Consider the following 72,089-nt stretch of genomic DNA (forward strand, 5'->3'; position numbering starts at 1 on the left):
CCAGGATCACACCCTGAGCTGAAAGCAGATGCTTAACAGCTGAGCCACCCTGGTGTCCCCCTACTGAGAAGTTTAGTGGGAAGGTAGTTGGCATACTCTTCTAGGTCCGGGAACAGAGAGCATCCTACCTTTTAGAGGTAAACCTTTTGGAAAGTGTAGGGGTGGGATTAAGTTCTTTCCAGAATAGAAAATAATCCTGTTTTCAGGCTGTATCTATTGACTCCACCCCTTCCTCCATCAAAAGCCCAGTATCTTGGTGCTACTGCTAATGCTGGTTTCTTATTGACCTGGTGACAGTAGATAAGGGGTTGCTGTCTCATCAACGGTGTATTTTTTTCTCCAGTATTTAAGGCAAAATCTTAACTCAGCAATGGCACCTTTGTGAAAAAAACCAAAATGTAATAAACTGAGGCCAGCTAGTTCTTGGAGCTGATAAGTCTCCAAAATTAAACTTATAATAAATTAACCAAGTGTCCAGTCATACATTCCACTGTCTCTTTTCTAATAAGTGACACAATTCTGAGGGTGAAACCATGTTGTTTGATTATGTAGTGCATCTTGGGTAATACAAGAAGGGTATCTGGACTAAATATATATATATCCTTTTACATTTCCTAAAGACTTTAATAGGATTCTTTCTACTGTGAAGAAGGCACAGTTCAAAAATAACTCCATTTTAGGGACAAGTCTTGGATTTCCAATCTGTTAAATGATGGCAAACCCCACAGTTACTGTGACTTATTCCAGAAATGTCTTTTAAAGTTTACTTACTAAGTATCAGTGGAAGCACAAGTGGAAAGGTCAACTCCAGTTGATGTAGAACCGTATTTGTTTCTAAAATCTTTCCTTTGAAATGTTTATAGATACATCCTGTTTATTTATTGTAATGGTAATTAATTTCCCTACATTAGTTGCAGCTTGGGCACAGTCATTCATTTATTTAACAAACACGTATTGAGGATCTACTTTATTTCAGATACTGACCTAAAAGCCAAGGAATCAAAGTGAAGTGAGAGATAAGAGCATATCCTTAAGGAGCAGAGTGCCTAATAGGGAAGACATGAGGTAAATAGGGCATTTTGATGCAATGTAGGAAGTCAAAGGATGAAAGCATGCCCAGAGAACATGCAAGCCGTAGCCTAAGCCAGGCTTGTGAGGTGAGCGGAGTCAGGAAAGTGGCCCAGGAGATGGAAACATTTAAGCTACCTCGTGAGTAATATCTATTATTAGAGGTTACTTGTAGATTGCCGGATCCGGTAAAGTTAGATTTTGTCAGTCCCCAAATGTTCCAAATAATAAGTGCCTTCCTTTTGCAAACTCTAAAAAAAAGTATTGTTTTGGTGATGGAGAATTCAGCCATGTGTGACTTCCTGGGACTTCTCTGGCTCAATTAATTAAGACCAGAGATATTAAGAAAAAAATGTGTTCAATCGGAGAAGAACAATCATTATATGGGCTCACTCATACGGCGAATATAAAAAATAGGGAAAGGGATTATAGGGAAAGGAGAAAATGAATGGGAAAAATCAGTGAGGGTTACAGACCATGAGAGACTTCTAACTGGCAAACGAACAAGGGGTAGTGGAAAGGGAGGTGGGAGGGGGTATGGGGTGACTGGGTGACGGGCACTGAGGGGAACACTTGATGGGATGAGCACTGGGTGTTATGCTATATGTTACCAAATCAAACTCCAATAAAAAATACAAAAAAAAAGAAAAAATAAAAAGATGCATGCAAAGGAGAAAATGAACAACTGGGTAGGAACTTAGCTGCTTAGTTAGAGAAAGAAATATCCTATATACAGTCTTAAATAGAAAAAAAGCAGGTATGATTCCTTCCTATCTCAGGAGGGCTTGATGTGAGACAGCTTTCAAGTATACTCCTTAGATACCGAATCTCTGCTTTTTCCATCTTTAAGCCCAATCACTCCAGACTTCAAAGTCAGCCATGTATCTGTTTCTGCCACCACACATAGCTTTGAATGAGCGTGATGATAGCAACAATAATTGTACTGGAGAGTCAGAGCTGAGGGGCCCATTTCCCCTTCCATTTTTAAAAAGGTTTTTATTTATTTTTTCATGAGAGACATAGAGAGAGAGGCAGAGACATAGACAGAGGGAGAAACAGGCTCCATGCAGGGAGCCTGATATGGGACTCGATCCCAGGACCCCAGGATCATGCCCTGAGCCAACCACTGAGCCACCCAGTCTTCCCTGGGTGGGAGGAGCCAACCCTCCCTCTCCATTTGTAATACAGCAGTTACTGAAAAAGTTGTTTAGGAACATTTTACTCAGGTATTATTCATCCTTAAAAAATTATAGTATGATATGTAAATTATATCTTAATAAAGCTGGGGTTTTTTAATGTTTTTTTTTAAATTATTTACTTATTTGAGAGAGAGGGTGAGCAGGGGGAGGGCAGAGGGAGAGAAGCAGACTTCCCCAGTGAGGGCAGAGCCTGTGGGGCTTGATCTCACAACCCTGATCCTGGACTGAGCTGAAATCAAGAGTTCGACGCTTAACTGACTGAGCCAGCCAGGTACCCCAATAAAGCTGCTTTAAAAAGACATTTATAGTGTGCTCCAATCTCATCTCCCACAGCCTCAGTGAGACCAAGATGAGGGGAGAGGATGTCCTCTTTCCAAATGTCTTATTTCTAAAAGGTGAAAAAAAAATCAAAGCATAGTTTGGTAGGGAGCAACGGGGTTGGTATAATTAAATACAATACAGAGGTCTCAATATGGAGCAGATTTTTCTTGGTTAAAGACAAAAAATGAGGTTCCACCTCCATTAATGGTTGAGTAGCTTGTATCAGATCAACCGTTCCATAGGTAACATGTTTAAGCTTTGTGAAAAATGTAACAAAACAACTGCATGAAAGCACTGAAAAGTGGCCAAAGTAGGCAGACAGTAGAGAGAGTTGACACTTGGAAGAAGGAAAGGACATCTGGTGAGTTTTCCATTTTTTGTGACTCTAGCTGAGGGCAGACTCCTGCCAGGACCATGCAGTGTAGCTGAGGCTCAGAAATTGCTGATCTTACAGGTTAAATGTTCAGAATCAGTGCTTGGAGCAAGTGCAGCTGGAACATGAAGGAATAAAATCCAGAAAGAGGAGAGCCATCGAGGGGTCTCCAGTTTATAAATATAAACTGCACGAGCATCTGGTTAACCCCTGCCCCATGTGGGTGCAGGGAAGAACCCAAGCAGCCTCTGTAAGCCTCAAAGAATTGAGCCGAGATTTCAGCGGCCGGGTGACACAGAGGAGTCAGAGTTGAGAGCCCACGTTCCGCCCAGCTGTCTTCTGTAACAAAAATTGATATTCTTGAGAACATAATGGAGTTCAGTCTCTACCGTGTATCATTCCACATGTCCAGCACACCACCCAAAATTACCAAGGAGGAAACCGGAAAGTGTGACCAGTACTCAAAGAAAAAGATAATCAATAGACAGCAACCCTAGGATGTCTCTGATTATAATGAGCAGAGAAGGATTTTAAAGGCAGTTGTTATAACATACTTAAGTATATAAAAGAAAATATAATTGTAAAGAGCAAACATATGGGACATCCCAGCAGAAAAACAGGAATTAAATAGCCAAACAGGGGCACCTGAGTGGTTCGGTTGGTTAAGCACCTCTTTTATTTTTTAAATATTTTATTTATTTATTTGTTTGTTTGTTTATTTATTTGTTTATTTATTTATTTATTTATTTATTTGAGAGAGAGAGCGTGCACATGTGCATGCATGCGCAGTGGGCAGTGGGAGCAGAGGGGGAGGGAGAGGGAGAGAGAAAGAATCTCAAGCAGACTCTGCACTGAGCATGGAGCCAGATATGGGGCTAGATCTCACGATCTTGACATCATGACCTGAGTGGAAATCAGGAGTTGGATGGTCAACCACCCAGGTGCCCCAAGTGTCTGACTCCTGATCTCAGCTCAAGTCTTGATCTCAAGGTAGTGAGTTCAAGCCCACTGGCCATGGAGCATACTTACAAAAAAAAAGAAAGAAAGAAAGAAGAAAGAAAGAAAGAAAGAAAGAAAGAAAGAAAGAAAGAAAGAAAGAAAAGAAAGAAAAGAAAGAAAGAAAGATAGAAGTAGCCAAATGGACATTCTAGAACTAGATATTAAAACACCTAATATAACAAATTCACTGGATAACTTTAATTTCAGATTAGAGATAACAGAGGAAAAGAATTAGTACCCTTAAAGATAGGTCAATGAAGTTCTCCAATCTGAAAAAAACAGAAGCAACCCTGGAGAAAAATGAGCAGAGCCCCAGTGACTTGTTGAACAATATCAAGAAGTCTCACATTGTTTGTAAATGGAGTCCTATAATAATGAGAGAGAGAGAGAGAGAGAGAGAGATGTCTCCAAATTTGGTGAAATATCCAAGATTCTTGGCAAACTCCCAAGCACATAAAGTACAAATAGAACCACACCTAAGCACATCCTCTTCAAAGCACTGAAATCCGCAAAGAGAAAAATCTTTAAAGCAGCCAGAGAAAAACAGCACATTGTAAACAGAATGATACATAATAATAGCTGACTTCTTACCCAAAGCCGGTAGGTAATTAATTGGCATATGTAAAGTGTTGAAAGAAAAAAAAAAAACCTTTGAATTTCATATCTATTTTATATCTAGTAAAAGTATCTACACTTTTACATCTGGCAAAGATACCTTCAAGAATAAAAATGAAATAAAGGCATTTTAATGTAAATGAAAACTAAGAGAGTCCTTTGCCGGTACAGCAGCATTTTACAAAAAACTAAAGAAACATGGAATACTGTGTGCCAAACAGGACCCTTCATGTTTTATGTAGTTGTTTGTGTTCCCGAGAAGCCATGCCTGGAACAAAGTTTCAGTTGGAGTAGTTGATTTTGTAGAGGTTATGGGCTGAATCATATCCTTCCCAAGTTTGGATGTTGAAGTCCTAACCCCGTACCTCAAAATGTGAGGTGCCGTATTTAGAGATATGGTACCTTGAATTTTGAACATTTTTAGAGAAAAATAGGTGATTAAGCTAACTGGTGGACTTCAGGGTGGTTCTTGATCCAATATGACTGATGTTTTTATTTTATTTTATTTTTAAAAAAGATTTTATTTATTTATTTATTTATTTATTTATTTATTTATTTATTTATGTATTTATTTGACAGAGAGAGGAGAGAGAGAGAGAGCGAGCATAAGCAAGAGAAGCAGCAGAGGGAGAGGGAGAAACAGGCTCTCCACTGAGCGGGGAGCCAGAAGTGGGACTTGATCTCAGGACCTCGAGATCATGACCTGAGCCCAAGGCAGATGCTTAACCGACTGAGCCACCCAGACTTGGCACAACTGATGTTTTTATAAGAAGAGGAGATACAGGGCAGCCCGGGTGGCTCAGAGGTTTATCGCCGCCTTCGGCCCAGGGTTTGAACCTGGAGGCCCGGGATCGAGTCCCACGTTGGGCTCCCTGCATGGAGCCTGCTTCTCCCTCTGCCAGTGTCTCTGCCTTTCTCTGTCTCTGTCTTTCTCTCTCTGTCTCTCATAAAAAAATAAATAAAATCTAAAAAAAAAAAAATGAAGAGGAGATACAGACACAGAGAGATACCAGGAATGTGGATACATGAAGAGATGACCCTGTGGAGGACGAAGGGGGGAGGTAGCCATCTGCGAGCCAGGGAGAGAGGCCTCAGAAGGAACCACACCAGCTCACACCTTGATTCCAGATTTCTCGTCTCCAGCACTGTGAGGACCTACATTTCTGCTGCTGTTGTTAGCCACCCGGACTATGGTATTTTATTATGGCAGCCCCAGCAAACTAATGCAGTAGGTGGTCCCAGGAAACACGGCAGAAGAGTGGGGAAGACAGAAGGGCCCCCACGGCAAGGTGTATTATGAAGCTCTGTGGGCGGCCGCCAATGTGGGCACTCCAGTGGACAGGCCTGAGGGGAGTAGCTAAAGATCACAGTATTTAGGGGGACAGGATTTGCTGCCAGGAAGGCAGGGGTTCAATCCTCCTGACTCTTAGTTTATCTGTAAAATGGGGATAACAGCACTTAAATGAGAGTAAAATAACAGTTTCCGTGTAGAGCCCTTAGCTGGTGTTTGACATAATCGAAGTGCTCAATAAGTGTCATGATTTTTATCATTTGACATATAAATAATTAATAATAAATAATCATTTCATGACGATTCTGTGAGATTAGTGTAAGTGATGATAATTATGTCGAAAGTATCTCCACTAATCGAAATAATTAAAATTTAAGTTATGATGGGAATCTTAACTTTATACGTGTTTAGCATATTATCTTAGAAAATAATATACTAAGTACTTAAATACGTAGTGTATGTTCGGTAGTAATCCACTTACATACACATGTGATTTTCATGTTGCTGGGGGCTGTGCTGTACCGAAATTACAATCCCTTGTGTTCTGAATTTCCTGCTTCTACAATCCCAAACTATAAAGTATAACACCTACATATTTTATTCATGACACATGTCAGGTGTTTACTTCCTCTAAGTCCCAAGGTTTGGAAAGGGACTTTTGGTGAGTCATCCTCTCAGTAACTCATGATGTATGACCTTATTGTCTGCCGGCTGCCTCCGATGCATGGCTTCCTGAAATAAGGCTTCATTTCCCTAAATGCTGACTGGTTGCAGCGGCTTTGTCACTGTCTACATGCTGGGGCCAGATTCCTGGAATCGCCCTTGAGGGGCCTCATGGTGCCTCCTGGCAAACGCAAGTGAATTTTGTAACGGAGGTATCAGGTACTGCAGTAAATCACCTTCAGGTATGGAAAACACGAAGACTCATAACAGCTTTAGTGATCAAAACGGATTATCCTTTCACAAGCAGTAGTTAAGAGGAATCAAAATCTATCTAAATACAGAATTTCTATTGTCACATTTTATTCTATTTTTTTTTAAAAGATGTTATTTATTTATTCATGAGAGACACACAGAGAGAGGCAGAGACACAGGCAGAGGGAGAAGCAAGCTCCCTGCAGGACCCCAGGGTCATGCCCTGAGCTGAAGGCAGATGCTCAATCACTGAGCCACCCAGGTGCCTCTATTGTCACATTTTAAAAAACAATTTTCAGATCATACGACTGAAACTGAATGGGACAATTCACCTAAAAAAAAAAAAACTTCATTTAGAGAATGTTGAAAAAACATTTTTGATAATTTTGTTTCTATGAAAATCACAATAAGCATTTTATTGATTTCAATGACAGAAAAAAATCAGTTTGTGTGGGCATTATAACCAATACTAGGACTTGGTGGATTAAAAAAAGGGTTTGACTTAAAGTATTCACTCATCCATTTAAGATCTTTATTAAGCACCACATATTGCCAAGCACTAGTCTAGGTGCCCATAGTCACAACTGTGAATAAGATACAGTTGTTTCTTGAACAACCTAAGTTTGAACCATGTAGGTCCACTTAGGCATTTTTTTTACAGTAAAGTACTGTAAGTATATTTTCCCTTTTCTGATTTTCTTAATAACATTTTCTTTTCTCTAGCTTACTTTATTGTAAGAATACAGTATACAATACCCACAACATATATTATATGTGTTGATTGTGTGTGTAGTCCATAGTCTTCCAGCCAAAAGCAGGCTATTAGTAGTTAACGTGTTTGGGGAGTCAAAGTTATACATTTTGATTTTTGACTGTGCGGGAGGTTGGCATCCCTAATCCCTGCATTGTTCAAAGGTCAACTGTACACTTAAACAAATAACTTTTGGGGTGCCTGGCTAGCTCAGTCCACAGAGCATGTGACTCTTGATCTTGGATCATGAGTTCAAAGCCCCACATTGGGTGTAGAGATAGCTTGAAAATAAAATCTTAAAAAAATACTACTCTCACATTTGAAAGAATTATTTCAATCAACAAAATATCTGGAATAAATTATGAAAGAATAATGAACAAAAACAATTCCTGACATTCAGCAAATGTCAGAGAAATAGCCAAATCCCAGATGATGAATCAGGGATAGGCCAATTACTTCCAATTTGGAAAATGACTAAAAACAAAAGAAAAAACCAAAATAGAAACAATCACACATTACACATAATAAAAAAAAAACTACCATAAAAATGGTTAGGCAATAATTGCACAAAACAGTCTAGGAATGTTCTTGGCCATTTAAAACTTAGGCCCAGGCGCCTGGGTGGCTCAGTTGGTCAAGCATCTGACTTCAGCTCAGGTCGTGATCCCAAGGTCCTGGGAATGAGTTGTGCATGGGGCTCCTGGCTCGGTGGGGAGCCTGCTTCTCCTGCCCCCTCTGCCTACCACTCGCCTACTCATCCTCATTCTCTCTCTCTCCAAAATAAACAAAATCTTTTAAAAAACCACCACAAAGCCATGTACCCATAAGCAATCCCAAATGAATCTATATATAGCCATCAGATCCAATATGATAAAATTCTAGGGATGGAATAAAATAAAAAAGGAAGAGCCAACAGTCATCTGACCATTCCCACAAGGTCCATGTCTTGATGGGTTCCCTTGGATGCATGAATGTGTGTTCAGCACATTCTATTTTCTCTGTTCAGAGCAATCAAGTTCTGTCAAATGGCACCGTACAAACAAAACTCAAGAGACCTAAACAAACCAGACCAGTCATGTCACTTTATTTATTAGTATCTTTCCAGGGGACAAAATCCTCACAGACATTCAAGACACCCTTCCGCAGAAAATAAAGGGACTTGGAATGAATTTAAGGAAGTCTCATCTAGGCTGTGTGAGAGAAAACCATCCCATGGAATGTTATCTGTCCAAAACATACATACTGAGCACTTACTAGATGTCTAGCACTGTACTAAATGCTGAGGATCCAGATTTTAATAAAATCTTTTCAATCCCTGTAAGAGCTCACAGACTAATGGGGCAACCCTGAGGACTAATTATAACACGTGATGTGGCAGTGTAGGAGGTCCTAGGGAGGCCAGGAGGAGAAAGTCATTACTTGGGCCCTCACAGAGTGAGTAATGGCTTCCTAGAGATGGTACTTTAGTTAAGTGTAAAGGAGGAGACAGTGGAAAAAATTTATTCCAGGCACAGCAATAAATGCTCAGAAGAACACGGAGTCCTTAGGGAACAGCATGTGTTACTATCACTGGTGGGTGGGTGAGGCTTTGTCCTACCAACAGGAGATGTCGTTGAAGAGGAGAGCTGGGGGCGGGGTGCCTGGCGGGCTCAGTCAGAGGAGGAGCGTGCGATTTTTGATCTTGGGGTTGGAGTGTGAGTCCTATGTTGGGTGTAGAGATTGCTTAAATAAATAAATAAATAAACTTAAAAAATTTTGATTCTCCTTTTTCTCAAATCCACCAAACAACCAGCAAACAAGTAAATCGGTATGTTTATCTCCTGTTAGGCATTAGCCCTCTATCTCCCCCCTGGACTTTAGGAGATCATCTAGATCACTGACAAGACTTAAGAGAGGATAACTAGTATGTATTGAAGCCTAACAGTTAGGTGCCTTACCAGATAGGTAGGAAACCGGTCTTTTCTTTTACCAGGATTCCTCAGGTGTTTGGGAGTCAAAAGACAATACTGCCTTGGGGGGGGTAGGGGTGGGTCAGATTTAGACTATTTGGGTTAAATACCAGCTTGAAGAAAATCAGGTTTCTTGCACAGCTAAGAACCAAGTTTGAGCTATTTTATACTCTATCCAAAAGAATATGGGGACCTTTTCTAAAACCCAAGAGGATTTGGGATCCCCAGTTACATAAGAAAAGATAATTTATCTATAATTTATCTATCTATATCTAAGAAAAGATATAATCTAAATATGTCTATAAAATGAAATTATATAAGAAAAGATAATTTATCTGTATTTTTATACACATCAATGAGATTGAACACTATTATATTCTAATTATGCAATTCAGATGCTGCAAAATTGACATCCCACCAGGACGCATTTCAGTTTTGGAACAACTGCACTTCTTTATTATGAGTTTAAGGACGTTCAAAAAATAGCTTCAATTTCAGATTTCAGATCCTTAAATACACAGGCTCTTGAGGCCACTGAACTAGCTGTATAGAAAGTTACCTAGTAGGAATTTTTATCTACTGTTACCATTTTTCAAAACTCATCAATTTCCAAGGTAAATTAGTTTCTATTGCTGCTAAAATGACCACAAGTGACTTACTTTATAGCTTTTATATTTTACAATAAAATAAAGCAGAATTTGTAGAGTGTATTAGTTTTTAAAGTAAATCCTAAAAGTAAATCCACTAAAAGTGGAGTGTGATTTCTTTAGAAATCAGAAGCAAGCAAGAAAATAAACAGGAATCTTGGTTGATTAGTAAGAACAAGTAAGTGGAAGTAATCTGTGAACAGCTTCTAACCAAATAGCCACATACTTGGTATGAGTGGGGAAGCCTTCTCCTTCGAGAGGAAACTTATTGCCAGAAAAGAAACGCTGGAAACTCCTGTCCCTGATGGGCAGTATGTGGGGTAGCTGTGATTTTTTTTTTTTCCTTCTTCCAAGCTTTGGCGAGTTTACAAGGTCCCTGCAGGTACAAAGGACTAAGTGTCACTACTTTTCAAAACCAGAAAGTCCACAGAGACATGTTAATTAAATCTAGGCTGGAGCAAAAAAAGACTGGAGAAAATTTAACATCTCCTAGAGACAAATATAGAGTTTCAGAGCTTTTAAAAGCCCTGGGGGAAAAAAAGAGAGAAAAAAGAAAAAAAGCCCTGGAAACCAGTAGAAACTAAGAATAAATTGAAGCCAATTAGCCAAGAAAAGGAAATAAGGAAACTAAACAGAATTAAAAAAAAAATTAAAAGTAGTGAAGAGGAAGATACATACAAAAGTTTTTGTTTTCCATTATTTTATCATAAGTTGCTACCTCTAAAGCAATGGTTTTTAGATGAAACACTTTTCTGTAAGCAATATGTTTTCCATAAGTAGTAATGTATTCTTGACTCCCTCGAAGGGAAATTTATAGTAACTTACCTACAGACATAATTTTAAAATTTGTGATGGGGGCACCCGGGTGGCTCAGTTGGTTGGACCTCTGACTCTTGATTTCCGCTCAGGTCATGGATCGTGGGATGGAGCCCTGGGTTGGGCTCTGAGCTCAGCCCAGAGTCGGCTTGGGATTCTCTCTCTCTCTCCCTTTGCTCCTCGCCCTGCTCACTCTCTCTCTCTCTCTCTCAAATAAATTAAATAAACTCTAGGATTCCTGGGTGGCTCAGCAGTTTAGTGCCTGCCTTCAGACCAGGGCATGATCCTGAAGACCCAGGATTGAGTCCCACATTGGGCTCCCTGCATGGAGCCTGCTTCTCTCTCTGCCTGTATCTCTGCCTCTCTCTTTCTCTCTGTGTCTCTCATGAAAAAAATAAAATCTTAAAAAAAATTAAATAAACTCTTTTTAAAAAGGGCTGTAATTATAATATAAAGGAGAAGTAAAAGGAAAATAATTAAACAAAAGCATCAGTATTTTTTTTAGATTTTATTTATTTATTTATTTATTTGAGAGATAGAGGGTGAGACAGAGAAAACACAGGATAGGGAGAGTCAGAGGGAGAAGCATACTCCCCCCTGAGCAGGAAGCCTGATGTGGGGCTTGATCCCAGGACTCTGGGATCATGACCTGAGCCAAAGGCAGCCGCTTAACCACCTGATCCACCCAAGTGCCCCAAGAAAGGGTATTTTAAGATGTAAATGTGGGGCAAGGCATGGCAGGGTCTGCAGCCCAGAGGGGTGGTGTGACAGATAAGTTAGTAGCATCGATGACTTGATACCAGGAGCAGTTTGTTGTCACTTGGCAAAATTTCAAACACAACCCATCACAACATTCTTTTCAGGTAGTAATTGCATCTTCAGAAAAATTCTCTGTGTACAACCTGTGTACAACAACAAAAAAAAGATACTGTGTTTTTAAAGAAACCATGGCACAAGGATGGCCAAGGAAGCGGTCGTAGAACAAAAGATTGAACAGAAGGTCAGGACACCTGATCCTGAGTCCTGAATGTCCCCCTGGTGGTGGACACCGGCTGTTTTGAGTGCCCGGCACCTGAGTCTCCTTCCTTGATTGGGGGATCCTCCCACCATATGAGGTTCACTGGCAGACGCAGCTCTTCCCCTGCAATGTGAGGCACCGCATATTCCTCTTGCCTGCCCCTGACAGGAACACTCTGGCCTAGAACTTAGAATCTGAAGGGAGTGGAGAACAATCTTGGAGTAGTGATGGATTATTTGTGGGGCCGTCGTGTTGCAGAGTTAAATGGCAGGCGTGAGAGCCCATGTTGCTGGGGGGGCTCGCAATGGCTGGGTGAGCTGTGGAGCACTCCTTTAACTTTCTGGGCTTAGTCCTTGCTTGGTTTCCCAAGATCCTGTAAGAAATAATTTTGGGGGGCTTCTGTTGACCAGCCACAAGCTCTGACAGGTCCCACTTCCCCTTGGTCTCAGTTAGCTCCCGTGTGTGGTGAATAAAAGTTCCTTCCAGACTTGATGGTGTCCAGTCAGTGAATCCATGAAGGCCACCATTGGGGAGACACCCTTTACACGTAGTCTGAGCTTTGGAGTTTCCAAAGGGCTCTCAAGTCTATTATTGCATCTGGCTTCAAGGTACGGGGAGTAAGACACTGTAAGCAAAGTGTCTATTCTGGTGCCTGGAACACATGAAGCCCTCAATAAATGACAGTTACCACTGCAGACATAGGCTGACACCTAGAATAGATTATAAAGTGAATAGATAAAGCTGCTTTTTGTACAGTTGGTATGATTTCATTTTAGTAGGCATCTTGTTTTGCACACCAGAGTACCCTCTCTGAAAATACTGCATATTCGATATGTATCTGTTGGAACAATGAATTTCTGTAAAATAAAATTATGCCATTTGCTAGTATGTACCTGGGAAGATTCTAGAGGAATCTACAAGGGTGGTTTATCAGTTTCTTCAGGATTCCATGACAAAATATCACAGACTGGATGGCTTAAAGAAAAGGAGATTTATTTCCTCATGGTTCTGGATCAAGATGAGGACATCAGCAGGTATGGCTCCTTCTGGGGCCTCTCTCCTTGGCTTGCAGACGACTGTCTTCCCCAGTGTCCTCACATGGTCTTTCTTCTGGATCGCTGTATATATTCACATTTCCTCTTCTTGTAAGGGAAGATTGGATTAGGGCCCCTCTACCAGCCTCATTTTAAGTTAATCACCTCTCCAAAGGTCCCATCACCAAATATAGTCATATTTTGAGGTATAAGGGCCTAAGGTTCCAACACAAATTTCGAGGGGACACAATTCTGTCCATAACAGGTAGCAGTATGGAAGATTTACTTTTCCTAAACAATAGTTTCTATGTTGTTTCTGTGGTGTTTAAATACTTTACAAGAAACCTAGTGATTTTGTAATTTGGAAAAGCAATAACGTTAGGACAAAGAAAAACCCATTTGTGTTTCTATGTAATAAGTAGTTAGATTCTAGGCTTATATAATTACAAACAGATTTTTTCACTTATGTAAATGTCTCCTGGGGCAGTTGAAAGTCGAGAGGGATGCAGGACAGTTCTATGTTGTGAAGGGTTGACCCGAGCAGTGCAGGATGTACAGTATCCTCTCTCTGCAACTCTTGCCAGTAGCACCTCTCCTCCATCACTGTGACAACCAAAACAATGCCCCCAAAGTTTCCAAAAACTCTCCCATTGGTCATCACTTTAAAGTATAATTTTATACTAATATTCATAAATCTTTAAAGCATTTTCTTCTTTCCTCTATGTAACCATCTTACCTCTGAACCCCTGCTAAAGAAAAAAACAGAGGAAGAAATCATACTAGTTACCTTTATTTTTTTAAAAAGACTTTTATTATTTATTCCTGAGAGACACAGAGAGAGGCAGAGACACAGGCAGAGGAGAAGCAGGCTCCATGCAGGGAGCCCAATGTGGGACTTGATCTCAGGACCCAGGATCACACCCTGAGCTGAAGACAGACACTCGACCGCTGAGCACCCAGCTGTCCCCACACTAGTTACCCTTTAGCCAGGCCAGTGGGAAGCTCAGCTGTGTCTGAATCATAGCAGAATTTCATGATAACTAGAGTTGTCTAAAGACAGCTAAACCTCTTGCTGTAGTTTATCCAAATTGCAGGCATGATGTTCAGGAGAAAATAAAATAAATAAATAGCTGATGTGTAGCGAGAACTGCAGATGTACCAGGCATTGTTCAAAGAGCGCACCACGCATACAAACTCATTCATTCTTTTCAACAACCCTATGAGGGAGGCACTATTATTTGAGAGATGAAGAAACAGGCACGGGAAAGTGACGGGACTTGCAAATGATGGAGCTTCCGAGCAGACGATCTGGTGTTGGGGCTGCCATCCTTAGCTGCCAGAGAGACCGGCTTTCCCTACTGACGGTTTTCTGGGTATCCGACATTGAGGAAGCAGTTTACCTACATACTCTATGGCATGTGATCCTCAGAGAAGCAATGAAATTGCTACCATTACTTCTGTTTTACAAATTTGGGAATTGAGAGGATCAAATCTGTTTGCAGAAGTAGATGGCATGTATGCATAGTTTGTTAACATGTACAAATAATGGCAAATTTGACCAATTATTGCCACAATCTAATCAACATGGAGAACCAAAGAAATGGTATGACTATATATCTATATATTCTCTTCCAAATCTATTTAACTTAGCAGTCAGTCACCTCTTATTGAATTCTTTGAGGTTCTTAGTATCTTATTATTGGGGAGGATGTATTGCGTAGAAATGATTCATATGTATGATATTGGTTTTTCCCGGGAGTCAACGAAGAATAACTCAATCGGGTTAATAGGATTTCCAATTTTGTGAGCTGATCTTTCTCTTTAAAAATGGAAGCAATATTGTGACAAATCCAATAAAAGACTTTATTTTATTTTTTGCTTTGTTTTATTTTGTTAAGACAGCCCCAGAGATTTTTAAGGCCAATCTACTCCTGCTACTGAGAATCTACCCACATTCCTGGGGCACCACCCAGTTGGTATAGTTGTTAATATAGCTGAAGTAAAATCTTACAAGGGCTGTTAGATGGCTTCTAGCATACCCCCTTTCTCTTCCATAGGGGTTTAAAGTTGATTATGTAAACTTCAAGAAATAAATTTCAGGTTTTGATATAATTGAAAAAAATTATAAACTTTATGAATTAAAAAAAATTGTTGTATGCCCCTCACCAGATAGTAGTCTGGGGATCTTTTTCTGATCCACTGTTTTTAAGTGCATTTGCTTTTTTTCCAGCTTCTGATTTTCAGGATAAAGCACATGTGGTTCCTTTTCCTAAAAAGGAATAGTTTTCCAAATATTTTCCTCATTGTAAAACAGCACAACATAAAAGAAAATTCTGAAAAAGAAAAAAACTCCCCTAATCCTACCACATTAATACATTACCACATCTGAGAATAATCTTCCAGTGTTTATCTGTAAAATACACGTTTTTAAACATAATTTGTCCACATAGATATGTAGCATTTCACAGTGGCTTTCACTTAAAAATACTCTATTACTCTCTAAGTATCTCCCATTTCTCATAATGGTAACCTGTAATGGGTGTGTAACACTGCTGTGAATGAGACAGATTATAGTTTACTTAGGTATTCTCTCTCTTTTTTTTTAAGATTTATTTATTTGTTTGAGAGAGAGTGAGCAGGGGGAGGGGCAGAGGGAAAGAATCTTGAAGCAGACTCCCTGCTGAGAGTGGAGCCCAAAGCAGGGCTTAATCCCATGACCCCAACGTCCAGCCTTGAGTCATGACTCAAGAGTTGGATGCTTAACTAACTGAGCCACACAGGTGCCCCTTATCTCTCCTTTTAGTGCTGGTCATTTAGGTTGTTTCTAATTCTTCCCTACTTCAGATTGAATGTGGCAGTATCTTTATGTTGAGTTTTTATTACCTATTCAATCATTTCCTTAGATCAAATCTTAGAAGTAGGGTACTTTGATTTGATACATGCACCACCATATCAACCCAAAAGCTGTATGGATCTTTAGCACGCTTCTTTGTCAGCCTCTCTACTCATTCCTTCCATCAACTGAACAATATCTGTCAATGGCCACTTATTTTGCCTGACCTTTCTCCAGTTGTCCCTTGGTTACTTCCCTTGAGACAGTGGTAACCCGGGATGAGGTCAGAAGTCTCATGTTCACACTAAAGAGGTAGAGCCTGTGAGCAGCTGAGTGAACGAGGATCACATCTCTGACCTTGGGTGCTGCTGCTACTTTCATGAAGGCAGTCTTTTGTTCTAGCATATGGACAGAAATAAAAATGGTCTCTGAGCTGACAAATGGGGTCATAATGAACACTGCCAGATTGCAGACATTGTGGGAACCTCATACAGTCCTATGAGAAGATTAAAACACAGGCCAATCATATATTATTTGGCATCTTGAGTAGCAAAACAAAGTGATTTCAAATGACAATAGTTTAATTGGCTCCCGCTTGGGATTTAAATGTTTAAGTGCATTAAATGAATTTTCCTACTTTATTCAACTCCATGACAATAATTTCTGATACAGATGAAATATTTGTGGTTAGTTTTTAACAAGTAAACAGCGTCATCACTGAAGGTTCCTAAAGTATGACTTTATGTTTTATGGTATAGTTTATAATCACAAATGAGAGTCCCCGATTATTTTAGGATCTGATTTCGAAAGAAATATTTTGTAGTGTTTCCAAAGAAGAAAAAGAAAGATCTTGTATTTTCAGGTTATTTGCATTATATTTACATCATTTTGGTCCAGTTTTGCTCTATTGGCAAGGACTGTCAAATCATTTTTATTATTACAAAGGATCTGACATGTCATTATATCTTATGTTAAACAACTTCTTATAGAACTTATATACTTATTTTTCTAATATTTTATTTATTTATTCATGAGAAACACAGAGAGGAGAGAGAGAGGCAGAGGGAGAAGCAGGCTCCATGCAGGGAGCCCGACATGGGACTCGATCCCGGGTGCCCAGGATCACGCCCCCAGGCCAAAGGCAGGCGCTAAACCACTGAGCCACCCGGGCTTCCCTATACTTATTTTATAAATAATATTATGTAATGGTGACCATGCAACTCCTCAGGAAAAAAGCTTAATAGTAGTTGGGAAGAGTTGTATTTGATGTGAGGAAAATTTCTGGCTGTAGACTTGATGAAAAAAAGGGTTGTGACATATTGGATAGGTTGACTAAGTTGTCTTTCCCTACTTTTAAATGCTGAGTAGTTTGTGTGTGTGTGAGAGAGAAGTAGAGACACACAGACAGAGATGAGATAGAGGGAGAGAAGAAGGAGGAAAGATGGGAGGGAAGGAGGGAGGAGGGAGGGAGAGAGGAAGGAGGAAGGGAGAGAGGAAGGAGGAAGGGAGAGAGGAAGGAGGAAAAGATGGAGGGGAGGAGGGAGGAGGAGGGAAGGAGAGAGGGAGAGGTTACAATAATTTGAAACATTTTAGGCACAGTCCTGCCTGACAAAATAGAGATGCTTCAAGCCAGTGAAATTATAATTTTGTATCACTTCTCATTAAAGACCATATACTTTGGGTTCTAGGTGTTTATTTTTAGGCCTCAGGTATTGGGAGAATAAAAGGTGCTTTTTTTAATTTTTTTTTTTTTTTTTTTTGGTGAACACGTTTTCTTATGATTGGTTATTCTGATTTAGAAAAATTCTCAGCACAGAATTTAAAAGGTGGGAAGGCATCCTTATTTCCGGAGTTTCCTGACTCCCCGCGATCCCAGCGCTCCGGATGACCCCGACCGGATGACCCGGTCAGGATGGTCCCTTCTGGATGGCCCTGTCCGGATGGCCTGGTCTGGATGGCCCTCTCTGTATGGCCCCGTCCGGATGGCCTGGACAGAATGGCCCCGTCCGGATGGCCCAGTCTGGATGGCCCGGTCCGGATGACCCGGTCAGGATGGTCCTGTCTGGATGGCCCCTGTCTGGATGACCCTGTTTGGATGGCCCAGTCCGGATGGCCCCTGTCGGGATGATCCTGTCCGGATGACCCCATCTGGATGGCTCCTTCTGGATGGCCTGGTCTCGATGGCCCTGTCCGGATGGCCCGGTCTGGATGGCCCCGTCCAGATGACCCCGTCTGGATGGCCCCTGTCGGGATGATCCCGTCTGGAGGACCCCGTCTGGATGACCCCATCTGAATGGCTCCTTCTGCATGGCCTGGTCTGGATGGCCCGGTCAGGATGGCCCCGTCCAGATGACCCCGTCCTGATGACCCTGTCTGGATGGCCCGGTCCAGATGGCCCCTGTCCGAATGACCCCGTCCTGATGGCCCCGTCCAGATGACCCCGTCTGGATGGCTCCTTCTGGATGGCCCGGTATGGATGACCCCGTCCGGATGGCCCCGTGTCCTGACGGCCCGGCCCGGGTCTGCGGGGTGCAGCTTGAGGGTTGCCTTAGGCTCCTGCCTCGACCGGGGCGACCGAGCCGCGGGCTCAGCACACGGCGGGGTGCGGCAGCGCCACCCCGCGGCCAGCCGGCCGCACCGCTCCTCGGAATTCCCGGGATCCAGACCCTCCAACGCCGCTCCTGCAGCCGCGAATCCCAGAACCGCTCAGCGCGCCGGGAAGAAGGGAGGATTCACCTTCCCAACTTCCGCAGCACTGAGCCCATCACAGGTAGGTCTTGTGGAAACGTCTTTTTGGAAAGATCGGGCAAGGAATGGCGTTTGGTGCGGGGCTAGGACTCTCGGCTCTTTGTGACACATCTGTAGCAATGCATGTGTTTGCAAGCGGTGAGCCCACACCCTGCTTCTGAAAGTTGACTAGAAATTTATGAAAGCTAAAGGAGCATGAGCACAAAAAGAGGTGGCACAAGTTATCCTCTCCATGAGGAGTGTAGAATGCCTAGGGAGTCCCAGGAGAATTTAATTTCTGAATATGCAAAAGGCACTTGGCTGTACCACTCTCTGCATGATACAGATTCTCTCCCTCCCAGGAGGGAATGGTATTTTTCTTTTTCTAGATATACAGCAAACAAGCTTCTGGTAAACTTTTTTGTTCTTTGTAGCTGCTGATTATTATGGACATTTTATTAAAAAGTTATACTTGCAAACTGGAGATTTAAAAAATGCAGAAAAGTAGAAATGAACAGTGAGGGGGAAATACAGTTCATCGTCCCTCTACTAAACACAGCCCCTGCTACTGGGCTACTACTCGGCACACATCTATCCTGAGAACAAACTCTGGAGCTAGTTTTGCCTTGCTTTAAATCTCACAAACCATGGGCCATGTAGTAATGGGGAATTGAAGAGTTACTTTTTCTCAAGACCTCAGTTTCTCATTGCCAGGATGGGGATAATTAATAGCTCTGCTGCATGGGATATGGTGAGAAATAAGCAAATTATTATATGCAAAGTTTTCAGAATAGTGCACACCGTATTTGTTAGCTATTTCTCAGTCTTCCATTTCCTCCAGCTCCTTTACTGCTAGCAGAGATTATGTATCGGGCATCCTGCTGGAAACAAGTATTTTTTTTCATTGTTTTTTTTTTCTTGTGGTTTCTTTCTGTCCTTTCTTTCTTCATAGCTAAAACTACTCCAAAAATAATTTTGTATTTTTAAAAATTTAACTGTAATTTTATTCACTAGTGCAGTTTTATTATTTTTTAAAGTTTTATTTATTCATGAGAGACAGAGAGAGAGAGAGAGAGAGAGAGAGAGAGAGAGAGGCAGGGACACAGGTAGAGAGAGAAGCAGGCTCCATGCAGTGAGCCTGAAGTGAGACTTGATCCTGGGACTCCAGGATCATGTCCTGGGTTGAAGGCAGGTGCTTAACCGCTGAGCCACCCAGGCGTCCCTATTAGTGAAGTTTTAAATGATTGGTAAGAAATATTGCCTTTTTCCCTCGAAAGATTTATTTGGGGGGCAGAGGGAGAGGGAGAGAGAGAATCCCAAGTGGACTCCCCACTCAGTGCAGAGCCCACAAGAGGCCTGATCTCTGAATTATTTCAGGTGTTTTTTTTTTTTTTTTTTTTTTTTTTTTTTTTAAGAGTTATTTATTTGAGAGAGAAAGAGCATAGGGGAGGGGGATAAGCAGTCTCTGCTGAAGAGGGAGCTCAACACCAGGCTCGATCCCAGGACCCTGGCTGGGATCATGACCTGAGCAGAAGGCAGATGCTTAACTAACTGAGCCACCCAGGTGTCCTTCAAGGCATGTTTTAAGTAAGATGGATAAACTCCCCATTGGAAGTAGAGTATGAAAGCAAACGAAAAGCAGAGAAAGACTTAAATGTTTATAGCTTTTACAAACTTCCGGTTATAAAATAAATGTCATGGGGATATAATATGTAGCATGGTGACTACAGTTAATAATACTGCATTGTATATTTGAAAGTTACTAAGGGAGTAGATCTCAAAAGTTTTCATTACAAGAAAAAAATCATAACCGTTTGTGGTGATGGATGTTAATTAGGCTCATTGTGGTGACCACTTTGCAACATATACAAATATCGAATCATTATTAACTGGCCACCTAAAACTAATATAGTGTTATATATGAATTATGTCTCAATTAAAAAAAAGATTCCTGGCTCTTAGTGAACAGAGATGACATGAAAAATTTGCAAATGCAAAAGGCAATGCAGTTTGGGTGTGTGTGGGGGGGAGAAAATGGAAATGAGGTCAGTTTTAGACATGCTTTATAGCTAGGTAAGAGACAGGTGTGAGGAATTGCAGTTGGAACTGCAGGTCTAGAGCTTGGGAGAGGAATGGGGTTTGGAGCATCAGCTTTAGGATAGTCAATATAATTGAAACCGTGGGAGCAAGTGAGACAATCTGGCTAGAGTATAAAAACCAAAAGACGTCCAAGAATGAAGGTGTGGAATCCTCAGGCGAGCAGAGAAGGGAAGTCTTAGCAGGATGGGAAGTAGTGAGAGAACAGTGTAAGCAGGACAAGAAAACGTGCTGCTGTAGAGGACAAGTGGAGGGACTGGCAAAGTAGGGGATGGTCACCATGTCCAGTGACAGAGGAGACAAGTCAGAGAGGGCCAGTTGTGGGACTTTGGCCACCGGTGACCTTAGCAAAAAGCAGTTGGAAGCTGAGGAGTGAATGAGGAGAAAGCAGTCTGAGGGCGACAGCCGACTCCTCTGCTAAGTTTGGGAAGAGGCAGTGACAGCAGAAGCAAGAAAGGCTGACTATGGGTCAAGTAGCATCAAAATGGAGATCAGAGGATTTCTGTAGAGCCAGAAGTCTGGTTGGTTCTTTGTTAACATAGCCTATGACATTTACTTCATCCACTGGTGTGAAATTAGTTAAGATTTTTATTTGAAATTAGTAGGATCTTAAAAATAGGTTAAGGACTTTTCCTGTATATATGTATGTATGTATGTATCTACCTACCTACCTCTCTTAGACTGGAACACAAAGCTTTGACTTTAATTTGAAGATGGGTGAGAATCCCAACTTGGACTTGGTTCAAGGCTTTTATTTTGGTTTACCACAAAAGCACTTAATAAGCAGTGCTAAGGATATAAACGAGATAAGAATACAGGTAGGTATATTTAGCTGTCCACTTCCTGTTGTCTATCACAAAAATGTTGGTGGCCTCAGCAGCTCTAGCAACTGTAATGCCCAAAAAGCAAAGTATTGTGGACTCTTCCTCCCCTTAAAATGAACAAAAAGGCTCCAGGGATTTCAGCATCTAGAAATTATTTAAGGTGAAATTTGTTTGTAAGGAGGCCACATCGCTCAGACCTCACGGATGTGTTCTGGGCCTTAGAACTCTGGCTGTGCCTACCCTGGGGCAGTCTTGCTTTACCTTTATGATCATCTAGGGTCTTTTCATGGCAACATCTGGCAGGTCCATAGCATATAAGTCAGGACAAAAGACACACAGCAAGCAAGCTTTCTTTCCCTCGCTCTTGCTACTTCTAGTACAGAGGCTCATGTTCATTAGACAGGCATAACGGGCATACCATTAACATTCCTCTGCAGTCCAGAAACTTCTTTAGAAGGCAAAACAAGTTTAAGAGATGTTTTCGATCAGTCTCATCAACTCAGCTAATTCTCTTGACTTCCTTTTCTATGAACACAACACCACCATATTATATTATCAGTGGTGGCAAGGCGTATTATCTTCAGAGAATCTTAGTAGGGTGAGCCCAGATAAAAATCTCGATATATTGCACTTGTCAAATTTTCACTCAGGGTAATTTTCTTGAGATGCATCATTAGATAATAGTATTTCAAGACTTTAGAACTGCTTATAACATCCCATGTGGATTTGAGATTTTGGCTGGTTCATAAATATTGGAAATATATATAGATATAACAAGACAAATTAGTAAATATCTGAAATGGTATTTACATCTAGGGAGATATAAACACTTAAAAAAAAAGAGATTTGTTATTTTTTAAAATTTTGAGAGACAGAGGGAGAAGCAGACTCCCGTTAGAGAGCCTAATGCGAGGCATAATCCTAGGACCCCTGAGATCATGACCTGGGCTGAAGACGGATGCTTAACAAACTGAGCCACCCAAGTGCCCCCAAAGATATATTTATTTTAGAGAGAGAGAGGGCGTGTGTGCAGGGGGAGAGGGTGGGGCACAGGGAGAGGGAATCCTGAAGCAGACTCCTTGCTAAGCATGAAAGGCCAAACAGGGCTTGATCCCAGGACCCTAAGCATGACCTGAGCCAAAACCAAGAGTTGGACACTCAACAGGCTGAGCCATCCAGATGCCCCTAAGCATTTTAAGTAGCTGTCAAATGTTAATACCTTCAACATGTTTTAGAAATCCTCAAACAGTATATGGTCTTCTTTTTGATTTTTAAAAAAGATTTTAAGTAATCTCTACATCTAACACGGAACTCGAACTCATGACCCCAAGATCAAGAACCACATGCTTCTCCAGTTAAGCCAGCCAGCCAGCCACTCCAGTATATGGTCTTCTGACTTCAAATTTGTTGCTTTAATTTCTTAATGTTCTATGAACCTTTAAAAAAATATTTTAAGCAATCTCTATACCCAAAATGGGGCTCAAACTCACAACCCCAAGATCAAGAGTTGCATGCTCCAACTGAACCAGCCAGGCACCCCTCTTGATGTTCTGTGAACTTAAAAGGAGGTTGTGAGATCACAGAATATTTATTAATCTCTTGATTTTCTCAGATTTTCTGTCTTAGTATATCTATGTTTCAGAGAAAAGGTCTGGTCTGAAGGCACCTCATACAACTTTGTATTCTAGCCAAGAGAATGCTGAAATTTTTTTTTTTCTGATCTCATATGCTTAGGTACTGGAGCAAAAGCTTGAATCTAATTTTGTCTAGGCTAGACTAAGAATATCGCTACAAGGTAATACAGAAGTCAGTGGTTTTGGTGTTTATTCCTATGTGACTATGTGAGAAAACTGCAGTTTAGAAATAATGCAGCACATTGTTGGACACCACTACCAACTCCTTAAAACTTGGAAAAACTAGGTACTCGAGGATGAAACGTATTTTGTATTTTCCATGGAACTGTGTGTCCTTGCCTTTAACATAAAACTAAAATGAATTTTATGGGAAGCCTGGCTGGCTCAATTGGAGAAGCATGTGACTCTTGATCTCGGGGTTGTGAGCTCCAGCCCAATGTTGGGTGTAGAGATTACTTGAGAATAAAAAACAAAAACAGAAATGAATTTTAATATTTTGTTTTTAATCATGAATATAAACATTTCTTCAGTTTCTTACACTTATAGCCTCTTGATTTCAATATATATATTTCTATATATCTATATATATTTACAATGTTATCCACTAGATTATTTATGGTAACTTTGGTCTGATTAGTTGGTGATAAGATACCTGATGGTGACAAGAGCAGAAAGCAGGGTTAGGTCCTTACAAAATGTGATTCTTGTTCACTGCTGCTAAAGAATCCGAAAATGCTTGATTTTGATCAGAAGCTTGAAAATGACAATGGCAACTAGAATTTCTGAGCATATCTTAAATGACATAAAAATTACCAGTGACAAAGAAACAAGCCCTTATTACATTTAATAGTGTTAATTTTGAAGACATTGCAAACTTGCATGAAGGATAATCTACCTACGAGTCATGTACGTATTCAACGTAGAAAACTGGTACAAATTTTGGCTAGTTTGTTAAGAAATAAAATGTTCTAAGAAATGTTCTGAACACTACTTTCATTAGAAAAATGAAGAAAATTTTTATAGTTGTTTGAGGTGCTGTAATACGTCAAGTGATATTCCCAGCTGTTTTACTAAACTGGCTGTCTGTTCTAAAATCCAAGCGAGGCTTGGGTTTTCAGAATGTGCATGCTCCTGTAGTCTACAACATTCTAAAGATGAACAATCTGCCTCACTAAGACTCTTGCTACAGTTTTTGTGAAGCTCAGCATTATTTTCACAGAGTCTTTCATCTTTAGCTTCATCCATCTTTTTCTCAGTTGGAGCTACATGACAAAGGTCCATATCCTGAATAGAGTCCAATAAATCTACAACATGGGGCTGAGAAGTGATTGATTTTAGATGTTTGAGCACATACTCTTCACACTGGCCAACTGCATCCAGAAGATTATTTATTTTACTGATCAGAGTCGAACCATTATCATGAAGGTGACACCAGGAGAGCAAAGCACTGAATGAAAATATAAACAAGAGTTAAATAGGAAAAAAATTAATCATAGGCTTTTCCAATTTTTGATGCTAAACCCCACGTTTCCAGATAATACCATGCAAAAATGAATTAACAATAATGCAAGCCAAAATCAGGAAAATAATGATGCAATAATGGATCTTAAAGTATATAAAGACATTATCTTTTGATAGAAATTAAACAGCTAGAAGTAATCACAAAAATTGCTTATAATTCCTAACGCCTCCTTCACAACTCCATATCCACTTTTCTTGATTTTAGATTTTCTCTATGACTGTATAGCTTCTGCTCAAGAGGGATGCTACTCAGGGAAAGAGGTCACAGAAATCAGTATCTCCTTCAGGGATATCACACAGTTTCTGGACCAGTGATTCTCAGACGTGGAATGTACATTAGAATTACCCGGGCGGCTATATCATATCAAGGCCTATATTATATCCCAGACCAATGAAATCAGAATCTCTGGGGATATTAGTTTTTAAAGCTTCCCAGCTGATAGCAAGGTGCAGCCAAGGTTGAAAACAATTGTTCAGACCATATGGTTACTTGCCATCAAAACTAAAGGGTAGAAAAAAAAGTTTTGAGGCAACTTTTCTTTCCCCGACTTTGTTATAGAGTAATCACTGTTTGTTGAGCTAATACATTTCTTGAAGGTAAGAATGCTTCTAGTCCTAATAGATATTATTTTTCTAGTACAGAAGACTTCTGTTTTCTGCCATTTCAGATTGTTCAGATAATCACGACATAAAATAATGATTGTTGTGGAAAGTAATCCTGTTTGTTTTTATTTTTTTAAAGAGAGGAAGAGAGAGGTGGAGGGAAGGGCAGAGAACAAGGGAGAGAGAAAACCTTAAGCAGGCTGTGCTCAGTGCTGACCCTGAGATCATGACCTGAGCAGAAATCAAGAGCTGGATGCTTAACTGAGCGAGCCACTCAGTGCCCTGAGAAGTAATCATGTTTTAAAAATGTAATCAGTTGACATAAAAGGTTTAGCAATAAACTTTCTGTGCTTATAAAAGATTTATGTAAAATACTTGATCATTTTCCTACTGTAGACTATTAATTCTGATTTCTGACAGTTGAATTTTCTAAAACCTCAATGAATTTTGTTTTGATAACTTTAAAATTTTTTTTTTTAATTTTTATTTATTTATGTCAGTCACACACACACACACACAGAGAGAGAGAGAGAGAGAGAGAGAGAGAGGCAGAGACACAGGCAGAGGGAGAAGCAGGCTCCATGCACCGGGAGCCCGACGTGGGATTCGATCACGCCCTGGGCCAAAGGCAGGCGCCAAACCGCTGCGCCACCCAGGGATCCCAACTTTAAAAATTTTTTAAAGACTAATTTTAAAAATTAGTGATTCTTCAAACCATTTTATGTTTTTGTTTTTTTCCTAATTTAAAAGGTACAAAGCCTCCAAGATGACAAGCATGTCATTATCCTAGCTCCTTCTGCCATTTGACCACTTGGCTCTGATATGTGCCATTATTAGTATGGAATCTTGACAGGTATTCAGTGTTCAGCACTCAAGTAAATGGAATAATTTTTCTATGACCAGATATAATTCTCCTCATGCACTTCTAATCTAGAAGTCTGTTTTATTGTGCTCTACCACGTCCAAGATTAAAAGCTCTATTTAAAACCTGAAGAGCTTTTGAATTACTTTTGAGATACAAATCGGTGGTAGTTCAGGCAGCACGAAATATACGTTCCTATCATTTCTTTGCAGTAAGAGACAACACCTGACATATATTAAAGTAGATCAACTGATGGTTCAAGTAGATGACTTTCTGAAGGCAGTATTATTTTATGGTCCATAGTACTCTTTTGTGGATTTAACACTAGGAAAAGCACTTCAGTTTAAATACTTTATTTTTACATACTATTTTTATAAAAGGCCTCCAGGAGTACTGAGGTTAAAATGACTCAGCGTTTAAGTTTAAAAAATTACCTCAGTGTTCCTCTGAGTTGTCCGTAGTTTATAATGATTTCTGCACCTTCCTTATAACCTTGATTGAAGCCTTGTTGAAGAGTAACAGCTTTGCCAGCATCTATTCCATCTCTATAGCCTTCCTAAAAATAAGTAATGAAGAAAACTGGAGCTGTAATCAACACCAAGTAAGCCACTGTTAGGTTTGTCTAGAAAGTCATATAACCGATTTAGAATGTTGATGAAACAGGCCTTTACTGCTGTTTACTATTTAACATAATGGTTCTACAACCTATGGCACAGCCACACAACCCGAGCAGACTATGCTTCCCAGCAAGGTTTATTATTCGCATATCCCGCTTTTGGAGTCGACTTATTTGGCACATTTAAAAATACAGATTTTTTAAAAAATATATTTTATTTATTCACGAGAGACAGAGAGAGAGAGAGAGAGAGAGAGGCAGAGACACAGGCAGAGGGAGAAGCAGGATCCATGCAGGGAGCCCGACGTGGGACTCGATCCTGGGACTCCAGTATCAGGCCCTGGGTCAAAGGCAGACGCTAAACCACTGGGCCACCCGGGCTGCCCCAAAATATAGATTCTTATACAGATTTTAAAAACCCTGTGTTAACAATGGCTTTACAGGAAGGAAAACAGAGAGTTAATGTCTGGCCCCTTGGCAACACTGACTGATGGGCGTTGGGTGAGAAGGTAGGGCAGAAAAGAGGTTATCAGAGGTCTTCAATAATCAGCTCAAGGAGGGAAAGAGGAAACTGGGTGAGTAAAAAAAGATGCAAAGCGTGGTTTTAGAAATCTTGCCTGGTATCTAAATTTAAATAAATGGCAAATTCCCTGTGGGCGGGGATACTGTCCTGCGTCTCCATCTCCTCTGGTGCCAGTGCACTCCAAGGATGGTCGCGACTCACTGGCCTGGCCCTGACCTTACATCAAGCGTCTCTGAAACTGGTAACGTGGTGGTTGGGCTAAGCAAACATTTCACTGAAACAAACAAGGGCCAATCGGGCAGTATTTTGCTTGGGAAAGGCCTTGGGTGGAAGTGGACCTGGCCGTGTGAACTCAGCTCCCACTGCTCCACCTGGAGACTGAGGGCGTGGCATTAAGCTTAGTTTCCATGAACAGTGAGACAAAGCAGAGAAAGATAATGCACACCCAGCAAATAAAAAAGCAGCCAACTTTGGTATTCCTTCACCTAGCCCCACGGTACTCCACAGCAGCTTTCCTTTATTCCTCTTTGACGTTTCTTTTTATCATTATTACTATTTAAGATCTTATTTCTTTTAATTTTTTTTTAAAGATTTTATTTATTCATGAGAGACAGAGAGAGAGAGAGAGAGAGAGAGAGAGGCAGAGACACAGGCAGAGGGAGAAGCAGGCTCCATGCAGGGGGACTCGATCCGGGGACCCCGGGGTCACGCCCTGGGCTCAGGACGGATGCTCCACCGCTGAGCCCCCGGGCATCCCTGCTCCTGGACATTCCTAGGTTCACCTTTCCCGTGTGTCTCCGGTAATAACCACTCCCCGGCAGCCCGGGGGCGCTCAGCGGTTTAGCGCCACCTTCAGTCCAGGGCGTGACCCCGGGGTCCCGGGATCGAGTCCCGCGTCGGGCTCCCTGCTTCTCTCTCTCTGTATCTCTATAAATAAATAAATAAAATTAAAAAAAAGGTAACCACTCCCGACGTTGGGCTCGTGACCCGTTCGAGCAGCCCGTCCGTCCTCCGCGAACCTCCCCGCACGGCGACCCCCGCCAGGTCTACACGTAGCTCGCGTCTGTTCCCAGCGTCCAGCGCGCCGAGGTCTCGCGCGCTTTCGGGTAACCCCTCGGTAACCCCCTGGAAAGCCCTCGCGGGCCCCGCGGCCTCCACCCTCGCGCCCGCACTCCCCTCTCTCCACAAGCCGCCGTGTGTCCCCCGCACCCGCCACGCAGCCTTACTTTGACTCGTCTCTGCATGTGGCTCCGCCATTCCCGCTGCACCAGGAGAGACTCGTCCGCCTCCTCGTCAAACACGTCCCCTTCCTCTCCGGGACCCCGCACCAGCGGGGCCCTCCGAACCCACGACATCACCGAGGCAACCGCGGGGCGGCCGGGCGCCGGAAGCGCCCGCCACGTCTTCCGGTCCGAGGGGCGGGGCGAAGGCTGCGCGTCGGGGCGGGGGCTGCCGCGCATGCGTGCGTGACGTCGGGTCGGGCCGCGGCGCGGGAGTCGGTGCTGCGGGGTCGCGGGCGGGTGCGGCGGCCCCCGGACCCCTCGCGGCGCCGGTGCGACCCGGACCTCCGCGGAGGGCACCTTCGGGCCGGGGTGGAGCCGTTGGCGGTGGTTCAGTGGATGCGCGACGACCGGCCGAGGTCTCGGTGTCTGGGAAGCTCCCCGCAGCGCATCTTAGGGGTTTGACGTCCACGGGCCTTAACCGTCAGTGGCCCAGGACTGTAGGGCCGGAAAGGTAGCTCCTGCGGCCAGTCCGAGCTCCATCCATGCGGGGCGCCCCTGGAGGGCGCTTCTCCCGGGTCTCGGGGCCCGCCGCTGGCCCGCCTGGCTGCCCTGGGGCACCTGCAGGGGCTCGGCGCCGCCCGGTCCCCACCCGGGGCGGGGGCGCTGGGACGCGTGCGGGTGACGGAACCCACACCGGGGCTCGGGCCGTTCAGCTTTATTTTAATTTTTTTTAATATTTTGTTTATTTATTCATTAGACACACAGAGAGAGGCAGAGACACAGGCAGAGGGAAAAGCAGGCTCCAGGCAGGAAGCCCGATGCGGGACTCGATCTCGAGACCGGGGTCACGACCTGGGGCGAAGGCAGATGCTAAACCGCTGAGCCCCCCCTGGACATCCCAAATTAATGCATTTAAAAATTATTTATTTATTTATTCTTGAGAGATACAGAGAGAGGGGCAGAGACACAGGCAGAGGGAGAAGCAGGCTCCATGCAGGGAGCCCGACGTGGGACTCGAACCCAGGACCCCTGGGTCACGCCCTGGGCCAAAGGCAGGTGCTCCACCGCTGAGCGCCCCGGGCTGCCTGCCCGCCGTTTAGCTTTTTGCGTGGTGATGGGTTGGTGATGATTTATTTATTTGATGCACTTTGTGGCGCCAGGCACCGTTGCAGCTTTCGGGGTACGTCAGGGAAGGACAGACCTGACTTAGCAGCTCTCCTCCGCTTTACGTTCCGGTGGAAGGGGCAGGATGAACCAGAAGCACCGTATAGGTGAATTACGTAGTTTGTTACCAGATCATAATGGATACATGCTGTGAGGCAAAGAAATAAGTGAGCTGGGCAGCCCGGGGAGCTCAGCGGTGGAGCACCTGCCTTCGGCCCAGGGCGTGACCCCGGGGTCCTGGGATCCAGCCCGCGTCGGGCTCCCTGCAAGGAGCCTGCTTCTCCCTCCTCCTGTCTCTGCCTCTCTCTCTCTGTCTCTCATGAATAAATAAATAAAATCTTAAAAAAAAAAAAAGTGAGCAAAGTAAGGGGAACCATGAGCCTGTGTGTCAGGGGGAGTGGGTGGTTTAGGTGATCATTTTAAATGCACAGAATTTTGCATTTACATGCAAAATTTTAATTTTATGTATGTTGCATATATATGCATACTATATATTAGTTACTATATATTATATATGGAATATATATTGTGCATGATATTGAATACACACAGAATACAATATATATTATGTATATAATGCATATATATTTTTTACTTGATAGGTCCATGGAATTATGTATAAGAATACTCCATAGTTGGCCACATGAAATAACGTAAAAACCCGGACGTTTTATAAGTCATATTCTCTGATCATGATCCAACAATAAATACATTCCAATAATTTATAATAGCTGGGTGTGAGAATCACCTTTTTTTTTTTTTTTTTTTTTAAGATTTTATTTATTTGAGAGACACGGAGAGAGCACCAGCAGGGTGAGGGGCAGAGGAGGAGCAGACTCCCAGTTGGCAGGGAGCCTGAGCCTGGACTCCGGGATCATGACCTGAGCCAAAGGCAGAGGCCCAACCAACTGAGCCACCCAGGCACCCTAAAACCACCTTTGGAAATAACAATTAGATCAAAAAGGAAATAAAAATTAAAATGACATACAATAAGCAATTAAAATCTGAACACTTCCCACCAGAAAACATGGGAGCAGATGAAAGTTGTACAGAGACAATTCTATAGGGTTAAATGTATAATTAAAAAAAAAAAGACTTGTTATATATCTTAATTAGCAACAAAAATGCTACTAAGAGAAGCAATAAAAATATCAATTGAAATTAATACAATAGAAAATCTCCAAACTTACATCAATAAATCCTAAAGCTGGTTCTTTGAAGAAACCAAGAAGATAGATAATCCTTTTTTGTTTGTTTTAAGTAAGCTTTATGCCCACTGTGGGGCTTGAACTGACTACTATGAGATCGAGTTGTGTGCTCCATTAACTGAGCCAGCCAGGTGCCCCAAATGTGTGTGTGTGTGTATTATTTTTTACTTCGTGTTTTTTTAAATAAGCTCTACACCAAAATGGGGTTCAAACTCCTGACTCTGAGATTAGGAGTCACATACTCTACCAACTGAGCAAGCCAGGTGCCCTAGATTATCCTCTTTTGACCTTCATTAAAAAAAAAAAAAGTTATATAGGGTAGAAATGGGAAAGAGTAATGTTACAGAAATAATTTCTAGTACTATACTAACTAAAATTTGAGAGCCACACATTTGAAAACCTGGGAGCCTTGAATGGCTTTCTAATAAAACTGACCCAATAAACAGAAAACATGAAGAGACTGATTATCTTAGATAAATTAGAGGTTAAATATCCACTTTAAAAAATAGCAAAGACTTGATGTACAGGTAAATCCATTAAATCTATTTTAATCTTTATTTATTTTTATTTTTTAAATTTATGATAGTCACAGAGAGAGAGAGAGGCAGAGACACAGGCAGAGGGAGAAGCAGGCTCCATGCACCGGGAGCCTGACGTGGGATTCAATCCCAGGTCTCCAGGATCGCGCCCTGGGCCAAAGGCAGGCGCCAAACCACTGCGCCACCCAGGGATCCCTTATTTTAATCTTTAAAGAACAATGGATGGAGCACCTGGATGGCTCAGTTGGTTAAGCCTCTGACTCAGGTCATGGTCTCAGGGTCTTAAAATCGAGCCCCAAGACGGGCTCCACACTCAGTGGGGAGTCCACTTTAGATTTTCTCTTCTCCCTTTACCCTTCCCTACCTCTCCTGAAGGAAATAAATCTTTAAAAAAAACCAACAATGCATAACTAAATATTTTATACTCTTAGGCAATCTTCTTAGGAAAAAGAATCTCCCTAAATCATTTTGTGAAGCCAGCCTTAGAGTAATATGATGTAGTATAAAAAAAAAATCTCAAGTTCAAGTTAGCTTATGAATATGTCAATATGTCTTTAAAAGAGAATCCAGTACCTTATCAAAAGAGTAATTCAGGATGTTTTTTACAAGGGAAGCAAACTGGAAAATCTATAAGCATGTTTCATTGGAATCATTTAACAAAATAAAATGAAATGGAAGGTAACTACAAATTGATAAACACTATGAAAAATCCAAGTACAAATAGTAGTCTAAACACTCAGATATTTCCTTTAAGGTAGAGAAAAGAAAGTCCATCTGGTGATGTCCATTATTATTCAACGTTCTTTTGAAGACTAGTAAATGCAGAAAGGTAATCTATAAAATGTTGGATAATAAAAGATGAAGTTATTTCTTTGTGCTGTTTATATGATTATATGCATATGAAACTCAAAGGAATTCTGTTAAAAACAACAGGATAAGGGAACTTGATAAGGCCACTGGCTATAAGAAAAATAAACTGACCAACAACCTCTGTATTTTCTAGCAATAATCATCTAAATGTAAAAGATAAATATTCCACTTGCTATACCAACAGATACTATTAGGTATAGTATTTATATATTTGTTTAGTATTTAGTGTTTATTTAGTATTTATACATGCCAGGAATACATTTTGAAAAATCATTTTTATTGAGGTATAATTTACAGGTAGTAATATGCATATATTTTGTGTGTAGGGTTTGATGAGTTTTGATAAATGTATACCCCTGTGTAACCACCACTGAATCAAGGTATAGAAATTTCCATCACCCTAGGAAATTTCCTCATACTTCTTTGCAGTCAGTTCCTCACTCCTTGAGGCAAACTCTGATTTAATTTCTATCACCCAAAATTAGTTTTGCCATTTTTAGAATCTCATAGAAATGGAATCATACATCGTGTCCTCTTAAGTATTTGGCTTCTTTGACTCAGTCTTTCTGAGATTCATCCATGTGATTGCATGTACCAGTACGTTGTTCTTTTTAAGGGCTAAGTACTCTTTCCATGGTATAGATATACTAGAGTTTGTTCATTCACTTATTGTTTGTATCATCATTTCCAGTTTTTGGCTACTGTAAATAAAGCTGCTACAAACATTTTTGAACAAGTTGTTTTGTGTACAAGTTTTCATTTCTCTCAAGTAAATGTCTAGAAGTGTAATTGTTGAATCATATGGCAAATACAAGTTTAACTTTCTAAGAAACTGCCAAACTGATTTCCAAAGTGATTGTACCATTTTACACTCCCAGCAGCAATGTATGCAAATGTCAGTCGCTGCACATCCAGTTCCTCACTTGGAATTGTCAGTCTTTATAATGTTAGCTATTCTGATAGGTGTGTGGTGGTATCTGTGCTTTTACTTTTCATTTTTCAAATGTCTTTTGATATTGAACATCTTTTCCTGTGCTTGTTTGCCATTTGCATATCTTTTTAAATGAAGTCTTTGTTCATCTAAAAAAAATTGGGTTGTCTTATTTTATTTCAAAGATTCTTTGTGTATTCTGTCCTTTGTCAGATACGTGAATTGTGAATATGTCCTTTGCTTTAGTTATTATGTCCATCAGGAAACAGCTGTGGAGGTAGAGTTAGGAGTTCATGAAATTTCCTGGGACATAGGGAACATAGCCTGTGAAAGGTAAAAGCTGAGGAGGCATGATTAGGCAGAGAAAACCTACGCAAAGGGACGCTCATCTGATCCCTGTGATAGGAAGTTCACAGGGTAGGTCTCAGAGAGTCCTGGACAACGTAAAAGGGAGCCCAGGAGCAGAGAGCACAGAGGAGTCTTTTGTTCGGTGCACAGGGCCAGACTTTGGTAGCCCTGCTGTGCTCAGTTCCTGGCCGAGCGATGCCCTGGAGGAGTATGACCTTGGCTAGAAGTCTGAGACAGAGGCTGTAGGTGCTAACGTCTGGAGGCTGACAGCTGTACTCCTTTGTCAAGAGCCAGATGATCTTTCAAGGTCCTTTCAAGTGTGTGATTCAATTTTTTCCAAAATAGCTATCCTCTTCCTTTATTTTTTTTAATGAACTGTAAATAACAATGACATCCCCTGCATAAATTTTGGTGTCACGATGTGAACTTACTCAAAGTATTTAAGCAAACTTATCTTGCAGCTCCATATCTCTTATATAAATACTCTGTGATGAGGTCAACCTTTAGGATTCACTCTATCCTTTTCCCATTCTCCTGCTTATCGTTCATCCTTGTCTTTTCTTTCAAAGCCTTCAACAATTCTTTTTTATGTCCTTCTATTCCCCATCTCTTGCTAAGTTTCATTCTTTATCTCAGTCTTCCACAGTTTATTTGTGCCTTTGCAAACTGCTGTTTTGTAGTTGGTATAATAAACTCTAAGAAGGCACAGACCTTTTCTCAGTTTCTGTTCTGGGTTTCTAGCGTATTGGCTTTAATCATTAAGTCTCTGGCAGCCAGCTAGCAGAACCCCTAATTTCCATATGCCTAGTGAAGTAGTTTTCTACTTTTCCTTGTCCTTTCTAAACTTTCATATTATGTTCTACAATTCTCAGCGGTATTCAGTGATTAAGTCCTTGGCTGCCATCTTTTTTTTTTTTTTTTTTTTTTTTTTAGTAGGCTCCAACAAGGGCTTGAACCTATGACCTGAGATCAAGACCTGAACTGACACCAAGAGTCCTACCCTTAACCAACTGAGCCACCAAAGCACCTCTGGGTGCTGTCTTTTAATTGCTTATGTCAGGTTTGCTCTGAGGGCATATAAAATATAATATCATATGTAATAGTAATATGAAAAATAAAATTGTTGTTGGTGAAAATGATAGGAAAGCAAACAATATATGGCTTCTAGAATAAGGCTAGTAGGTAGTTATTTAGATCCTGGGCAGAGTTGCCTTCTTTATTTTATGGTATTGTGTCTATAGGACACCCCAGTTATAAAATAGCTGTCAAAGCTAACAGGAAAGTTATTAGTTCCAATATAGACTGTTTGTTAACTATTAGGATGAAGTAGAAATGTCAGGGAAATGTCAAGATCCTAATTGATCTTCCTAATGGCCTGTCGATGGACAGTTGTGTCTAATACCATTTAAGCACGTTCACGGCAGTCTTATCTTAGAAAAAAAATCTTAACTCTACACTGTCTTTTAGCTATTGCTCTGTGCTTCTCTTTCTCTTTACAACTAAAGTTTTGGGGTCAGTGTCTCCATCTCTATACCTTTCAGTTTCGAACCCGCTGCCATCTGGCTTCCAACTCCATTATTCCATTTAAAATGGGAAGGAGAAAAAATAAAATGGGAATGAGGGGGTGGGGGCAACTTCCACAATATTTTTACTGGTGACTCAGACCTCTGCTTCCAGTCCAGCTCTTCTCTGTGTGTCAGACTCCTGTGTCTGTCTACAGGAAGAGATCACCACTTAAATTTACCATATGGATTTCAATGCATTACATCTGTTTTTATCTCTTTTTTTCTTTCCATGTTCTTCCTGCTTTTGTTTTCTGTGTCCTTGCTCAAACTGCGCTGCAGGCACTTGTAGCATCAGCATCACCTGGGAGTTATTAGAAATGCAGAGTTCCTGGTCTCACCCCAGGCCCATTGGATCTGAATCTGCATCCTCAGGTGATTTATCTGCTGAATAGCGTTTGAGAGGCATTGCAGCTCATTGAATGGCTGCCGCATCCACTCATTCATCATGTCATAAATTTGTGTCCAAGTCTTTTTTTTAAAAGATTTTATTTATTTATTCATGACAGACAGAGACAGAGGCAGAGATACAGGCAGAGGGAGAGGGAGAGAAGCAGGCTCCATGCAGGGAGCCCGAAGCAAGACTTGATCCCAGGGCCTCCAGGATCACACCCCGGGCTGAAGGCGGCGCCAAACTGCTGGGCCACCAGGGCTGCCCTGTGTCCAAGTCTTGTATATTTAACACATGTCCTTCTTCCATGTGTTACAGTCTTTACCACCTTATATTATAAAGACCTAATAGTCTGCATGCCCCACTAGACTAATAAGCTCTTTGAGGCAGAGACTGTGTCCTAGTTAACTATTTTATCCTTTTTGCCTGGTATAATCCTCCATAAAAATTAAATGAAGGAATTTCATTAAAAATTCTTCAAACACTGTATTCTAAGCAGTTCCATGTTGCAGTTATTGTAGTAATAAACTGTGTCTAGAAGTCCAGACTAAATAATAATTAAGATTAGGTTGGTACAGGGCAGCCCCAGTGGCACAGCAGTTTAGCGCCGCCTGCAGCCCGGGGTGTGATCCTGGGGACCCTGGATCGAGTCCCACGTTGGGTTCCCTGCATGGAGCCTGCTTCTCCCTCTGCCTATTCCTCTGCCCCTCTCTCTCTCTGTGTGTCTCTATGAACAAATAAATAAAAATCTTAAAAAAAAGAGATTAGGTTGGTAAAGGAGAAAGTGGGGTAGGCTAGAGAAGATACAGAAAGTTACAACTAAAAATATCATTTTCACTGATTTTTAAAAACTTTTCCTTTAGATTTTATAACCATATTTTTAATATTTATTTCAAATTTTGTATATTTACTTGATTTTGGCATGCACTGTGAACCTTAGGCTTCCTGGTCTTGCCCATACTCATGTTTCTAGTTTTAACTTGCCTCTTAGTTTTGAGGTCTTTGGGGTTCCCAGTGATGACTTATGAGTGACATATTTTCTGAGTCCATGTATACTTGATGTCAACATTGTCATCCTTGTTTCCAGCTTAGTTGTATTTGTCTGATATTTCATTACATGTCCTGTTATTTTTAACTTTTGGATCACTTTTTATAAGCTTGTTCCCTGAACATATATGTATTACATATGTATAATGCACACACAGACACATCCTGTGTGTGTGTGTGTGGTGTTGGTATGATCTGAGATACACATGTTGTATATATGTGTGTATATATGTTGTGATATGACCTGAGTTTTATTTATTTATTTATTTATTTATTTATTTATTTATTTTTAACTTTATTTATTCATGAGACACACAGAGAGAGAGAGAGAGAGAGAGAGAGAGGCAGAGACACAGGCAGAGGGAGAAGCAGGTTCCATGCAGGGAGCCTGATGTGGGACTCGATCCCAGGTCTCCAGGATCATGCCCTGGGCTGAAGGTGGCACTAAACTGTTGAGCCACCCAGGCTGCTCTGACCTGAGTTTTAACAGGGAACATTTAGCCCATAAACATTTGTTACACTTTGGCCATGTAGTAGAAGTATAAGCCATATGGAGGAGAGCTTTAGTCTCTCCTTTCATGAGAGCAGAGTAGAGGGTAATGGGGTTCAGAGGATTACAGAGCAACTCCTTGGAAACAATAGGATCCAGGAGCTCCCACAGGCTGTCAGCTTCTGATTTTAAGACGTGTCAGAGGTAGGTAGGGTGGTGGTTGTTGGTGGTAGTAGCAGAGACTTCTGGCTTCAAGGAGTGTTAGCGAATTCCTGCTTTGTTAGCAAGAGGTAAAAGCAACCAGATCTGACCTTGCTGGATCCTAATAAACATCCCTGGGGATTTTGGGGCATAGAGATATAGAGAAAATTCATCAGGGAAAGATTGGTAGTGACTCCAGTCGGTTATTAATCATTTTCTCCCCACTGTGTCACACATTTAATGCAATAATTACTGAGGCAGTTGGGGTGGTAGCTACTGTGATAGGTACTGGGACAGAGGTAAATGGGGTTCACCTTCTTGCCTTCTCGCCTTGGTCTTCTTTCCCTCTTGTGGTTTTCTGTTTCTTTGAGATGGGCCTAGTAGAGGCAGCATTTGTGCTTCCAGCTTTCCATAAGATCCAGCTCTGGACAAGTGAGGTTGCACTGCACTGTACCTACGTGACCCCTGACCTGTGGAGGCCAGAGAGCCTAGTAAGATCCTGGTCTCGGTGGGGTCACATTCCCTAGGGGTGATCTCTTGAACCCGTTCCCTCTGTGTATACCTAGGAGTGAATAATTATGAAAAGGCCCTGCCTCTGTTCAGTTAAGTTTGCCTAGAAGATTCTCAAAGATCCCCTTTGATGAAGAATGACATTTGAGACTGCTTCCCATAGGAAATATGGTGGAACTGCTAATACTCACCATTGCCTGCTTTTGTTTTTTAAAGATTTTATTTATTTATTCATAGAGACAGAGAGAGAGGCAGAGAAAGAAGCAGGCATCATACAGAGAGCCCAACGTGGGACTCGATCCAGGGTCTCCAGGATCACGCCCTGAGCTGCAGACGGCACTAAACCGCTGTGCCACCAGGGCTGCCCCCATTGCCTGCTTCTTCTCTGACTTGTGTCAATGATGCTCTTCACTCCCCAACCTCAGCTGTTTAGATTCCTGCCTGAGCTCCAGCTCTTGCATCACCTGATGCAGCAATCATTAGTGCTTATGGATCAAGGTGGTGGAGACACAAGGTGAAGCCAGCCTGGATCTCCGAGTTACCACTTAGAGGGAGATTCCCTAGAGAACCATTGGGCCTATAGAAGACCTTGTGTGTAGGAGAAATGAACTTTAATTTGTTAAGCTACTAAGTTTTAGGGGTAAATATGTTATCTAGCACAGCCCTACAAATTCAAGTAGATCAGAGTGCTCTGATCTCTCTGGGTGTTTTTTAATACAGTCCCATGACTTCAATGTCCTCTAGGTGTTTCAACGCTCCCTCTCCTCCCTCTCCTCATCAGTATGTCCATCCCAGACTTTTAGACTGCTTTAGACTTGCATATTTAACTGTAAACAACTGAATATCTGCAGCCAAAGTTACCACAGGAAGTCCTACTTAATATGTCCAAAGTAAGTGCATTGTCTTTCTGCATCAAACCTGGTCTTCCTCCTGTATTCTCAATATCAGATAGTGGCAGCGCTTTGCACTCTGTTTTTTGATGGGCAATGTCACAGAAAAGTTTGAGTGTGGGCTCTGAATGGATAAACAGATGGTGGTATATTTATACAATGGAATATTATTCAGCCTTAAAAAGGAATGAAATACGGACACATTTATTTGAGAGAGAGAGAGAGAGCATGTGAGCGAGCAGGGTGAGGGGCAGAAGGAGAGGAAGAAGCAGACTCTCTGCTGAGCAGGGAGCCAGATGTGGTGCTGGCCAGTGCTGAAGGCACTTACTGACTGAGCCACGCAGGTGTCCCCGAATTGTACACTTTAAAAAGTGAACTTCATGCCATGAGACTTATATTCTAATTAAAAAGATTACCAGTAGAGAATAATGAAATTTAAAAGATTATACGTCTAAATAAAACAGAAGATTGAAGGTGAGTTTTGAAGACAATTTGCATAAATTTCACTTAAAGAATAAAACACACCATCAGGGGTTGGGAAGCACAACATCTCCAATAATGATATAACATTAGTGTTATACCTTGAAGCCAAATTCAGCAGCACAATTTATACTAAACAATATCACTTCAAGATGGCTAGCAGAATAAAAATGGATACAGGGAAGGGAAGCCTGGGTGGCTCAGCGGTTGAGTGTCTGCCTTCGGCCCAGGGTGTGATCCTGGGGTCTCTGGATCGAGTCCCACATCGGGCTCCCTGCGTGGAGCCTGCTTCTCCCTCTGCCTGTGTCTCTGCCTCTCTCTCTCTGTGTCTCATTAATAAATAAATAAATTTTTTTAAAAAATGGAGACAGGGAAGAAGTTTTAAAAATGTTAAGATGAAGCATATACAAGTGTAAGATTACAAACTACATCGTACAACTTAGGAAATAAAAAATGTTTTGTGGAATGTGAGTTCCAGTTATATTCACTTGTGCAGTTATTTATCATCTTATTGAAGTCTAGCTTAAAAAAAAAGTATGGATTCTGGTGTTATGGTGCCTGGGGTCAATAAAGACCAGCTGTTTTAGCTATGTGACCTTGGACTTAACTTTCTTATGCTTCATTTTCCTCATCCATAAAATTGTAAAATGTGCCATTATTAGGTACCACTAAAAAACAAATGCTGCAGTCTAAACCACAATGAGATACCACAAAATACCTACTAGATGACTATAATCAGAAAGTAGCTGAGAGGGGTGCCTAGGTGGCTCAGTCAGTTAAGTGTCTGCCTTGGGCTCAGGTTGTGATCTCCGGGTCCTGGGATCCAGCTCCATGTTGGGCTCCCTGCTCAGCGGGGAGCCTGCTTCCCCCTCTCCCTCTGACTCTTCTCTCTCCTTGTGTCCTCTCTCTCTGTGTGTCTCAAATAAATAAATAAAATCTTAAAAAAAAAAAGTAAATGAGAGACTTCAGTTTTTGGGCTGGCACATAAGCAGCTTAGAAGTTGTCACCTCATCCTAATAACAATGAAAATGTGGAAGAAACTGAAAAATCAGCAACTCTTCTTGGATCTGTCAGAGAAGTGAGCTCACAAAGCAAACCTCTGTTCCCAAAATTGGAGAGACAGACAAGCAGATAACAGAGAATTATAATTTACTAGAGTGCAAACCCAAATTCAGAAACCTCTGTGGGAACCAGTGCCTGGGTAGGAAAATCTGGACTGTAATTGACAAATTTCTTGAAGCCCAGTGTGAATAACTCTGAGAGTTAAAAATTCTAGGGAGAACCAGTAATAGGAGGGCTGCGTGAACGTCTTGCGGACCTGACGAGCCCCAGCGGCCTCCTGTAGGAACTGGGGTGTGCCTGGCCATAGGTGGAAGGCCCCTCCCTGGCTCCCCAGTACTACTGGGCACGATACAAGGGCTCTGGCTCCGAGTTTTGCTTCTGATTGCTCGCCTTTACTTGGAAGCAAGTAAGATGTCTTTCAGTAGATGAATGGCTTAAGAAAACTTGGTATATCAGGGCAATGGAATAATATTATTCAGTGCTCAGAAGAAATGAACTATAATGGGATGATGCCTGGGTGGCTCAGTGGTTGAGCATCTGCCTTTAGCTCAGGTCGTGATCCTAGGGTCCTGGGATTGAGTACCCCATCAGGCTCCCCATAGGGAGCCTGCTTCTCCGTCTGCCTATGTCTCTGCCTCTTTCTCTGTCCTTCATGAATAAATAAATAAAATCTTAAAAAAATGAACTATCAAGCCATGAAAGGATATGGAGGAGACTTAAATGCATATTACTAAGTGAAAAATCCAGTGTGAAAGGCTACATACTATATGTTTCCTACTATAATGACATTCTGGCAATTGCAAAATTATGGAGATAGTAAAAAGATCAGTGGTTGTCAGAGTTTAGTGGAGAGAGGGGAATAACTAGGTGGACTACAGAGAATTTTTAGGGCAGTGAAACTACTTGTATATTTTATCATGAATAAGTATCATTATAAATTTGTCCAAACCACAGAATGTACAACATCAAGAATGAACCCTGGGACGCCTGGGTGGCTCAGTGGTTGAGCGTCTGTCTTTGGCTCAGGGCGTGATCTTGGGGTTCTGGGATCTAGTCCTGCATTGGACTCCCTGTGAGGAGCCTGCTTCTCCCTCTACCTGTGTCTCTGCCTCTCTCTCTGTTCTCATTAATAAATAAATAAAATCTTAAAAAAAGAGAGTGAACCCTAAAGTAGACTATGGACCCTGGGTGATAATGATACATTCATGTGAGTTCATCAGTTGTAAAAATGGGCCACTATAAGGCCAGCATTACCTTGGTGCCAAAACCAGATAGACACCACTAAAAAAGGGAACTATAGGCCAATATCCCTGGTGAACACAGAAGCATAAATTCTCAACAAACCAATTAGCAAACTGAATTCCACAATATGTTAAAATAATCACTCACCACAACCAAACAGGTTACAAGGGTGGTTCAATATTTGCAAACCAATCAGCATCACATCAGTAAGAGAAAGGATAAGAACAATATGTCATTTTAATAGACACAAAAAGCATTTGACAAAGTACGACATCCATTCATGATAAAAACCCTCAACAGAGTAGATTTAGAGGGAACATACCTCAACATCATAAAGGCCGTATATGAAAAACCCACAGCTAATATCATCCTTAATGGGGAAAACCTGAGAACCTTCCCCCTACGTTCAGGAACAAGATAAGGATGTTTACTCTTACCACTTTTATTCAACACAGTACAGAAGTCCTGAAAAACAATCCTAAAATTTATATGGAACCACAAAAGACCCTGAATAGCCAAAGCAATCTTGAAAAAGAAAAGCAAACCTGGAGGACTCTCAGTTCCAAATTTCAAGTTATATTACAAAGCTGTATTAATCAAAGCAGGATGGTGCTGGCACAAAAATAGGTACATAGATAAATAGAACAGAATAGAAAAATGCAAAAATAAACCCACAATGATATGGACAATCTTCAACAAAGCAGGAAAGACTATCCAATGGAAAAGACAGTCCCTTCAACAAATGATGTTGGAAAAACCAGACAGCCACATGCAGAAGAATGAAACTGGACTATCTTACACCACACACAAAAAATAAACTGAAAATGGATGAAAGAACTACATGTGAAACCTGAGACCATAAAAATAACTTGGAGAGCACAGGCAGTAACTTCTTTGACATGGGCCATAGCAATGTTTTTCTAGCTACATCTCCTGAGGCAAAGGAAACAAAAGCAAAAGTTAACTATTGGGACAACATCAAAATAAAAAGCTTCTGCACAAAGAAGGAAACAACAAAACTAAAAGGCAACCTACTGAATGAAGAGATTTGCAAATGACAGCTGAGAAAGGATTCGTATCCAAAAGACATAAAGAACTATACAACCCAACATCTCAAAACCAAATAATCCAATTAAAAATGGGCAGAGGACATGAATAGACATTTTTCATCCAGATGGCCAACAGACACATGAAAAGATGCTCAACATCACTGATTATCAGGGAAATGTGAATCAAAACTACAATGGGGTATCACCTCACACCTGTCAGAATGGCTAAAATCAATAACACAAAAAACAAGTGTTGGTGAAGATGTGGAGAAAGGGGAACACTCATGCACTATTGGTGGGAATGCAAATGCATAGTGCAGCCACTATGGAGGTTCCTCAAAAAGTTAAAGATAGAACTGCCGTTTGGATCCAGCAATCACACTACTGGGTATTTACCCAAAGAATAGAAGAATACTAATTCAAAGAGAGACATGCATCCCTATGTTTGTATCAGCATTATTTACAATAGGCAAGATATGGAAGCAGCCCAAGTGTCCATCAATTGATGAATGGATAAAGAAGAGATTTGTATTTTAAATTCTAGTTGTTCATTGCTGGTATAGAGGGAAGTGATCGACTTTTATATATAAACCTTGTATTCTTCAAGCTTGCTATAACTGCTTATTAGTTTCAGGAGTATTTTTGTTGATTTTTTTTTGGCTAATGTTCTGCATTAGGTCTCCAGAAATTATTCATCTTCTAACTACAAATTTATGCCCCTTGGCCAACACCTTCCTAGTCCCTTCCCCCATCTCCAACCCCTGGTAAACCACCGTTCTATTCTGTATTTCTAAAAGTTCAGCTTTTTTAGATTCTACATATTAATGGTGTCATAGGGTATTTGTCTTTCTCTGTCTGACTTATTTCACTTATGATAATACTTTCAAGGTCCATTCATGTTGTCACATATAACAGGAGTTCCTTCTTTCTCATGGCTGAATAATATATATTCATATATAATTATTTATGGATTATGGATACTTAGGTTGTTTCTGTATCTTGGCTATTGTGTATAATATTCCAATAAACATGGGAATGCAGGTATTTATTTGATATCCTGCTTTCCTTTCCTTTGGATGTATACCCAGAGGTGGGATTGCAGAATCTTATCATAGTTCTACTTTTAGTTTTTTGAGGAACCTCTATGCTGTTTTCTATAGTGTATGAACCAATTTACATTCTCACCAACTGTGCACAAGGGTTCCCTTCTCTCTACATCCTAGCCAACACTTCTCTTGCCTTGAAACTATGGATGGCTTTGGGGAGGTATCAACATTTTAATAATATTAATTTCCAGTCCATGAACGTCGGTTATCTTTCTATTTGTTTGAACTTTCAATTTCATTTATCAAAATCTTACAGTTTTGATTACACAGATCTTTCACTTCTTTGGTTAATTTTTAAAAAATATTTTTATTTATTTATTAGAGAGAGAGTGGGGAGAGATGCAGAGGTGGGAGAGAGGGAGGGGAAATAATCTAAAGCAGACTTTGTGCTGAGCCTGGAGCCCAAGATGGAGCTTGATCTCACAATTCTGAGATCATGACCTGGGCCAAAACCAGAGTCAGACGCTTAACAAACTGGGCCACCCAGGTATCCCCTTCCTTGGTTAAATTTATTCCTAAGTATTGTCTTTGATGCTATTGTGAATGGGATTGTTTTCTTTATTTCTTTTTAAGGTATTTCATTGTACATAGAAATGCAGCTGATTTTTGCATATTGATTTTTATATCCTGCAACTTTACTTAATGCACTGATTAGTTTCAATAGTTTTTTTGTTGCATCTTTAGGATTTTCTCTATATATGAATATATCATCTGCGAATAAAAACAGTTTTAATTCTTCCTTTCCAATTTAAATGCCTTTAATTTTTTAATTTTGTCTGATTGCTGTAGCTAGGACTTCTAGTACTATGTTGAGTAAGAGTGGTGATGGTGGGCACCCTTGCCTTGTTCCTGATCTTAGAGAGAAAGCTTTCAACCTTTCGTTGTTGAGTATGATGTTAGCTGTGAATTTGTTGTATATGACCTTTACTGTGTTATGTTTCTTATATATCCAATTTGCTGAGGTTCTTTTTTTTTAAAACATGAAAGGTTTTGTATTTTGCCAAATACTTTTTCTGCATCTGTTGAGATGATCATATGATCTTTATTTTTCATTCTATTAATGTGGTGTATCACATTTATTGATTTGTGTATGTTCAACCATCCTTGAATCTCAGAGAGAAATCTCACTTAATCATGGTGTATAATCCTTTTACTGGATCCTTTTACTGCTGTTTTGGCATATTTGTTCTCATTTTCATTAGTTTAGAGATATTTTTGATTTCCCTTTTTTTTAATTTCCCTTTTGATTTCTTCTTTGACCCATTGGTTGTTCAGGAGTGTGTTTAGTTTCCATATGTGTATAAATTTACTTGTTTCTTATGACCTTGACAGCCCTGTGGAGTACTGGCTAGATATCATATAGAATGCCCCCAAATGAGTTTCCTTGATGTTTTCTCATAACTGGAGTTTTGAAAGAGTACCACAGAGGTGAAATGCCCTTTTTTATCACATCATATCAGGGCATAAATGACATCCACACATTACTGGTGATGTTAACCTTCCGTATTTGATTAAGGTAGTGTTTGCCAAGTTTCTCCATAGTAAAGATATTATTTATTACCTATCCTCACCATTAGAATGTAAGATCTATAAGACTAGAAATGCTATATGATTTGTTTACTGCCATATCCCCAGGGACTAGAGCAGTGCATAGTCTTAGGTACTCAATAAATATTTGTTGAATGAATAAATATAAGCATGAATTCAATGATCCTTAGCTTCCCAATTTGCTCTTTTAAACAAATTATTTTGGGGTGCATTGGTGGCTCAGTCAGTTAAGTGTCTGACTCTTGGTTTCAGCTCGGGTCAGGATCTCAAGGTCATGAAATTGAGCCCCAAGTTGAGCTCTATGCTCAGTGCAGACTCTGCTTGAGATTCTTTCCCTCTTTCTCTCCCTTCCCCTTTACCCTCCCCCAGTTTATGCTCTATTTCTCTCAAATAAAGTCTTTTAAAAAAAGTTTTGACTGTATTTTTGACCAGCGAGCCTTATGTTTTGCTAACAGCAATTATATTAGGGCATATCATCTATATACATGAGATGTACAGTGCATGCCCCCAATTACCCAACATATATAGGCATTAGCACCTATTGGTTGACAGGTGACCTACTTACTACAGGTGACTTACTTATATTTAATTTTGGCTTGAAAAGCCAGGGCAAGATTATCTAGGCTAACTTTGTCCAGGTCAGGAATTAACATATGGCATTTGAATGAGCTTAGGTTTTAGTAAGACCTAGATTTTCAAATCTTGTTTCTATCAGTTCTTAGCATTGTGTCTCTGGGCAAGTGATCTGGCCTCTTGGAATTTTCTCATCCCTGATATGGGAGTAATCGTTCTTGTCTTATAGATTGATATTAGCGAAGTCACACAGCAAGTACCTGCTCAGTACCTGGCATTTTGATCAATAAATACTGGTTTTCTTGCCTTTATACAACTTCTGAAGCCCGTGGTTGAATTAATTCTCCTATTCTGGGACAGTCATTTTCTATGAAAGAGCATCTTTTATGTGGAAGATCAGTGCAGACAATTCCATTTCATTAAAAAGCTGATGATTTAATATTTTTTTTAGAAATAAGCTGTGGCTTCTGTAATAAAATTCATCTGGCATATATACAAAGAACCCCTATTACTTTCCTCTGGCAAGAAAGCTGATGGAATATAAACAGCTTACCAATGTGCACAGCATAGTTTACCTTCATGCAATGCCTGTACCTTGAAGAAATATCATATGGTGCCCTGCAGATGTGGCTTAACATAAAATTTGTCACTTCTCAAGGACTTGAAATATCGCCCTATTTCTTTTACCTTATTTGCACATGCTTATTTGGTGGTGTCAGTCTACTTCCTTATTTCAGTAGCTAAAGTGACATAGCCCTGTTCCATAATTTGCCAAGGGATTGAAGGTGCCACGCAGGTCTGTATTATCTCAGTAACGTCACTGATTCCTAGTGCTTATAGAAGAGAGGACAGTGGGCACTTAGCTTGAGGGTGATGTGTTCTGTGGGAATGTATTCTTGGCGAGTTGTTTATGGCTTTTTTCTTCTGTACCGCCAAAGGAGCAAAGGAACATATTTCAAATTCCCATTGGCAAGGGCTCCCAGTTCTTTTATAAGGATTTGTAAAATGCCATCCCTTTGAATCTTGTCAGCAATCTCTGGATGTCCTCCAGGCTTTCTTTCATAAAGCTTTCAACACACAGAGCTGAGTGGTTTGGGCAGGGAATATGCATGTAAGACTGTGTGCTTGCATGTGTGTGCGTGTGTATTTATCTGAGACTTCTTGATTGAAATGCCAATATTATGTTGCTTTCTGGTTTGAATTTACTACAGCAATAAAATGGAAGCATCGTGAAGTAAGTATAGCAGGTGATTCTCACCATTTATTTAGTTGAGTCAGTTTAATGTAGATCAGTGTTCAGGTCTTCCTTTTGGTTCCTTTCTTGTTTCTCTTCTTCAGAGCTTCTCATCAGCTGTTGAGTTTAGGGGAAAAACATTTCCCTGGAGCTGTGATAGTTCTCCATATGGAGAGAGAAGGGGATCATGTTCAGTCTTCAGGGATGATGGGTATGGTGGTATTTGCTACATTTCATTGCTTGAGAGCATGCACATTTTCTATTTGTAACTTCTTTTGGAAAGTATAAGTCACCAAATATTGGTGAAACAGTTTTCACTGCTTCCCAAATCATCAGATAATTGATATTGGAGGTTGTCTAACCACACAAGTTGGTTTGTGGTTTGCAGGTTCAAAAAAACACTTTATATTTGCTCTTAGAATTTGTCCTGGCCTGAAGCTTTTGAGGTTTAGGAGCAAATGACAGAAAAGCAATAATCATCTTACTAGGAGGAAAGACCTCAGTGATTTCTTTTATTCTTTGCATGTTGATTCAGATTCCAGTTTCTTTGGTCTTGAACCAAAATTCTGGGCAAAAAATAAATTGAGTAGTAAGCATAGTCGAATAGGTTTGATTTCCTTCCCCATGAGCCCTATGATGGTTAATTTTATGTTTCAACTTGATTGGGCTAAGGAATACCAGTGTAAGCTGGTAAAACATTATTTTTGGGTGTGTCTGTGAGGGTATTTCACGAAGAGATTAGCATTTGAATCAGTAGACTGATGAATGAAAATTGCTGTCATGAATGCAGGTGGGCATCACCGAAAGCACTGAGGGCAATAAAACAAAAAGACAGAGGAAGGGCATATTTGCTCTTTGAGCTGAGATGTTTAATTCTCCTTCATTCAGATATTGGTGCTTTTGGGTTTTTGGACTCAGACTGGGACTTATGCCATTGTTTCCCTGATTCTTAGCCTTTGGACCTGGACTGAATTACATTCCCCACTCCTAGTGGGGGGTACATCTTGGGACACCTTGGTCTGCATAATCAAATAAACCAATTCCTAAAATAAATCTCTTCTTACATCTCTCTGTCTCTCTCTCTCTATATATCTTATCGGTTCTGCTTCTCTGGAGAACCCTGACTGATACAAGTCTCTGTAGAAAAGAACAGACCTTTTACTTCAGATTTTGCACATGTTCCGTGATCATTCTCTTGAGGCTGATAGTTTCATATAGCACTTTGGAGTGTGCCTCATTCATGAAATTATTCTGTGAGTACTAAGAGCCAAACACCAAACCAGGTTGTGAATACAAAGGTAATTCAAGCCAGGATCACAATATATCTCTCTGACTTGGGTGTGTGTTCCTTGTTAGCAAAGGGTTTATAGTCTAGTAGGGAAAATGAATGATGAACATCAGAAAACTGTACCATAAGATAGAAAGTGACATGTCTTTAAAGCATATAGATAGAGGTAGAGATTAATTATTCCAAAGTAGAGAAAGATGACATTTTATGGAGGGATGTGGTAAGACTTTAAGAAAGCATTTGAGCTGGATTTCAAATTTATAGGAAAAGAAGGCAAACATTCCAGGTGGTCAAAGGCACAGACATGGAAAGGCCCAAGACCTAGAATATAGACATTTCTTGTGGTGGTGGGCAGGGGAGATGAGAGGAGAAAGGGACAGTTTCATAGCTTAGGGCCTGTTTTGGATTTAAGATTCATGGAATTCTTGGAGTACTTTTGGGGATCCAAGGAACACAGTTAAGGTTAGATGGTACTTGGGGTGCAGGGGTTGGGGTAGGGAGTTTGGGAGTGTGTGATGTTTTCTGACACCACTTCTGACAACAAATATGCGTCATTTTTCTACACCAGTTCTCCAATACTCTGACGCCAACTAGGTGTCCAATTCAGTTCAATTTGGATACCATCTACTTGGAATTAGTGTCAAATCCTACAAATTAAAGAGCCCAGTCCCACAAGACTAACCCTGCTTCAGATGCCAGCTGCAAGTAGGGTATCCAGGTGAACCACATTTCTGCCCAGCCAACTACATATTTGAGGATTCCCATGACCACCCCTCCCCCAACTTTGATAATTCACCATATAACTCACAGAACTCAGGAAAGTGCTCTACTTATTATTACAGTTTATTATAAAGGGTACAACTCAAAAGAGCCAAATGAAAGAGATGCATATGGCAAGGTATGGGACAAGGGTTGCGGAGCTTCCATGCCCTCTCCAAATGCACCAGCCTCCCACCATATTGGTGTGCTCACTGACGCAGAAGCTCCCTGAACTCTCCTGTTTAGGAGTTTTTATGAAAGTTTTGTTACATGGGCATGATTGATTAAATCATTGGCCATGGGTGATTGAATTTCATCACCAGCCTTCTCTCCTCCCTGGAGGTTGGTGGGAGGGAGGGGATTGAAAGTTCTAACCCTCTAATCATGTGGTTGGTTTTTCTGGTGACCAGCCCCCCCCCCCCCCCCCGTGAGTCACCTCATGAACACACAAAAGACAGTAGATTCCAAGGATTTTAGGAGCTCTGTGCTAGGAATCAGGGACAAAAATAAATTAAAAAAAATTTTTAATTAAAATTTTTTTATTATACCACAGAGGCAGAAACCATTTACTTCACAGTCTTACTGAGAAGGAAGTGCTAGAGCAGGCCTGGATGAGGGAGATGGGGCCAGCGTGGAGTGCAGCTCCAAGGTAACAAGCGGGCAACACAGCTTGGGTCAAGGCTGAGTGTGCTGTGGTTGTTCTGGAACAGGATGTGGGCTTGTGCCAAGGTCGGGTTGGAATAATAACCCTCATGGAAAAAGGAAACTGTTCTGAGGTAGGGTCAGTTCTGGGAGATTCATCCAGGGTAGTTACTTTCTCTCCCTTGCTGAGGATGATCCATCTTGTTAATAATTAAAAAGTACATGTGCATGTAGAAAGATTTGAAGAACATGTTGACACGCTGGCTTGAATCATTGAAAATATTCATACTTCCCTGTGTCTGGCAGAAGGATCTTTGTAGGCAAGAACTTGGCTGAATGGTCCGGACAGTGAAACAAAGAGGGTGCCTCAGGACTCCACAAAAACTGAAAGTTGACTTTTTTCTTTTATCCTACAGATATAGCTCAGAGGTCAGTCCACATGACATTCTTGAGTGCTCTGAGGAATCAATCTTAGAATCTGTCAGTCTGTTCAGCTGCTGTAACAGAATAAGGTGGACTGGGTGGCTTATGAATCACAGAAATTTACCTCTTCGGGTTATGGTGGTGGGAAGTTCAAGTTCAAGTTCACCCATTGAGCCTGGTTGGTTGTAGATGAAGGTCCTCTTCTGGGTTGCAGACTGGCAACATCTCATTATGTTCTCACATGGCAGAAGGTGGGCAAGCAGCTCTCTGGGGCTTCTTTATTAAAGGTACGAATTCTATTTAGGGGCGCTCTTCTCTCATGACCTAATCACCTCCCCAAGGCCCCACCTCCTACAACCATCACATTGGGCATTAGGAATTCAGCATATGAATTTTGGGGGATGTATCCATTTAAACCATAGCAGAATCTATTTCTGTAAAGACACCCAAATGCCTTGAAAGGTACAGAGAAGGACTAGGAGCATGCTCCAGGAGTAGCATAGCAAGAATGCCAGAAAGGAAGGAAGCTCACATTTCAAGAGCACTCACCATATGCCAGGTCTCATGCTGGCTGCTTTACCTACATGATCTTTTAATTTTCCCAGCAGTTCTGTGAGGTTGGCTTTACCCACTTCTACTTCCAGATAATGAAGCTGAGGTTCAGTGAAGTTAAATAGTTTGTCTAAGGTCAATGTGGTAGTCTATACCACGTGGTGGCCCATACCATGCAGTGGTCTATACCATGTGGCGGTCCATTGACCGCAAGCTATGCTCTTTCCAATGCATAACAAAAGAGTTGTGGATACTGACAGTATCCGTAGAGACTGATTTTAGAGTTAGAAGTAACCTTGGAGTAAATGGGCAGCTAGTACTAAATAAACTTAGAATTATTTTTAGTGATTACCCACTCCCATACCTATACCAGGTAGTCTCTGGTTTCAGTTTTTCTTTCGGTTGGGGTAGCCCAGCTATACCAAAGGGGAGTTTAGAAGAAAGCAAGTTGAGAATGATTCCTTCCAAACATCACCTGCAAGAATAAAAAGATGAGAATGGAAAAAAAAAAAAGATGAGAATGGGAGAAAGTGTGAAAAGAAGATTAATGGAAAGTAAAGGGCTAATCTTCTGAGAACTTTAGAATATTATATCTCTGCAATAATTAGTTAATGTGGCTCAAGAATAGACTCAGAGATGAATGGAGGGGAATATATATTTTTGTGGAAGCAAACTCTAAAAGTTAACATGCAATAAAGGAAATGCTGCAAGTCATTGAGAGAAATTAGATTCTCTCATTTTTTTTGGTAGAAATTTAGATAGCTATATAGAAAAAAATTAATGCAAATCAGACCTTATGTCAAGCCCAAATAAATTCCAGGTTCATTAGTGAATTGTGTTTAAAAAGTGAAAATACAAAAAAAAAGTGAAAATACTAGAAGAAAATTAAGATTAATATTTATCTGAGTGGGAAAGGGTGTTTGAAACAAAATCTGTAAGAGAAATCACAAAAGAAAAGATGGATAGATATAACTACACACACATTAGAATTTTGTGTATATAAACATAGAAACAAACAAATAATCAATAATTCGGGGAATATTTGCAAGAAGTATGACTAAAGGTGAGTATCTTTAATATGTAATGTGCTCACAGATCAGTCAGAAAAATGTTAATGCCTTAAATTTAAAGTGGGCCAAGTGCATCACTTCTTGGCCTTTTGGCTAAGATCAAGTGTAAAGTAGGCCAAGTAAAAGAAGAGATAAATTACCTCAAGAGAAATTATAAGTGACTAGTTAACATTTATTTAAAAAGATCACCATCACTAGTAATCAAAGCAATGCAAATGAAAAATGTTACTTAATCACTAAGAATTATCAGAAGTAAGATTTAGAGCTTTTGTGGGAAAATGTGTGTTCACATTTTGCGGGTAGATAGCAATCTGTCAATCGCTATAGGCCTATCTCTGACATTTGGGAACCTGGGCCACAAGTATAAATGGAAGCTCATAGGCCATTTATCTAGATAATTAAAATATGTAATTGTCTTCAAAGGATATACATCTGGAAGCATCCCCATTACACATGTAAATTAAATTAAATAAATGTTAAATTAAAGCTATGTATTATATATATTTTTTGTAAAAAGTTATTTTTCTTTTTTTTTAATTTTTTTAAATTTATTTATGATAGTCACAGAGAGAGAGAGAGAGAGAGGCAGAGACATAGGCAGAGGGAGAAGCAGGCTCCATGCACCGGGAGCCCGATGTGGGATTCAATCCCGGGTTTCCAGGATCGCGCCCTGGGCCAAAGGCAGGCGCCAAACCGCTGCGCCACCCAGGGATCCCTAAAAAGTTATTTTTCTTCTAAAATATTCAGAATTATTTTAAAGTTGAAAGTTGGAGCACCTGGGTGGCTCAGTCAGTTAAGCATCTGACTTTGTCTCAGGGCATGATCTCAGTTAGGGTTCTGGGATCAAGCTCAGCGGGGTGTTTGCTTATCCCTCTGCCCCTTGCCCCACTTACACTCTCTTTCTCTGTCAAATAAATAAATAAAATCTTAAAAAAATTAAAAGGCAAAATGAAAGATAATGAGTATCAGAATTTTATTTTTTTTCAAGATTATTTATTTGAGAGAGACAGAGAGTGCGAACAAGTGTGAGGAGGGGGAGGGTGAGAAGGAGAGGGAGAGAGAGAGAATCTCAAGCAGGATGCCCACTCAGCACGTAGATGATGTGGGGCTTGATCTCTCCACCCCAAGATCATGATCTGAGCTGAAACCAAGAGCCGGTCTCAGCTGACTAAGCCACCCAGGTGCCCATGACTATCAGAATTTTTGATAAGACTTATTTAGATATATTTTAGTTTAATTTTAAATATTTAATGAAATATTAGTAAATGTTTTTATGAAAATAAAGCTACTCTAAATTGTTCAATGTCAATGTCCATGAAGTTGCTAAACAATTGTTATCCAGTACTGCGCATGTTATATCTTTATCTGCATAGACTCAAATTTAAGAGTAATATAAATTGGTTAATATTGCAAAGTGCTCCTCCTCAAAGTGCAGACAGAGCACAAACTCATGAGTGTGTCAGGAGCTGTGCATTTGGCATAAGGGAAGCTGGAAGATAGGCACATAGTCTCACTAGCACATGATACTTTCTTAAAATGCTTCTTTTTTAATTTTTTTATTTATTTATGATAGTCACAGAGAAAGAAAGAGAGAGAGGCAGAAACATAGGCAGAGGGAGAAGCAGGCTCCATGCACTGGGAGCCCGACGTGGGATTTGATCCCAGGTCTCCAGGATCGTGCCCTGGGCCAAAGGCAGGCGCCAAACCGCTGCGCCACCCAGGGATCCCACAGGATACTTTCTTTACTAAGAAGTTATTGCATTGGTGTTGACAGGAAAGTCTTATCAGGTTAATGTATCTTTCTCTTACCTATGTGCTTTCTACCCCTGCAGAGAAGTGTCTATCTCTGTTGTGGCAGTGGCATCACTCATAAATCTCACAGGTATTCAGATGCAGTTCCTTTATGTTTAAGGACATCTGGCAAAAGAGGTGATGCGGTGTGTCCCTGGGGCTTGCATAGTCTTATTCCTGAAAGTGGATGTTTAGGGTTGTGGATAAGGCTGGGTCCCGAATGCTGATTGATTCTGGAATCCATGTATTCTTTAGTAAATGTAGAGTGTGTGTGTGTTTGTGTCTGTGTTTGACATTGGTGGCCTTCTGATGTATGGGGCCAGGGCAGGATTTCTTGTTATCTGGGTTTGGAAGCACTTAGTACAATGTACATCAAAAGCCTTAGAACCATGAAGACATTGCCATTACATCTTTGTTAGGCTAAGTTAGGGTTTGAGAAAGGAATTACATAGACTTTAACTCAGTGATTCCATTAAGAAAAAAAAACTACCCTAAATAAATAATGAATGAATACTAGAAAGTGAAAAAAAAAGAAAATGTGAACAAAGATTTGTATACCAAGTTGCTATCTATCTATCTATCTATCTATCTATCTATCTATCTATCTATTTATTTATTTATTTATGATAACATTAATTAAAATGTTCAAGAAGAAGGGAATAGCTAGATACATTGTGATATCTATATAGTGGAATACAGTGCTAGAACTTTTTAAGCCTGTGGGACATATTGTGACTATAATGTTAGATGACAATGTGAATTATATAAAATATGATCCCAGTTAAGAGAACCATATGCAAAGAAGCAAAGACAGGAAGGAAATGCATCGACATTTTATATTTTTATTTCATTTTTTAAAAGATTTTATTTTTGGGATCCCTGGGTGGCGCAGCGGTTTGGCGCCTGCCTTTGGCCCAGGGCGGGATCCTGGAGACCCCGAATCGAATCCCACGTCGGGCTCCCGGTGCATGGAGCCTGCTTCTCCCTCTGCCTGTGTCTCTGCGTCTCTCTCTCTCTCTCTGTGTGACTATCATAAATAAATAAACATTTAAAAAAAATAAAAGATTTTATTTTTAGTTTGAGAGAGAGAGAAAGGGAGAGAGAGCACAGAGGCAGAGGGAGAAGCAGACTCCCTGGCACAGGGCTTGATCCCAGGACCCTGAGCTCATGACCTGAGCAGAAGGCAGATGCTTAACCGACTGAGCCACCCAGGCACCCTTAATAGTGCTTATATCTGAATTGTGGATATGATTATTTTATCTTTTTAAATATGCTTATACTAATTTTCCTGGTTTAGTATTATGAGCACATTATTTTCAAAATGAAAGAAAGCAAGTTATTTCAAAGAGCTTTAATGTTAACATATTGCTTCACGTGTGCTGCATGGGAGCCTTAGAGGCAATGCCTAATTCATAGCAGAAAGCAAGAACTGGAGTGGTAGTTCTTGCTAAGAAGGGAGAGTTGGGATTGTTAAAAGGCTTTCTTATATATCTCTATGATCAAGTAAGTTTGTCACATTTTTGGTAAGCATTGGTTTTAACTAGGGCGCACTACAGAGTTGTTTCTGTTAGGCTATGTTCTGGAGATTCCTTTAGGTCTCCTGAGAAGAAAACCAAAAGAATTAAAGATCCTCAGTTTGACAGGAGAATCGGGAGATGGGGATGCATGCAGATGGTAGAAAAAAAGCTTTTTATCTTGGCTTGAAAAATAGTAAGGGCCAAAAATACTTTTAAGTTCAGTGTCTGCTAAACCTCATAATTAGCTTTATTGGTAGCCCTTTGCCTGTAACCACTGGATAAGTATTAAGCTACAATATGCAGAGTGAACCTGAGACCACGAAACTCCTTTCTCCAGCCCTAACTTAGCCTGACAAAGTTGTAACGGCAATGTCTTCATGGTTTGTAGATTGGTTATATTCTGTTTCCTTCCAGGGCAAGCCTCTGACATGGAGAGGCAGTTTAACCTAGTTGAGAACTTAGGATTTAAGATATGTTAATAATGAAAATAATGTTAAGGGAGTCTTAAGAGCAATATTTATATTCTGAACAATTGTTGAACAACACACAACAAACAAACAGTTGCCTCTTTTGTATATTGTATTAGGCAGCCTAGGTTAGGATATGCTGCAGTAACAAAACAATCCACAAATCTCAGTGGCTTTCAATAGTAAAGTCAGTGGCTTATCCACATTACATGCTGGCTGCAGGTTGACCATATCTCTGTTTTACATCTTCACTCTGGGATCCGGGTTGAAGTAGTCCCTGTCAGGGACACCGCTATTCTCATGGCAAAGGAAACAGATGATAGTGGAAGAAGTGATGGCTCTTAAACCTTCTGTTTGGAAGTAGAACATACCTTTGGCTAAAATGACACATGACCAAGCCTGTGGTCTATGGGGTAGGAAATGTAACCCTTCTTGGGGCCACAAATATTTTGAACAATAATTCAACCTACTTCAAATATGTGTGTGTGTATGTATGTAAACAGCAAGAATTAGAGCAGAAATCAATAAAATTGGAAGCAGGAAATCAATAGAGAAAAATCACCAGACCTTTTATTAGTTAAGGCACACTATATAGCTAGCTAGTTACAGAACTCCATAAAATGCTTTTGACAACTTCTTAAATGTAAGTTTCATTAAAATAATCTTTAGCTAATTTATACAAATGAAACGTTTGAAGAGGGTGTAGTTTTCAAATTGGACTAGTAAATTGGTTTAAAAGAACACGGGGACTCATTTGGAAAGGTCTTGGACAAGCTAAGAGAAGTCAGGACCAACACACATTGTCAGGGAGAGACAATGAGACCCAGAGCCAGACCTTTGAGCCGTAGACTGATAGTCTTTTGCTCTTGGGTGTCCATTCACCTTTGCTCTGCCTCAAATTTCTCAGCTTAAAGGTTATCTTCTCTACCTGATAGGGTTGTAGTGAAGACTTTTTTCAAGATACTTAAGGTAAAGATGCTTTTTGTAAACTTAAAAACAGAAAAGATTGTAATTTAGGTCACAATACAATTTTTGCCTATTTCAGTTGAAAGTTTTTTTTTTCTTCTCCCTCTCCACCCCCCGCAATCATGTGAGTATTTGTCTCAGCTCTTTAGAACACCTACTATCATAGTCTAAGTATGGAAGATATCTTAGCAATAACTGTTTCCCAGAGAAATCCTTTTGGGGCACCAAGATCTCTTGGGAAAGCAAAAAGGAGTAAATGTGAAGTTTCATGTAGCAACAACATACCTTTGGAAAAAATTAATTCAAATATTCTAAGTCTTTGATTGTTTATATATATATACCCATGTTGTCCAGTGTAGTAAGCACTAGTGGTATGTAGCCATTTAACTTTAATTAAAATGAATAAAGTTCAGTTTCTTGGTATGAAGATCTACCCCAGCCCTCATCCACTCCAACTTCAATGACCATCACCCTCACTCACTCAGGGCCACCCACATTGGCCTTTTTGGTTTTTAGAACACAGATACTACCTCAGGGCCTTTGCCTCTGCAGTTCTCCCCCTACCCCCCGCACCCCTTTGATTCATTCCTCAGTTATTTTTATGGCCTACTGTCTCACTTCATTCAGGTTTCTGCTCAAAGTCACTTCATCTGAGAAACTTTTATTTTTTATTGTGTTACATCTATCCTATGTAAGGTAAACATGTAAAACATGTAATGTGATAGGTAGTAATAAATGATTAGGAGACAAAGAAAGGAGGTAAAGGGGGAGAAGTTTTATTTTGTTTTGCCCTATAACAATTTTCAATAGTCCAGGCCAATGTGACACCTTAGTAAAGAGTTAAGAAGGTGATGAAGTGAGCCATGTAGGTATTTGGGGAAAGAACATTTCCAGCAGAGAAAGCAACAAATGCAGTGACCCTGAGACAGGAATGGCCTGGGCCTATTGGCGAACACATGAGCCATTACTAGCTTGGTGGCGTTTCACTGCTGTTGACTTCTCTTTCCCCTCCCTCACCTTTGTAAATATTCAGTGTACTCAGTTACTCCTCGTGAGGGTGCCATCTGTTTCCTTCAGGGACCTGATAGCTATGAATGAATCCATCCTGCTCAGGAAGGTTGTACGGTTTATAAAAAGAAATGCTGGAGGAGTTCAGAGCAGGAGAAAATCATTGTAGGATGAAGCGTGTGGATCTTTGTTTCATCCCTGAAGGAAATACAGTAGAACCAAATTATTTCTATGACCGTGCTCCAAAATTAATGGTATCCCTTCAACCCCTGGCCTCAGCCAGAAATCTCTCTGGGTGTTATCTTGCTTGGATTCTTCTTTTTTCCTCATCCCAACAGCTAATTGATCCCTAAATCCCATCTGATTTTCCAAATCTCTCTTGAATCATGCTTTGCAGGTCCTTGTTATCCACCCCCGGGTACCTACAGTAGCCTCCCTTTTTTTAGTCTTACCTTATCTCCAAAGGGATCTTTGTAAAATGCAATTTGACTATATTATTGCCCCTTTTATTTATTTTTTAAAAATATTTATTTATTTATGATACTCAGAGAGAGAGAGAGAGAGAGAGAGAGAGAGAGAGAGAGAGAGGCAGAGACAAAAGCAGGCTCCATGCACCGGGAGCCCGATGTGGGATTCAATCCCGGGTCTCCAGGATCGCGCCCTGGGCCAAAGGCAGGTGCTAAACCACTGCGCCACCCAATAAGGGATCCCTTATTTCCCCTTTTAAAGCCACTCACTAGCTCTTCCTGGTCTACAGGAGAGTATCCATATTCCTTGGCAAGTATTTCCAGCCTCATCACCCACCACTCTTCCTTTTGCACGTTATGCTCAAGCTGTACTCAGTAACATAGGGTTCTTGTGTGGTCATGCTTCTGGATCTTCGCATTTGCTTCACCAGATGTCAGCAGTGCCATTCCCTTGGTAAACAACTCTGGCCCGTCCTTCAGGACTCCGCACAGGTGTCACCTCCTCAGGAAGTCATTCTTTCAACAGGTATTTGTTAAACCAGTGTCAGCCCTGTGAAAGGACTGACCTACGCGTTTTGTGTATAAAACACACAAGATCCTTGTTTTCATAAAGATTTTGTCTAATAAATATTATTTTGTTCTTAAGTAATTGAACAAGGCAGCCATTGGACCAAAATGGCTCTAATGTCTTGACAGCCTACACAAGCAAACTGAAACCCAAGCCAGAGTCAATTCATGAAAGCCTCAAGGTTAGGAAATTGGTATTATACTGAGTGAAGTAAGTCAATTGGAGGAAGACATATGGTTTCACTCATATGTGGAATATAAGAAATAGAGCAAGGGACCATAAAGGAAGGAGGGGAAATCGAGTGGGGAAAAATCAGAGAGGAAGACAATCCATAAGAGACTCTTAACTCTGGGAAACAGTGAGGGTTGCTGAAAGGGAGGTGGGTGGGGGATGAGATAACTGGGTGATGGGCATTAAGGATGAACACTGGTTGTTATACTATACGTTCACAAATTGAATTTAAATAAAAAAGTTAGGAAATTGAAACTTCAGGACAATAAATCACAACCAACCAACTAGGCTTTGCTACATAAGGCAACTCAAGTTAGAGTCAGTCAGATAATTTCTTTGCTATGTTTCTGTGTCTTCTCTCTAAAAGTCCCCTAGCTTCTTGTCAGTGGAGCACCTCAGCTCACCTTTGGTTTAACACTGCCTGAGTCAAATCAATAGCTGTTAAAATAAACTGTTCAAAAATTTAATGTCCCTCAGTTTAGCTTTTAACATACTGCTTGCTAACAGCATTTGTTTGGAAAGACAAACACTAAACATGGAAATACACAGATAGATATATAGCAAAAATCATGGGAGTTGCTTTAAGGGAAAAACCAGAGAACAACGAAACTGACTATAGGGGAAGGATGGGTGGGTGGGATGAGTAGAAGGCTGAGGAGGTGACAGACCAATACCTGAAAAATTATAATGAGCTAGCCAGGTAAGCCAGGTGATGCTGTAGGGAGTCACTGAGAGGATTTGGGGCAGCATTTCAGGCAGGAGGAGCAAAAGGGAATGAGTATGTAGGAAGGCTCTGTGCGGGAAAGGAGAACCTCGTGCATTCTAGGAACTGAAAGCAGGTTAGTAATGGAGTTGGAATTTGGTGGGTGGGCCATGGAGGGTGAAGGAGGTGGAAGTGCAGAGGTGGGCAGGGCCAGATCTTGTGTGACTGTGTGCCCACGCAGTAGGTTTGGGTTTTGTTTGAATGCATAGCAAGTCCCTGACGTTTGCTAAACAGAGGAATGACCGTTTTCATTCATGTTTTAAAAAGCTCACTCTGACTACATCTGGGCTCTAAGGGAGGTCAAGAGGGAAGAGGCTGATGTCTCCCTCTCTGAATTAGGGGTCCGTCCTATATATTCCTGGAGTACTCGGTGCTTCTTTGAGGGTAGCATTTATGTTGCTTATGTAGCTCACAATCACAATGTTCTGTTCACTTGTCCAGTGCCTCCACCAGCCTGAGCACTCCTTCAGGGTAGGGATTATGTCTCTTATCTCCATGCAGAAATGGTAAGTGTTCAACAAATGTCTTTTTTTAAGGAAGGAAAAAGTCTCAACCAAGGACCTATTCAGTTATAAAATTCAGTAACCATTTGCTGGAGAAAAAAAGGACATTTTGGTGAGGCATTTAGTAAGAGGTCTGAAGTAGATCGGACTGAACCAGGTACGTGCTGGAGGTGGGGTGTGGATAGGAGATAAAGGGAGACTCGCTTGACTGGAGTAGGTGGTTGAGTAGTCATGTTTAATTACTGGAGTTTTTCTGGATTGTGAAAAAAAGGTTCTAAATGTAGGGAGGAAACTGCTGAATCTCCCCACATTCATCAGAGCAGTAAGGAGGCCAATGTCCTCTTGGCCAGACCACTGTCAGAGTCCATTATGACTCCTCTACCTACAGCAGGGAGTGGCACACTCTTAATACTCCGAAGTCTGTACAATGAGAATTTATATACCAGGCACCATAGCACAGTAAGATAAAAAGTATACCAAGTGGGGTGAGTGCAATTAAAGATAGATATGATAAGATAAATTTGGCATTTCATCAACTCATTTTGGAGGAGAGAGAACTTATTGGGTTGTGAAAATGAATCATAGGGAGAACAAGGTCCCCCTGGCAAAGCATCACTCACTGCAGAGTAATTCTCCCGTTGTCGTGGGGTTCTGTGCAGAGGGTGGATGGATGATGATCCCTTCTTTATTGAGATTTTAGGCTCACATCTCATTTATGTTTATGCCTGCCAGATGGCAGAAGCCTTTATTTGTCACTGCATTCCTTAGCCATTTCTTGATCTCCAAGGCTCGAGTGCAGAGAGGCTGAAATGGTACAGCAAGGATGCCTGGGAAATGCATCGGTGAACGCTAAGAGAGACAGACAATGCCGAGCGCAGGAGTTTATTCCACAGGATAACAGGGATGAAGTTAAGAAGAAGAAAGATTGGATGTTTAATATCAAGGAAAAATACCCTAGCCATTTGACTTTAAGAATAACTTCCCAAGGGAAGCTGTGAAAATCCCGCTACTTGAGGCATTTGAGAATAGACTGGATGATGTACTGGAGATTATCCTGCAGGGAGTCAAATGTACTCTAGTCCAGAGAGTGAATGAAAATAGCCACAAAACCCACTAAATGGTCTTTTGTGGTTATGATTCTGGCAGCCTGGGCAAGTCTTGCTTTATTGAATCCTCTGCTTACACCACTATGAATTTCCCCAGGCCAAACTGAAGAACTGCCGCTTGGGAGTCTGCGTGGGGCCCCCATTTGCATGGCCTGGCTGGGTAAGCATCGGTCTCACCCATTGACTGGTACAGCCTCTTCCCCTCCCCACTGCTCCCCTCCCCTCTTTATCTCTTCTTCTCAATAAAAGAAATAGATATGAGGTGACAAAAGCTTGGGAACCATTCTTCTGAGTCATTCTGTTGTGTCTGTAGGATGCTTGCTCTCTGCTGCTCACTGTCCTATGGTTTGGTGTTTGGAGGTGAATATGAGTTTAAGTCCACCAGGGTCAACGTGAGACATGGGAACTGCTGAGGTCTGTGGGCCATTCTACGATGGACAAGCCCTGAAATTCCTGCAGAATTGCGTTAAAATCTGCCCCCTGCTTTCTGCCTCAGCCTGCCCAGGGATCTGCTGGTGGTTCTGAGTCTTCTCTGCTTTACAGCTATTGTTCATGATTTGGTGGAAGGGAGGGGAGGGAGGAAGGTTTTCATTTCCCAAGGACAGACTGCACTTGGCATTCAACTTGAGCTATAAGAAACTCCTGAATGAAAATGTTGAAGGCCAGATGCTCATTTTTCCTTCTTTTCTTGATTAATTGCAATTGATCTACAAACACATGTATTTGGGGAAAGTCTCTGAAGCTAGACCTGGGACAAGTTGCTGACATGTCACAGAACTGAAGCAAGTGCAGGAGTTCAGGCAAGTCAAGCGGTTGAGGAGGACTCGTAAGTCAGCTCTTGGGGAGTTTCCACCTATTCAATTTATTCCATACATTCTCATTTGACTTAGATAGGCAGCAATTTTCCCACAGAATAGACTCTGGCCATTTATGGTTGTAATCTTTTTGTTTAAGTCATGTGAGCGTGATCTGGAAGTCCATTTTTTTAAATTTAAGATTTTATTTGTTAATTTGAGAGAGTGAGAGCATGAGAGAGAGCATGAGTGGGAAGAGGGACAGAGGGAGAAGTAGACACCCCACTGAGCAGGGAGCCCAGTGCAGGACTTGATCCCAAGACTCTGGGATCATGACCTGAGCTCAAGGCAGACACTTAACTGAATGAGCCACCCAGGCGCCCCTGGAAATCCATTCTATAAGGTAAAATGCAAAATGTTGCCAAGGCATTAATTTGAATCACCAGAACTAAGGTAATGGTGGCTGAGTTGTTATCTAGTGACTGGACCCCCTTGTGGGCCAATCTCTACCTCTACTGCAGCCCTTCTCATTGTCAGTCATCATTCTGTGTGAGAAGTTTGGGTGGGACATATCCTTGGTGAATGCCATGATTCAGTGCCTTGTCACTACGCACCATAGCCCAGCCCAGCTCAGCCTTCCTAAACAGGCACGATCCTAAAGATCTGAGGAGCAGTCAACACAAAAAAATGGAACCTGTTCAACATTGTTTATCTATCTTTTATTGTGGGCCAGGCCCTGTGCTAGGTGTTGTAAGAAATACAAAGATGAATAAAAACTGGTTTGGGCTCTGAAGAAAATAGAACTACTAGGAGAACCCCATTCTCCCCCCACAAAACTCAACACCAATGACCATAATAAAGGGGAGTGCCAGATAATCACTCTGGGGATGTTTTCTGTGGAGGCCAAGAAAAATTAAGGCCATTCCACCTAAAGTTTAGCATTAGCACAAGTACAGCCATCTTAGGCCCCTGTGAATAAGAGCTGAACTTTACAGAAAAAACTGCAGAATGTTCTTGGCAGGGAATCTCATATCAGAAAGACAACAGAGCCCACGCCCGTGGTAGAAAGTCCCATATTAGAATGAGAACAGAGCTCAATGCCCTTGAAAGCCCCATATCAGAATGTAAACAGAACTTGAGAAATTCCTTCTGAAAATCCCCTAGACCAGCCTATAGAAAACCCAGCTGTAACCCACTTCGGGGTCCAAGTCCCTGCTCCGCTGTGTCGGGTATACTTGGACAACCAAGCTTGTAAATAAACCCTCGTGCGCTTGCATTGGTGTTAGCTCCTCGGTGGTTTCTCGGATTCGCAATCTTGGGCACAACATTTTCCACACCAACAACCAATTCTCTTGATTCTCTGGATACCAACTCGGTGTTCAATGATTCAATTCTGACACTACTTCGTATTAGTGCAGACCCCACAGGTTAAGGGCTCAGTCCTACAAGACTGTTTGGCTCCCACTTCAGATGCTGTCACTGGTCCTGGGCCTCCCAGAATTGACCCACCCATTATAAATGGGTCCACCCACCAGCTATAAGTGGCTACAAATTACTCCCTCCTTAGGTTCAGTAATTTGCTGGACTGGCTCTCAGAACTCAGGAACATATTGTACTTACATTTACTGATTTGTTATAAAGGATACAATGATCAGCCGAATGAAGAGGTATGTATATGGGATGAGGTCTCGAGCATAGCAGCATGGGGATATGTTCACCAACCCAGATGCTCTGTGAATTATGCTGTTTAGGGGTTTTATGGAGGTTTCAGTACATACGCATGATTGATGAAATCATCTGCCATTGGTGATTGAACTCCACTCCAGCCCCTCTCCCATTCCTGGAGGTTGCAGGGTGGGGCTGAATGTTCCTAGCTTCTAATCAAGGCGTGGTCATTCTTGGAAGCTGGAACCTATCCTGAAGCTGTCGAGGAGACCTTAATGGCCAGTCACCTCATTAGCTCAAAAGACTCTCACCACTTTGACTCTCACCACTTTGGAGATTCCAAGGGCTTTAGGATCTGAGTGCCAGAAACCGGGGACTAAAGCTAAATATTTTTTATTATGCCACAACCACCACAAGGAAATTACATGGAAAGTGTTGTGTGACTTTAAAGAGGAGAAAGATCAGATCCATCTTTTTAAGACTTCATATTGTGATATCATGCAATGTGAAAGAACTTGGATTCCGGAGTCTGCCAGCCTAGGTTTGATTTCTGGAGCAAATCCCATAGCCACTCTATTGCTTCTTCATTGGTCCGTCACAAAATAGAACAATCTCAGTTCCCCTGGAAGGAGTGTAAGGTGTCTCAGATCTCTTACGGGACGGGACCGTCTTGTTGCAGACTGTTATTTTGCTTGTCTGTTCAGTCCTCTGTAGAGCTCAACTACGTTGCTTCCCCGCCCCCCCCCACCAAGAAATCACAATAAGATGAGGAGATTACTGCTTGAAACTTGCAATCCCATTATCTGTCAGCCTATGAAAGATAAAAAGTGCCACTAGTGTATCCAGAAAGTCATTTTTCAGTAGCCATGGGTGACAAGAATTACATTTCTTTGCCAGGACATCTTGATGTGGCATATCATAAATATTCAGGTTCTGTAGACTTTTAAAAAAGATATAATATCTCCTTTTTTGTATAACACTAGCTTCAAGGTCAGATTCAGGATGACTCAAAAAATAGGAACTAGGAATTCTTATGCATGAGCAAAAAGCAGCCGCTGGGGAGTAGGCTGAAGGAGGTAGAGGAAGTAGAAACTGAAAAATGAAGTAGGGGTCAGGGTATGGGTTTGGAAATCATATGCTGGGGTGTATTACCGTGGCAGGTGGTCCTCTGCTCTGGTCCTATGCTTTCATGGGCCTGGCTCTGGCCCTCTTCCATCTATACCTTTTCTATGGGAAGAGAGGTCCAGGAGGCTAAAGGATGTGTCCACGTGGAGTCCATGTGCCCCTACTTCAAAACCATATCCTAGGTACCAGGGACACCAGAATTCCTAGCCCAATTGCCAAGACCTGTGTAAATGTCTCACCCAGCTCTGTCCTTTTGAGTAAGGACTAATGGTACTACCTGTGCATACCCAAAGGGTGGCCAAGGGGTGGTGGTGTGGCGGGGGTTGGGGAACTAGAGATAGCCTGGGTGAGCTGGGAGGCCCGTGTGCATATGGAAAAGGTCTTTTATGATCTGAGAAGAACTAGGAGAGATAAGAGACAAACAAGTGACTTGTGGGTCAAGGGTTTCCATTTGTACCATTGCCCTTCGCTTGCAACTGTTAGGGGTGGGCCTGTGCAGGAGTCTGGGCTTATAACACTTGAAGCAGAAACCATGAATTTGCAAATAGTTCCTGATAAAATTGAGCTGGCTTGCCCTTGTATTAGATTCAATCCTAATTGTTTTTATCTTTATCTGCCATGTTGCTAATAGGGAAAATAGTTCATGGAAATAGCACTAGGATCTCCCAGTCCCGAGCTACGGTCCTTGAGATACAGGAGTAACTTAAAGAGCAAGATTGTCTAGCCCCACATTGTCCACACAGTGAGAGGAAGGAGGCAGCATTCCTTCTGAGCCTGATTTAGAGAGGTAAACTTCCAGAGAGACTTTGGTATCAAATGCATCTTGTCCTACAACCTGGCCCAACCCCGCACCTCAGGGGACTCTGCTCTTTGAAGTGCGCCCTCCTTGAACTTTTCTCATTCCCTGCCCAATGCTGGAGACAGGCAGGAGTCGGCAGTGCCATCCAGGTGGGACTCCTTGGGCCTGTACCAGGACACATGTAGGCTCTGGTGCCAATTTCTCCCCTGTAGGGCTTTCTTCCATCTTCCATCACTTGTGTGGGGTTGACCAGATGCTCCACAAGATCTGAGACTCATTCCTGTGATGTAATTCCCGGACTGGGACTGGGACCAGGACCCAGACCCGGTTCCAGGAGGGTGATCTGGAGGTTGGATAGCTCCTGCTGACTGGTTGGTATTTCTTTCACGAGCTCATCTGAAGTTGGGCCACCAGATGTGCACATATGCCGATTTTGGTGACTCAAATAGTTTATACATAACTATTTATATATTTGCCTGGGCCCCATCCACCCTAGGAGCAGCCCTGGTCTAGCGCTTGTGCAAATATCAATCTTTTCTCCAGTTTCTCTCCTAATTCTGCATCTCCTAAATCCCATCACAAGATGGGATCCACGGTTCTTGAAAGAGCAGAAACACAGAGGCAGAGGAGGAAGTCATGAGTGTTTAATTCCTGTCTTCTCTGACATAGATGACATAGTTTCCCAACTTGCATCTGCATGAAGTCTTGCCTTCAGTTTTCATGTGAGACAGTGACTTGATTGAATCCTACAAACAGGAAGATGCAGGGCGCCTCAAAAGTTCTGGGAGGGGGGTTACTTGGCAGGGGCTTTAAAGAAAATAACGTCAGCTCTGGTGCGGCTAGCGGCTGGAGGAGGAAGTGACTTGGAGGGGTTTTCTGCCAACGGCGTGAAGTTCCCAACATGTTCTTCCAGGTTTAAAGTGAACCCCTCTACTACCAGAACCCCTGTGGTGTCTGCTCTGAGAAAGGGCGCGTGGAGGAGACAAGATGAACAGGAGCTGAGAGACAAAGCCATAGGTGCTGCTGATCCCATTGAGAGTAGTGACTCATTCTGACCTGGCACCTTCCCTCTATGACCTACTTTGCTCCTAGTGGTGAAGTTCGACGTGGGTCCTGCTATTATCTCCACTCCACAGATCAGGTAACAGAGGCCAGAGCTCGGAAATCAAGTGCCCACGGTCATGTAGCTACTGGATGGTGGAGTCGGGTTGGAACCCGGGGCTGTTGGACTGCTCCAGGCCTGCTTGGGCTCTGAGGCCCTTTCTGCTGTGGTGGGGTGAGGCACTGCTACCCTGCAAGAGAAACTCTGGGGCCTGGAGGACCCCACTGGGGCTCGAGAGTGAGCTCTTGGATGGGCTCTGTTTGCTGTTTTTAAAAAGCCCTAAAGTACTTCCAGTGCCCCAGCTCTTCATTCCGAGTCAGTGGGCTTGAAGCAGGGTGCACGTCAGCTGCTCTTAAAAGGTGACTGAAAAGTAGTGAGGTATTGACATCCTACCCCCATCCAAAAAAAAAAAAAAAAGATTATATCACAGCTCTTTTCACCCCAGTATTTCAAAACCTTCCTTTCTAGAACACCTTGTGGGAAATGCTATTATCACACTTGCAAAGTAACAACTGAGCATCCCACCGTACTCGTTCAGGAAACCAGTGGCGGATCAAGTGTGATCTGGGGAAATGGAGCCAGGCTTAGGCCCCTCTCCTAGCCCAGACCCAGACTATTCTTCCATCAACTGTCCTTGCAACTGGGCCAACCTAGTCCCGTGTAATTTGGAATCTATGTTGTTGGTACATCTCTTGTTAATTAGTTTATATGTTTCTAACAAATTTCAATTATTTGTTTGTTTGTTTATTTGGCAGAACTTTATTAAGGCCTCCAAGAATCCCCGAAATATGACTGGATGGCATAGAAGCATAAGAAAGAAGTCAGACAAGAATGGTCAACAGAATGGCATCTGTGAACAAGGTGAAGCCAGGCCCGGGTGAAATCGGAGCTTGTCATTCTTCAGTGAGGCCCCTGGGCCCCTCTGACTGCCCTCAGGGAGCGCTGTGCTCAGCGACCTGTACCTGTAGGACCCTCCCTCCTGTCCCATGTGTTTCTCCATTTCATGCTCGGAGCCCGGAAGATCTGATTCCAATCTGGTTCCAAGTTTACTGTGTGCTTTTGGACAAATGATCTAAGGCTTCTGAGCCTCAGTCTCCTTATCTTCAAGAAAGGATAATAAAACCCGCCTCCTCGTATGGTTTTGAGGAATAAAATGAGAAGATAGATGCAGAATACCTAGTGCTAAGGTTTGAATGTTTGTGTCCTCTGACAATTCCTATGTTGAGCCCTAGCTCCCAGGGTGAGAGCATTAGGAGGCGGGGCCTGGGGAGGTGACTAGGTCATGAGGATGGAGCCCTCATGGATGGGATTCGGGCCCTTATGGAAGAGCTGTCTCGCCCCTTCCCTGCCTCCCAAATGTTAAGAAATAAATTTCTGTTGTTTACAAGCTACGTAGTCTATGGTATTTCTGTGACAGCCGCCCAAATGGATTAAGACACTTAGGGTAGCATTCGCACCTTGTGGACTCTTAGCAAGGGTTATATATGTCTCTCCCTCTTTTCTTTTTCTGCTTTTCTTTCTTTCCTCAAGTTTTCTTTTGAAAAGTGATATAATCAATTCAATTTTTCATTTGGAATTGGTCAAATCTTAAAATGCTTTTTCTTGGAGAGTACACAGGGCAAACAGATTTCCTAGGGGGAGAGTGGGATCCCAAGGCACTGGGCACAGTTCCTGAGGAAGATTAGCCTCCAGGTGGTCGGTCCACTGTGGGGCAAAGCACAGGGCTATAGCTGCTTAAAGCTAGGGACTTGGGGGCTCCCAAAGGAGAGGTGTGTGTGTGTGTGTGTGTGTGTGTGTAAGTGGGCACTGGTGTGGGTTATATTGTGAGAATGTGTGAATGTGGCTGTGCATTTGTGTGAGTGTGTGTGGGTGTGTACGTGGGCACTGGTGTGGGCATATTGTGTGAACGTGCAGGTGCGGCTGTGCGTTTGTGTGAGAGTGTGCATGCGTAAATGTATAGGATCTGAGGGAAGAGTCTGCATGTAGCACAAGACTTGCCGTCTACCCCAAAGGTGAAGAAACTAAGAGTACCCTTCTCAAACATTCTGTGTTTGCTGGAGACTGGGTGGGGGGGAGTGTTTCCTCTCTTGGAAATCCCTTGGGGGGAAATGTGGATGTAAGGGGAAAAGTGTAGGGTCTTCCTGGACAAAGGCCCTCTTTCTTCAGGTGTGAAGGGCTCTCTGGGGTCCTGTGAGGTGTCCCCCTACCCCCTTCTCCTTTCTTTGTTCCTTCATCTCGCTTCTTGCTTCCTGCAGCTCCCACCCCCGTGGGGTCCCTCCCCGCACCTCCCTTCTCAATCCTTCTCATTTCACTTCTTGCCCCCTTCTTTGCTTTTCATCCAGGATGAGGGAAGCCTGGTGGAAAGCGTCTCTATTTCTCTTCTACTCCTATCCCTGTTAACAACCCCAAGGGCCTGAGAGGCATCTGTTTCTTGGTCTTCTGTTTCTGGAAACCATTATTTATTTAACGTTTTTCCCTGGTTTAATGAGTCTCCTATTCTTCTGTGGAACATTCCTGCAGACAGGACTCCAGGGCCTGCCGCTTAGAAGCCCTGTCGTTTCCTTCTGGTCTGTCACCAAACAGTCGCCGGCCTCTTTTCCTGTGAGCGAAAGTGGGGAAAGGAGGCCAGCCTGGCTCACCCACCCCGACCCGTGGGCCTACCTCTGGGCGCGAACCTCCGTGGCCACGGGGCCAGAGAGGCTTTAAAATGTACATTTTTTTTTAACCTGAGCTGTTCCTCCTCTTCTTGTTAGTCATAATCTTTCTTTAAACATGTGTCTCTTATTTAATTAAATTAATTAATTTATTTAAAAAAAGATTTTATTTATCATGAGATTTATTATTCATGAGAGACACAGAGAGAGAGGCAGAGACAGGCCGAGGGAGAACCAGGCTCCCTGCGGGGACCCCGATGTGGGACTCGATCCCAGGACCCCGGGGTCACGACCTGAGCTGGAGGGAGACGCTCAACCACTGAGCCACCCAGGTGCCCCATGTGTCTCTATTTTAATAACCAGAAAAGGAATTAGAGTCTAACTGGTTCCCAGCAGTAAGGATGGACGCAGATTAGTTTTTATAATTATTTGTAGGCTGTCCGTGTCTGGGGTCTTGAATTCTTGATGCTGTGATAGCTGCTAGGGTGGGCGGGATGCAGCCCTTTCCAGAAGGCAGTGGCACTGTGAGCAGCTGAACCCACGGCTGGCTCCCTCCAGCTCCCCAAACTTGCCATTGCCTTCCACACAGCTCTTTCCTGGGACAGGGAGCAGGATCCTCTGTGGCTTTTGCCATGGGTGGGTTCAGGCCGCCCTCTGCTAGTGACTAGCTGTGACCCTTTGAACGAGTAACTTTACTCCTTGACACCAGTTTTCTTCTGCAGTCTGAAAGGCAGAATGTTGACAGGAAAGGTTGTGAGGAATAAGCGAGAATGGTACTTGAGTGTGGAGCTCACTGCTCTAGAAACTCTTTAGTAGACAGTAGCCCCGCAGCAGAGGGAGTGTATTTGAAGCGACAGCCCAGGGCAAGGGTGAAGCAAGTGAAGGCAGCTGTTCCTAAGATCCTACTCTTTCCTCCTTCTCGAGAAATGAGAGAACTTTCTCTGAGGTCTGTGCTTGTGGCCGAAGAGGCTGTGAGTGGCCCTGGAGGGGGTGGGGTAAGCATCTGGGCGGGGGAAGGCGGGCACTGCTGCCAGAGCAGTAGGTGACACGCAGCCAGGCTTGGAAGTCACAAAGCAGGGGGACCAGATCTGTGTAGACCCGATTTTCCCCTGTCCTGTCGTCTCCTTAATGAATTAAGGTCATTCATTAAGTCTTGCATCTTCCTTCCTCTTTCAAAGCATCACTCATGTTTTTGTTTTCTCACGCTGGTCTTGCTTTGGCCCAAGCCCTCATCTCCTGCCTGAGTTATCATCAAAGTGTTTCCCCACAATGGAATGTGGCTGGGCCATAAGAAGAACGATGAGGTCTTGCCATTTGTGACAACATGGGCAGGAACTCGAAGGCACTATGCTAAGTGACATAAGTCAGAGAGAGAGACAAATACCATGTGATTTCACTGATATGTGGAATGGAAAAAATGAAAAAAAAAAAAGAACAAGCAAACAATAAAAGGAGAAATGGACCCACAAATACAGAGAACAAACTGGTGGTTGCCGGGGGTGAGGGGATGGGCAAAATGGGTGAAGGGGAGTTGGAGGTACGGGCTTCCAGTTACAGATAAAGTCCCGGGGACATAAGGTACAGCACGTATAGTCAATGGTACTGTGATAGCGCTGGGTGGTGACAGATGGTGGCTAAGCTTGCACTTGGGGTGAGCCCAGCATAATGTATAGAATAGTTGAATCACTGTTGCACACATGTAACATTGCGTGTCAGCTGGGCTTCAGTGAAAAAGTCTTTCCCCACCCTGTCCTACATTTAATCTATAAAAAATTAAAAGTAACTTCAGTTGCTTTTTATTATTAAAGATTCATCATAGAAAGGTAGGAGACTAAAGGGAAGTTAAAAGGAAAAATGCAAATAATCTTTCCACCTAGCGATAGCAAGCAATATCTGTGATTTTTTTTCCTACTCATGCATGGATGTATTTTAAACAACCAAAAAAGAATCATAGTGTGTGTAATATTGTGCTACTTGCTCTCCACTTAAGAGCACAGGCATACTTTGGGGATATTGTGGGTTCAGTTCCGGACCACTGCAGAGTGATTGTTGCAATAAAGCAAGTCAAATGAATTTTTTGGTTTCCCAGTGCATATGAAAGTTATGTTTACACTATCCTTAGTCACTTAAGTGTGCAATAGCATTATGTCTAAAAGGACAATGTATATACCTTAATTAAAAAATACTTTGTCGCAGGCACACCTGTAACACTTAGTGGTTGAGCAACTGCCTTTGGCTCAGGTCATGATCCTGAGGTCTTGGGATCGAGTCCTGCATTGAGCTCCCTGCATGGAGCCTGCTTCTCCCTCTGCCTGTGTCTCTGCCCCTCTCTCTGTATGTCTTTCATGAATGAATAAATAAAATCTTAAAAAAAAATTATCACTAAAAAATATGAACCACCATCTGAGCTTTCAGTGAGTTGTAATGTGATCACAGATCGCCATCACAAGTATGATAATAATAATGAAAATTCTGAAATATTGCAGGAATTACCAACATGTGACCATTGAGACAAAGTGAGCGAATGCTGTTGGGAAAATGATGCTGACAGATTTGCGTGACGAAGGGTGGCCACAACCCTTCCATTTGTAAAAGACACAGTGTCTGTGAAGCACAATAAAGCAAAGCACCATAAAAAGGGAGCGTGCCTGTGTGTCTACTGCTGTGTAACAAGTTACCCCAAACTTAGCCGCTTAGAGTGACAGGGCTCAGCCGTGGTGCAGGCTCAGGCAATTGCATAAGGTTACAGTCAGGATCTCACCCAGGGCTTCCATCACCCGAAGGCCTGGCCAGGGTGGAAAGATCCGCTTTTAGTATGACTCACATGGCTGTTGCCTGGAAGCCTTGGTTCCTTGCCACACGGACTTTTTCCAACATGGCAGGGGGCTTTCCCCACAGTGAATGACCCAGGAGAGAGCAGGAGCA

General features: G+C 41.8%; 1 protein-coding gene across 1 annotated transcript; it reads right to left on the bottom strand.

Moving 5' to 3' along the window:
* Positions 1 to 23,593: 23,593 nt before the first annotated feature.
* Positions 23,594 to 28,627, bottom strand: YAE1 (YAE1 maturation factor of ABCE1). The gene is made up of 3 exons (XM_055300834.1): positions 28,463 to 28,627; positions 26,532 to 26,653; positions 23,594 to 24,558 (listed from the first exon to the last, which is right to left on the bottom strand). Exons 1-3 carry the CDS (start codon positions 28,589 to 28,591, stop codon positions 24,129 to 24,131), a joined length of 681 nt encoding a protein of 226 aa, XP_055156809.1. The 5' UTR covers positions 28,592 to 28,627; the 3' UTR covers positions 23,594 to 24,128.
* Positions 28,628 to 72,089: the final 43,462 nt, after the last annotated feature.

The sequence above is a fragment of the Nyctereutes procyonoides genome, unplaced genomic scaffold, assembly GCF_905146905.1.
Source record: "Nyctereutes procyonoides isolate TBG_1078 unplaced genomic scaffold, NYPRO_anot_genome, whole genome shotgun sequence".
NCBI classification, from domain to species: domain Eukaryota; kingdom Metazoa; phylum Chordata; class Mammalia; order Carnivora; family Canidae; genus Nyctereutes; species Nyctereutes procyonoides.

Bases quoted from the DNA above. Each gene is read 5' to 3' on its own strand.
- YAE1 (XM_055300834.1), bottom strand. From the start codon at position 28,591: ATGTCGTGGGTTCGGAGGGCCCCGCTGGTGCGGGGTCCCGGAGAGGAA. The intron at 26,654-28,462 runs GTAAGGCTGCGT...ACTTATTTTTAG, and splicing joins ACATGCAGAGACGAGTCAAA to GAAGGCTATAGAGATGGAAT. The intron at 24,559-26,531 runs GTAATTTTTTAA...ATTTTCATTCAG, and splicing joins CAACTCAGAGGAACACTGAG to TGCTTTGCTCTCCTGGTGTC.